General features: G+C 38.7%; 12 protein-coding genes across 18 annotated transcripts in view; 7 read left to right on the top strand and 5 right to left on the bottom strand.

Moving 5' to 3' along the window:
- Positions 1-3,640: 3,640 nt before the first annotated feature.
- On the top strand, positions 3,641-7,649 carry LOC133740790 (cytokinin dehydrogenase 5). Its single transcript, XM_062168731.1, has 5 exons — positions 3,641-4,627; positions 4,936-5,063; positions 5,468-5,749; positions 6,585-6,847; positions 7,112-7,649. The coding sequence occupies exons 1-5, from the start codon at positions 3,769-3,771 to the stop codon at positions 7,452-7,454; spliced, it is 1,875 nt and encodes a 624-aa protein (XP_062024715.1). The 5' UTR covers positions 3,641-3,768; the 3' UTR covers positions 7,455-7,649.
- Positions 7,650-9,017: 1,368 nt separating this feature from the next.
- Positions 9,018-12,247, bottom strand: LOC133739018 (uncharacterized). Its single transcript, XM_062166726.1, has 9 exons — positions 12,005-12,247; positions 11,859-11,926; positions 11,688-11,784; positions 11,466-11,594; positions 11,147-11,255; positions 10,925-11,069; positions 10,748-10,790; positions 9,727-9,900; positions 9,018-9,373 (listed from the first exon to the last, which is right to left on the bottom strand). The coding sequence occupies exons 1-9, from the start codon at positions 12,188-12,190 to the stop codon at positions 9,239-9,241; spliced, it is 1,086 nt and encodes a 361-aa protein (XP_062022710.1). The 5' UTR covers positions 12,191-12,247; the 3' UTR covers positions 9,018-9,238.
- A 4,227-nt stretch (positions 12,248-16,474) lies between these two features.
- Positions 16,475-19,170, bottom strand: LOC133740473 (ubiquitin-conjugating enzyme 15). Its single transcript, XM_062168428.1, has 6 exons — positions 18,959-19,170; positions 18,774-18,877; positions 18,564-18,666; positions 18,252-18,315; positions 16,867-16,955; positions 16,475-16,772 (listed from the first exon to the last, which is right to left on the bottom strand). The coding sequence occupies exons 1-6, from the start codon at positions 18,986-18,988 to the stop codon at positions 16,677-16,679; spliced, it is 486 nt and encodes a 161-aa protein (XP_062024412.1). The 5' UTR covers positions 18,989-19,170; the 3' UTR covers positions 16,475-16,676.
- Positions 19,171-20,805: 1,635 nt separating this feature from the next.
- LOC133741110 (BEL1-like homeodomain protein 3) lies at positions 20,806-24,469 on the top strand. The gene is made up of 6 exons (XM_062169052.1): positions 20,806-21,229; positions 21,700-22,659; positions 22,863-23,239; positions 23,345-23,405; positions 23,588-24,087; positions 24,195-24,469. Exons 2-6 carry the CDS (start codon positions 21,802-21,804, stop codon positions 24,217-24,219), a joined length of 1,821 nt encoding a protein of 606 aa, XP_062025036.1. The 5' UTR covers positions 20,806-21,229; positions 21,700-21,801; the 3' UTR covers positions 24,220-24,469.
- Positions 24,470-25,794: 1,325 nt separating this feature from the next.
- LOC133741111 (BEL1-like homeodomain protein 11) lies at positions 25,795-28,309 on the top strand. 7 transcript variants are annotated; one of them, XM_062169057.1, is made up of 6 exons: positions 25,795-25,973; positions 26,074-26,158; positions 26,451-27,163; positions 27,271-27,653; positions 27,757-27,817; positions 27,936-28,309. In XM_062169057.1, exons 3-6 carry the CDS (start codon positions 26,471-26,473, stop codon positions 28,089-28,091), a joined length of 1,293 nt encoding a protein of 430 aa, XP_062025041.1. In that variant the 5' UTR covers positions 25,795-25,973; positions 26,074-26,158; positions 26,451-26,470; the 3' UTR covers positions 28,092-28,309. The 7 variants fall into 7 exon arrangements, with proteins under 7 accessions (XP_062025041.1, XP_062025039.1, XP_062025037.1 ...); XM_062169055.1 differs by having other exon boundaries at positions 26,356-27,163; XM_062169053.1 differs by having other exon boundaries at positions 26,280-27,163.
- A 100-nt stretch (positions 28,310-28,409) lies between these two features.
- On the bottom strand, positions 28,410-31,469 carry LOC133741113 (uncharacterized). The gene is made up of 9 exons (XM_062169060.1): positions 31,031-31,469; positions 30,754-30,907; positions 30,496-30,638; positions 30,139-30,228; positions 29,666-29,755; positions 29,447-29,590; positions 29,109-29,216; positions 28,903-28,954; positions 28,410-28,813 (listed from the first exon to the last, which is right to left on the bottom strand). Exons 3-9 carry the CDS (start codon positions 30,511-30,513, stop codon positions 28,782-28,784), a joined length of 534 nt encoding a protein of 177 aa, XP_062025044.1. The 5' UTR covers positions 30,514-30,638; positions 30,754-30,907; positions 31,031-31,469; the 3' UTR covers positions 28,410-28,781.
- Positions 31,470-33,256: 1,787 nt separating this feature from the next.
- Positions 33,257-38,083, top strand: LOC133739648 (uncharacterized). Its single transcript, XM_062167429.1, has 13 exons — positions 33,257-33,693; positions 33,978-34,120; positions 34,692-34,808; positions 35,287-35,401; positions 35,578-35,715; positions 35,926-36,021; positions 36,113-36,226; positions 36,613-36,681; positions 36,856-36,926; positions 37,002-37,095; positions 37,373-37,501; positions 37,592-37,681; positions 37,804-38,083. The coding sequence occupies exons 1-13, from the start codon at positions 33,313-33,315 to the stop codon at positions 37,894-37,896; spliced, it is 1,650 nt and encodes a 549-aa protein (XP_062023413.1). The 5' UTR covers positions 33,257-33,312; the 3' UTR covers positions 37,897-38,083.
- A 760-nt stretch (positions 38,084-38,843) lies between these two features.
- LOC133739649 (peroxidase 9) lies at positions 38,844-40,600 on the top strand. Its single transcript, XM_062167430.1, has 4 exons — positions 38,844-39,409; positions 39,519-39,710; positions 39,798-39,963; positions 40,055-40,600. Exons 1-4 carry the CDS (start codon positions 39,098-39,100, stop codon positions 40,465-40,467), a joined length of 1,083 nt encoding a protein of 360 aa, XP_062023414.1. The 5' UTR covers positions 38,844-39,097; the 3' UTR covers positions 40,468-40,600.
- An 837-nt stretch (positions 40,601-41,437) lies between these two features.
- Positions 41,438-44,775, top strand: LOC133740149 (uncharacterized). The gene is made up of 7 exons (XM_062168067.1): positions 41,438-41,865; positions 41,964-42,106; positions 42,727-42,998; positions 43,123-43,277; positions 43,650-43,912; positions 44,057-44,119; positions 44,278-44,775. The coding sequence occupies exons 1-7, from the start codon at positions 41,592-41,594 to the stop codon at positions 44,533-44,535; spliced, it is 1,428 nt and encodes a 475-aa protein (XP_062024051.1). The 5' UTR covers positions 41,438-41,591; the 3' UTR covers positions 44,536-44,775.
- Positions 44,751-47,284, bottom strand: LOC133740150 (uncharacterized). The gene is made up of 5 exons (XM_062168068.1): positions 46,903-47,284; positions 46,655-46,795; positions 45,165-45,284; positions 44,974-45,069; positions 44,751-44,894 (listed from the first exon to the last, which is right to left on the bottom strand). Exons 1-5 carry the CDS (start codon positions 47,122-47,124, stop codon positions 44,751-44,753), a joined length of 723 nt encoding a protein of 240 aa, XP_062024052.1. The 5' UTR covers positions 47,125-47,284.
- A 5,816-nt stretch (positions 47,285-53,100) lies between these two features.
- LOC133739615 (PWWP domain-containing protein 3-like) lies at positions 53,101-54,411 on the top strand. Its single transcript, XM_062167396.1, has 2 exons — positions 53,101-53,314; positions 53,582-54,411. The coding sequence occupies exon 2, from the start codon at positions 53,645-53,647 to the stop codon at positions 54,068-54,070; it is 426 nt and encodes a 141-aa protein (XP_062023380.1). The 5' UTR covers positions 53,101-53,314; positions 53,582-53,644; the 3' UTR covers positions 54,071-54,411.
- Positions 54,412-62,260: 7,849 nt separating this feature from the next.
- Positions 62,261-62,907, bottom strand: part of LOC133737930 (uncharacterized) — a 1,329-nt gene continuing 682 nt past the window's right edge. Inside the window, exon 1 of the mRNA XM_062165390.1 lies at positions 62,261-62,907. This exon is cut by the window's right edge and continues 682 nt beyond it. Coding sequence (XP_062021374.1) covers positions 62,261-62,907 — 647 coding nt within the window.

Here is a 62,907-nt window from a genome sequence, read left to right as displayed (position 1 = left end):
ACTTGTAGCCCATATTCATATATTGATTTGCTGCACTTTGTACTTTCGTTCTGCCTCTTTCCTGATTCTAAAATATGGCCTGCATCAACTTAAATTTAAACTCAAAAGCAAGACAGCAACATAAGCGAATCACAAAGCGCGCAATAAGCAAATGGACAAAATAATGTCTTTCTTTTTCGATCACAGGCACTTTACAAACAAACTCCTTTATATTCATTATATAAATTACATGTGTTTCCAGCTAACTAGTTTAATTTATATGCAACAAAAGCAACAAAAAGAGCAAATTTGCCAAAAAGATATATAGTGCAGTTGATCGGGTTGGCTATTCAATTGGCGGGTCAGATTTTATATATACACATTAGCAGAATAGCAGGACTTCGATGATCTATATGATCTCTTAGTCTAATCTTCTGCAGTACGTAACCTTTGGTATTCTAAAGGAACAAAGCAATATACAATAGAAAGAATGACATTTGCTTTTTTTTTTTTGGAACTTATTGATGATTTGATGGATCGTCATCTACATGACCTTCAATCTTATTCTCTCATGCAGTATAGGTTTGCACATATTTATCTATTGATATAATTTAATATGGTCGAGGGGTCAATTGGTCATCGTCATGGTCATACTTGACAGAATTAGTTGGAATATGTGTATACAAATTAGCTTATTATAGTTTAATTACATATAAAACTCAATCGACTTGTTTAAAAATCTAGGTTGCTACATCCCCGGCCGAGCTAAGATTGAAGGTGTAATCTGAATAAGGAAAAAGATGCATGCACAATGCATTATCATTATTTAGGAGATGATAGTCTGGGGAAAACATATAGTGTTTATAAATGGCCGGGTATATTCCATGTACCTGAAACTTATCATATTCTAGCAGGGCAGCATTAAGCTTGTGTCACTTTCACAATATATTAAACAGCAACCACTTTTCAAATTAAAACTATAGCATATATAAATAATTCTTATCTCTTTAGGGAAAGAACTACATAAATAATGATTAATGATTCCTAATGGCAAGAAAAAAAAAGCATAATTAACATAATATGACGTCGATTTTCGGCTTTCAAATGGAATTAAACTAGGAAGACATCAATCGATTGGCTTCAGGATGAAGCAACTTTTGTTGCTAAAGAACTTCAACTTGGTCCCAAATACAACCACAAATCTGTAACAACCCTAATAGATAATCCTAAGAGTTTTCTCGGTGTGTCCATCTGAACCAGATTAAATAATAATTCATTAATTGTGCAGCTGACTAATTAGTATTAGTCGCGGGTCCTAGTCCTTGGCCTTATGGAACGCATGCATGTTTATACAAATGGATTGTGACCAAACCAATTGGGCATTGAATTGTTAGCTAGAGTACATCCAAGTTGTTGGTAGTTATCTTGGTCCCTATACAAGACTCGTGTTGCAATCCCCAAGTCTTGAGGACATTAGGCAATGTAACACACCTATTCTTGTCACATCGACAAATTAAAAGAATTAGGTTCTGATTCATTGACTATTGTACGCACTTCAGGCTAAGCCACTCGATCATTGTCCTTGGCTAGCTTGGTTAACCAGACAGAGACAAGGCTTTATTGTCAAATCTAGCGTAATCTTAAGAAAAACCGATTGGTCTTGATTTCAAAGTGTTGTCCTCGTTTACATTGATCTGACATATGAACTTACAGGTCTTTACAACTTCATCTGCTAGCTATAGCTCATGTGTGATATCTAAGTTTCAACTGTGCGATCTATTTTTCAACACCGGCCAATTAAAGTTGTTGGTTGTCGCCCAATAACTACGTAAGTGCAAGCAATATCACACCAAGTACCCATCTTGAACTATAAAATTCATGCGTGTGTATGTGGTTTTTTTTTTTTTTTTTTAAACAAATATATCATCCTGACTTTGAATTTTGACCGACTTAAATCGGGTGGTATTTAGAATACGAGTTGTGAGTTTTGTTTTATTTTCATCTCATAAAAGAAAGGGAAAGAAACAAATCTAACTTTGAAAAATGCTCAACCACATCTATAGTTAATTGAATACTACTTAGTTTAGATTTTAGACAAGCAATTATTAAGTGGTCCTAAACCCATAAAGCTCAAGACATGCACTCATCGATTGGATGATCGTTTTCATTATTCTGGCTGATAGGCCCTAGGCAATGTGAAACAAACATTTGCCTTATGATGACCATATGCAGATGTCGATCTTCATTATATAATAATGTTTGCTACTTGACTTCTTTTCTTTGCAAATCTCACATATTCTAATTTTGTAGTAACTATTCTTTCACTCGATTCATTTCCACGAAATTGAATCGTGAAAGTTTTGGACCAATATATACGTCGGACATGGTGGGATTCATATTTATAACTTTCATACGAAGGTTGTGGAACAACTTTCCACGAACTAAGTGGAAAAATCCTTCAAATACTGAAATACGTAATTGAAAAAGAAGCTAATGGTTTTAGAATCTATCAAGTATGAGAGTTCTATTCTTATCACCAAGGGTTTCCTGATGGGTATGCCATCTCTATTGCATTTGTCATTAGCCAACTACTTAAATGGAAAATTTAGACTTGTATAGCTAAGATAATCCAAAAGTGGGACATTTTAGTTGAAACCCACTTGAGCTCATAGCAGCAAAATCGACATTTTCCCTATATTGTATCCATATCGCCTAGACTTCAGTTAGTTTAATTAACCAACTGACTAATTAATTTCCAAACATACGTACCCACTTGTTGTGTATGATTGTCTTGGTTTGTGAAGCTCTCATATTTTACCTTTGTTTTGGCAAATCATAATGCCCGCGCCTCATTGCAATCTAAGGCGTAGATTCTGTGATTTTCTTAGGACTTGATAATTCATATTTGATTAATTATTGAGAGTATTATTTAGTTATTAGATCCATTTATTAATATCAGTTTAAGTATAAGCATCTGGGAGACTAACCACCTAGTGTGGTAAGGTTGGTCAAGCGCTCTAATATGGAATTTCATGTCGAGCGCTTGAGTCCCAACTTCTATTAGTTTGTAGTTAGCATGTTTGAGGAGCTTTCTAGTTAGTGGGCATGTAACGGGACATTAATATGGTTTAGTTGGGATAACATTGTGGACCTCAGTTCGAATACTGTCAGTATGAATATGTAATTTAACTCACTAATGTAACCGAAGTAGTTTGATTCTTTATCCCTGATCAATATAAGGAATTGATCGTGATTTGAAAACAAGCCCTAAAGCCTTGACCCCCAAAGAAAGAAGAAAAAAAGCCCTAAAATCCTAAAGCAAAGAGCAAAAGAGAAAGAGAAAGAGAGAGAATCTTTATTGGTTGTTATTTTTGTTGCATAAGGCATAAGCATCAGCCGAACATCGTTGCCAGTGTCTGCACCCACGTGAACTGTACCTTGCTCGTGTCCCCACACAGATCCTCCGTATCCACCCGGAGGCCCCATCCCATACATCCTCTTCCTCAAAGGGTGGGTGTGGATATATCATCCCACCATGTCCCATATTCCATCTCCCGACACGCGTCCATCACCCCTCTCACGTGAACGGACACGTGTTCCGGGACCCACCCGGAGCCCTCTGTCCTTTAAATTGAGGACCTGCATGTTATATCCTAGACACCAACGCAGAGAAATTGTCAGCACAGAAAAAAACACAGTCAGGCTCGACTCGATCGAATCGATCTGAATTCCCTCTCTCTCTCTCGTTAGCCTCAATAGTATTATTAGAATGTGATGCATCAGTAGTGTATGGTCCAACAAAACCCACACTCGTCTATTGTACTAGTACTAAGATCTCTGTACGTGCATGTTCGTTGCGTCCAAAATAAAGCCAAATCACAGCTTACGTTCGCTCGATCACAGACTCCCAAATCCCAACATCGCTGCCTCAAGATTTTGCTTCATTCCTTTCTACAATTTCTTGAAGATCGTACCGCCGGTGTTTTTATAAAGAAGAAGATCAAGATTATTGAAGAACAAGAAGAAAAGGAGCGCAAGATGGCTACAAAGCTTGTTTTGATTACATTCGCGATATGTAGGCTGCTTATTACGGTGGGGCTGACCATGGACCCGGCGGAGCTGCTCCGTCTAGTGGTGGACGGACAGCTCAGCGTGGATCCGTCCGACGTGGAGACGGCGTCCAAGGACTTTGGTCTCATGAGCCGAGCGGAGCCCTTGGCCGTTATGCACCCGGCTTCGGCAGAAGACGTAGCGCGGCTCGTGCGGGCTGCGTACTCTACCGCCAACGGCCTCAGCGTCTCGGCTCGTGGGCATGGCCACTCCATCAACGGCCAGGCCCAGGCGAGAAATGGGGTGGTGGTTCAAATGAGCGGAGGGAAACGGGTTGGGTCGGGGAAGCCGGCCGCCGGCCGGAGTGAGACGGTGGGTCGGGTTGTTTCGGAGAAGGGTTTGTACATGGACGCGTGGGGAGGGGAGCTGTGGATAGAGGTGTTGAGGGCGACGTTGGAGTATGGACTCGCCCCCAAGTCGTGGACAGACTATTTGTACTTGTCAGTAGGCGGTACACTCTCCAACGCCGGAATCAGTGGCCAAGCTTTCAACCATGGACCTCAGATTAGTAATGTTCTTGAGCTTGACGTTGTTACAGGTCCGTTCCCTTAGTGACATTCTGTTAATTTCAATTATTTAGCATAATTCAGTACAATTATTTGCTTTTGCTAATTAATGTAAGTGTCCAAAGTAGTAAGGTAGTTGATGAAATCACTTCTCTGGTACAACACGATATACCTGCACATGGCCTCTTTTTGTTATGTACCTGATATATATTGATGACACAACAACAACATTCTCAAATTATTAAGTTGTTGCTGTCGTTAATCGACTGCGTAATGACCCAAAATGCTTAATTAGCATGTTGATAATATCTTTGACATGTGAATCAATGTTGCGATGCAGGCAAAGGCGAGCTCTTGACATGTTCAGAAGAGAGAAACTCAGAGCTGTTCCACGCTGTTCTTGGTGGGCTTGGCCAGTTTGGAATCATCACTAGGGCTAGAATTGCCCTTGAACCAGCCCCCAAAAGGGTATAATTTACTTTTCCAAAACTTCTATAATTGTTTATTACAAATTAAATCTGGTTAATTGGTTCCACCTTCCACGGTGTTAGTGGGACACATAGACATACATACATGGCTTTTGCAGAAAGGAAGTAATTCCTGGTTTTTGTTTATGTTTGACGAAAGCCACAAAACCTAAAAAGCAAGGTATCATGACCTAATGGTTCCCCTTCCCTTACTACTTTTAAGGGATATAGAATCAAATGTGTAGTCCATTTACTCGAAAGCTTTTTTAACCCATTCAAACTGCTCTTCCATAGCTGGCAATGTTGTTGACGTGTCCCATTTTTATGCTGCTAGTTATAATCTGGTTAAAGACTTGCTACTTAATTTAATTATTATTTTGTTCTTATTGTTCTTATTGTCAATAGGTGAGGTGGATCCGAGTACTGTATTCAAAATTTTCGGCCTTTACCAAAGACCAGGAATATCTGATCTCTCTGCACGGGCAACCCAGCAGCCAGAAATTCGATTACGTTGAGGGTTTCGTTATTGTCGACGAAGGCCTCATCAACAACTGGAGGTCATCTTTCTTCTCCCCAAGCAACCCTGTCAAGATCTCCTCCATTGATTCTAATGGGAATGGAGGTGTTTTATATTGCTTGGAGATAACCAAAAACTACGATGATTCAACCGCTGATACTATTGACCAGGTATATATACATGCATGTTTATTTGCATGATTAGTATTTTAATTAGCCACCTTATTGTTCTTTTTCAAGACAAAGCAGCATTCAGTGGATCTAATTAGTCAAGATAGAAATTTCAGGCATGCAAGTTATTGGGTAATTGTGTATAATGCCATCAGAACCCTAAAAACAAATAGGGTGATTCATCTGGAAAAAATAAATAAAGCAGGGTCTGGTCACTATTGGCCTGCATGCTAAAGAAGCAAGAACACCCATTGGATGGTAGGTGCTCCAAGACTTTAATTAAAGACTAATTAACTAACATTACATTATTTTATTTTGTGCTTGGTTAGAGTAGCTTCCAAAACCGGCATTGCTGAACATATTTAATCCAATGAGAGCTTATATAGTTTAATTTGCTAGCTAGATTATAATGTCCTACTAAAGCTAGATTATATGATTGAGATTAGAGTCTTTAAGTGTGTAATATAATATACTCATTTGCAACTATAATAATGTAAACGACATACACAAGAAAACATGGAAGATCTGTGATCTATTATTGTATGCAAAAACCTAAGATTGAATACAAACTTACTTTAATTTGTTCTAGTTATATTATTACTAAATCTAAGCCGCCCATCCACCGAATTATTCTTCTAGTTAACTAGCTAATTAGAATGGAACTTATCCTGACAAAAGCATCTGTTTGGTAGCAGCTTTAAGTCATTTTTGTGTACTTTGATTGCCTTTTATTAAACCCTTCTTTTCAAAACGACAACGAATTCGAAGTTCTGATGAGTTGGGTTTTCTTTGTTTCTTTCTTTCTATTTATTTTTTTTTGTTTTGTTTCACGCAGGAAATAGAGGCTTTGTTAGAAAAACTGGATTTTGTACCGACGTCAGTGTTCACTACTGATCTTCCCTACGTGGATTTTCTGGACCGGGTTCACAAGGCCGAGTTGAAGCTCCGGTCCAAGGGCTTGTGGGATGTTCCCCATCCTTGGCTCAACCTTTTTGTCCCCAAATCAAGGATTGCTGACTTCGACGAGGGAGTGTTCAAGGGCATTTTGGGAAACAAAACAAGCGGCCCGGTTCTCATATACCCCATGAACAAAGACAAGTAAGTTCCTGCTTAAAGACACAGTTGCATGAATGAAAAACACCAATAAAATCTACGATGGCAATATGGCATCCATGTCGTTTAACGTAGACAGTTCCAGAAACACAGCTCAATGCATACGTTGCATTGCATGGGCATATAACGACATGTCATCGAGTACTCTCCCAGAGATGATTCACTCGGAAGCATCAAATCCCAACCACCTTATACGATGCCGCTGCTTTTGGCGTTTGGTGGTGGTTCTAACCTTTTGATTGTGTGTAGGTGGGACCAGCAGAGCTCGGTGGTGACGCCGGATGAGGATGTTTTTTACCTTGTGGCATTGCTGAGATCGGCTTTGGATTCCGGGGACGAAACTCATACGTTGGAGTACCTGACCGATCAGAACCGTCGGATATTCAAGTTCTGTGAAGAAGCAGGGATCAAGATAAAGCAATACCTTCCCCACTACACAACACAGCAAGATTGGATGGACCACTTCGGGGATAAGTGGCCTCAGTTTTACCAGCGAAAGATGGAGTTCGATCCCCGGTGGATTTTAGCCACCGGCCAACGTATATTCGCCGGCCCCTCCTCGGTTTCTATAGCCGGTCACGATCAATTGTGATCGGAGAATTGATTCATCATGTACAAACCACTCAGTAGGAGCAGCAGCAGCAAACTTAGGGAGGGATGTATCTCACTGCCTGTTAAATTAACTAGTCCAATGTACAAACTAATACTAGCAGGAATGAGGAAGGGTAATTTTGACAATTAAGGGGGGTGTATTGTATATGGAATTAGTGGAACTTTTAAAGAAATCTATGAAATTTAAAAATCTGGGTGTATTCAATATAGACTTTTAATAGTCCATGAAAGTCTTGAGGTATTCAATTAGGATTTTTAAAGACTTCATGAATTCCACTAAAATCTAGGGGTATTCAATCAGGACTTTTAAAAATGAATAAAAGTACAGAGGTATTCAAAATATCATTCATACTTATGGAATTAGAAAATCATGGATAATCATGGACTTTGTAGTGTTAACTATACATATCAAACTCCAATAATTTTCCAGCCTCCAGACCAAAGATTTCAAAAAGTCTATCAAAGTTTCCTCTTCAAAAAAAAAAAAAAAAGTCTATCAAAGTTATTTTCTCTACGCACGAAGAAGTTTGTCCTTCATCATCTCTCTTTCTTAATTTTTTGTCTTTTCTCTAATCTTTTATGATATTAACCTTTTTTGATACCCAACATGTTCATTATAGTTGTTGAATGTGATTTTGTTTTTTTTTTCAATTGTGATACTTCGAAGCCTAATAGCAATAAAAATGATTTATGAAATCCTAAAACTCAAATATTATGGTCTAACCCTAAGACCTTGAACCATACTAAATTTTATCTTATTAATTAATTATTCTCATTAATTTGAATTTATATTATAGTTCAAAAAAAGGTTGAACAATTGAATTTCAATTGATTGATTATAGATCAAGACATTGACCAATATTGCTACAATATATGTTAATCCAAGAAAAAAAAATTGATGAGAATAATTAACCATAAACATCAAGTGATCTATATTGTATATTTATGTTGTTGGGAGATTATGAATGAGAACAAACTCGCTAGACAGACTAACAATTATTTATTTGAGTAAATTTCTATTAGAAGATACTGAAGCATTGAAGAGACAACAAGTTATTTTGTTTTGTGTTTGGGCTGCATTTGTTTTATTTTTTTTTGTTTTTTGTTTTTGTTTTTTTTATATTTTGTACATTCTAGGAAATCTGTAGAAGTCATTCATAATAAAGTATATAGATTTTCATAAATCAATAAAAGTCTGTTGCTAAAATCAATGGTTTTAAGAAATCCATAACAGTCTATCAACTTTTTAAAGAATCTGTGGACTTTTCAAAAAGTCTGTCATTTAAAAAAAGTCTGCACAAATCCAAATACAATACACCCCCTAAAACTAGAAAAGCTAGAAGGAATTTTTTTTTCAGGTTGTCCCCATGGTGCTCTGCAACTGGATATGTAATGTTGTTTGCAACTGGATATGTAATGTTGTTTGTATCATGCAGTGCCCGTGAACCCGACAGCCGACAGCTCAGTGTGTCTGGGCTTTGGACATCACGGTTTGGCAATTTACTGTCCTACCCTTTTCACCCTTTGGATTTGGTCCACTATGTAAAATATATGAACTACTAGAGCCTTGTAATTAATTAGAGACATCATTCAGTAAAACAGTGATTCTTAGTCTCTACTACATCTCTCTGCTTTTGCTCTAATTTTAGCAGCACCTGTAATCCGGGAGACATACAGATTGGAGTAAAAATGTGAATTACACTAGACATACAAGTCACTAGTTCACTCAGCAAATTGAACTTTTACACCAGGAAGCATCTGAGGTCACTCTCGATGTGGCTTTGATGGATCTGAAGAATCACTCTCTGAAACAAGTTGTTGCTTCCCGAATTTTCTCAATGCAATTGAATATATCGTTTTCCTTTTCACCGATGTTCCATCAGCTACTAATTTGACAGCCTATAAATACAGATAAGGATCATGATGAGATGGTCTGCTGGAATTAAAACAAGATGCAAATTTACTTCCGATCTGCTAATGATCACTCAAAATTTCTGTGATGCTTATATTGTGAACAAGTAAAGTGAGAGCTTCTAATGATTTTGTAAGAGATGGTAAGTGGATCTCGACCAACTAGTACTTATTTCTAAGATATCCTATATTGCTATGACCAGCAAATTTAACTACACCAGCAAGTAATTCCAATCAACTAGCAAAAGTGTAACAAATCAGCTTCAAATGAACTACTCATGATTTCAACTTCAAGGGACTTGTATTCAGGTAGATTAAACATGCAAGATAGATGTCATTACCGTAGAAAGACTATGCCCATTGGAGATCAAATCTCTCAACTCATTCTCAAGCTGAGACTCTGATGGAGTTTCAACCGGAGAATCTTCTTTTCCTTCAATCAATACTGTAATTTCACCTCTTGGCTGGTGAGTTGTAAACCATTGTTCTGCTTCCCCCAATGTACCCCGCCAAAACTGATGAAACATCAAAATAGGGCATGTGTCATAAGCCAAATTGTAGTTGTAAAACATGAAATAAATAGCAGTGCAAATTGTAGTTGTAAAACATGCTTTTCTATAAACACCATACATATCACTGGACCTGAACATGAAAAAAAGAAAAGAAAAAGAAGCAGCACTGTTCTAACATGTTCTGTATCATAAGATGATCCAATTGAGTTACTCAGTTATTCCCGAATTATGCAAATCTCGGTTGAAGAGGTTTTAATCACATAACTAAGGCACTAATGAGGTCAGATCCTGCTCGAATCTAAAGAGTGCAGGAACAGCCTGCCAAATAAAGATACAAAAGTACAAACCCTGAAGAGTAGTACAGAGACAAGAGAGATAACTCTTGAACCAAATAATATCTCATATTATTAGTAACTAGTCTTAAATTATGTTAGAAAATTTCAGAGGTTGTATGTAGAAGGATAGATTCTGCTTAAATCTAAAAAGTGCAGCAACATCTGCCAAAAAAAGAAACACTGGTACAGAGTCAGAAGAGTACTGCAGAGACAACTCTTGAATCAGGTAATATCTCATATTATCAGCCACTAGTCTTAAATTATGTTGAGAACTTTAGAGTTAGTATCATTTAAAAGAAGAATCAAATTACTTGTGAAACCATAGTAGTGCAGTTGTTGATAAGAAAACACACTGATTTTACAACCCTAAAAGGTCTGATGCCATGAGATTCATAACAGTTGTGCACATGTTCAATAACTCGGTCACAACTAAAAAGTGATCATCATAGTTGAAGTTCTTAGAAACCTATCAAAGCAACATAACAGAGACATTATGAGAGGTAAACAAATGTTACCTCTTCATGAATTTTTGTCAGTTCACGAGCTATTACGCATTGTCTGCATTGCAAATTAAATATAAAGTTAGCAAATGATCTACTTGAAAAGCCGATGAGTCACTTGAAGAATAATAGTCTTTGTATTAATGAGTTAGTGAAGGCAAAAAAAAAAAAAAAAAAAAAAAAAACATATACCTTGTAACACCGAAAAGTGAAGAAGTCTCTTCAAGAAACTGAAGAAGCTTGTGGGGAGGAACATAAAATATCTGTGTTGTTGCCTCACTTGCAGAAACTGCTAGTCTCTCTTTTCTAGTTCCAGAATGTTTAGAGAGGAATCCAACTGAAGAAGTATAATTAGTATATCACTAGTCACACCATATCCACCAAGAACTATGTCATGGAATATGACAATCTTACCAAAAGTAAACTCATCAGTAGACAGGCCTGAAGCAGAGAGAGCAGCCACGAAAGCAGACGGTCCGGGTATAGGAATAACAGGAATATTTTCATTTGCACAGAGTTTTGCCTACATCAAGACTTGAAATTTATACATGCACCAATTACATTCTTCATAACATATGAAAAGTAGTACCACCATCTACATCCCTATCCGTAATAACACTTGTCAACTACTTCTAAATCACACTGTCACCTAAAGATGTTTTAAGATACGGACTACACCAAGGGTAACAAAACTAACAAACACATAAAGCAAAATGTAGAGGCAGACCCTCACCAGTTCCGTACCAGGATCACTAATGCCTGGCATCCCAGCATCGCTTATAAGCGCAACGATCTCACCTTCCTTCAACCTCTTTAACACCGTCTGTTCCCTCTGGGATTCATTGAACTTGTGATAGCTCAGCTGCAATCTAAAAGCATAAATCACCATAACTAAAACTAACAGCCAGGCAATCATCAGTAAAAGCCCGAAAACAACTCCAGAGTCCAGACTTACAAGAGGAGTTTTGATGTTGTAGTGATGGAGCAACTTCCCTGAATGCCTAGTGTCCTCTGAAAGTATCACATGGGCTGATTTCAGGACACGGAGAGCCCTGCATTTGCGAAATTCCAAACACCGTGAGATCAAAAACGGAGTAAAAGTGAAGAGGTTTTGGGTGAGGAGTACCGGAAGGTGATATCTTCAAGATTTCCAATCGGAGTTCCGACCAAGTATAAACCGGGTTTAAGAGCACCCTGTGAGAAGAAACTAACCTCAAATTTACATGGCCGAAAACACAATCTTTCAAATTGAATATGGAATTGGAGTGTTACTTGTTTTGACGAGGGCTGGGGGATTGACTCGGTGTGTTCTGCGGTGGAACAGAAGGCAATCAGGGTAATTTTATTACGGAAAACGGGGAGTGATTGCAGAGACGACGGAGTACGGCCCAAGTTCGGCAGTCCGGCCCACCGGCGTGAGAAAGCAGCCGCCGTAGACGGAAGTCGGCGTGCTAGCATTTGTGACTGGAGGGAAAAAAACACTCGAGTGGACCGTTTTTCGATATTATATACCCGAAATATATGGGAGATCGACAAGTCGTTTGCATTTTTGTTATCGCTTAAATCGAATCTAATATTAAGATGAGAAATTTTATTCACATATTACTAAATGATTTTTTTTTTAACCCGAAAGAGGTTAGTCAATTTTATTTTAACCCGAAAGAGGTTAGTCAATTTTATAATGGGATCTTGACCAAAAGCCCCAAAATGAGCCAAAGTTATCCCACTTACCCCAGCAACAGATTTTTATTCCCACATACACAATTTAATAGAAAATAACCATTTTGCCCTCGACCCAATTAAACAATTACAACCATTGCCACTCAACACCAATCTCTCACACATCCCGATCTCTCTCTCCTCTCTCTATGCCCCTCCCTCTCTCCCTACTGACCTCCGGCTCCAGCGCACGACCCAGGCTCTCTCTCCCCTCCGGCGCTGGACCCAGGCCGTCTCCCTTTCCTCCAGACTCGGGCCGCCCACCACGGCTTCGTCACCGGAGGAATCGACCTCGACGACTCTGTCCAGATTGGAGTCGACCTCGACGACTAGCTGGTCCTAGTCCAGCACCACTTCACCGTCGATCATAGTAACGACCACAACGCCGAATTCAAAGTCGACAATTTCTCCGTCGACGACGACGGCGGTTCCACTCCCAAGTCCTCCTCTGCCGTGGCGATTCGTCGAACACCTCGAGCTACAGGTCCACCAGTAGCATCCGGAAACTCGATCTCATCCCACTCCAAAGCGGTGACTGACCTCGGTGGATCGGCTGGTCCAGGTGACGTAGAAGAGGTGAGTGAGTGAGTGACGTCGGTCAACGACGAGAGCTTGGCCTTGGAGTCCTAGGCGTTGGAAACGTCGCACTGGATGTACTCAACGGAGGAGAAGAAGAGGAGCGAAGGAGGAAGATAAGGAGTGGAGAGAGTGAGGGGCTGAGAAAGGCCGGTAGATGAGATGAGGGGAATAGTAGGTGTTTTGAATCTTTTGATTTTTGAGCAGCCATCTTTTTTTTCTCCTTTTCTTTTTATTTTTCCTTAATTATCTATTGTATGGACTTGCAACAGCTAGTATTAGAGAATCTTTGAAGATTGGAGCCTACTCATCCTGCATATAGTCCATACCTTGACTTGTTTTTTTATGATTGAGCTGCAACCCTCTTGCTTTTTTTATTTTTTTACTTTTTTGGTAAAATAGGGGGCAGAAGGTCGAAAAGGAAAGAAAAAAAAAAGGAAAAAACAAGTTTTATTGAGGGACAATAGACGTCTATTGGGGGGCAATAGACGTCTATTGCGGGGCAATAGATATTTTAAATTAATGTAATCTCCTCTTTTTTTTCTTTAATTAAAGTTATATTTGTGTAATTTTAGAAAAATTAGTTCTCATTTCGGTAATCGAAACGTCTATTGGGGGGCAATAGACGTCTATTGGGAGGCAATAGACGTTTTAAAATTGATATAATTTCTTCGTTTTTTTCTTTAATCAAAGTTTTATCTGTCAAATTTTAGGAAGATTAGTTCCTATTTCGGCTACCGAAAGTTCTATTGGGGGGCAATAGACGTCTATTGGGGGGCAATACATGGCTGATAGTCGTCTATTGGGGGGCAATAGACGTCTATTAGGGGGCAATAGACTATCGGGGCAATAGACGTCTATTGGGGGGCAATAGGAGGCAATAGAGGTCTATTGGGGGGCAATAGATGTCTATTGGGGGCCAAAAAACCTTTCCGGTGAGATTTTCAACAAATTCCGGTGACCGGAATCCGGCGGCCGGTGATCGGAATCCGGCGAAAGTTGGCCGGGGAATCCGGCGAAAGTTGGCCGGAATCCGGCGACCGGTGACCGGATTCCGGCGACCGGTGACGGGCTCCGGCGAAGTCTCCTATGGTTTCTCTCTCTTCTATTTTCTCTCTCTCTCTAAGTAAATAAGGGGTGAGGGGTAAAATGGTATTAAAAAAAAATTAAAAACAAAAAAAAAATCTTAATGGGGTATTAGGGAAGACTCCCTTAGAGTGTATTAGGTAAGAGGGAATTAAAAAAACTCAATGGGGTTAGTGGGAAAAAAATCCCTAGAAATGGGGTAAATGGACAAAAACCCTTTTATAATTCAGCAAGCAGTACCAAAAACTACACACCCCTGAGGGGCCGACAGAAAGAGCCGTCCTTTAGGACATACAAATGACTTATTCTAAACAAACAGAACCTTGCACTCCCGGGTACATCCACCTTTTAAGGAGATCTACGCACATTTATTCTAACAAAACCTATAACATCATAAACAAGTTAAATAAAATGTAACAACCGAGCAAATTAGATTTTGCTACCCAAATGAAATTAAACAATATTTGGATTTGAGGATGACAAATCATCCTCCACACCCCTAACTAAGGAGGCCAAGGACCCAAAGTTTAGAGTCCAACCCACCCAAGCCCAGCCCACAGGCCAGAACGAAGCCCAGAGAGACCAAGTAGTAATTGCTAAGGGCATCCCGCCCTGCTCCCGTTCACCTATGACACCGACCTGCTCCACGCCGCTGCAGCAGCCTCCTCCCCAGAGAGAGCACGTCCAGTTGACGACACCGCCTGCATAGGAAGATCGAAAGCCACCACAACCACCAGCATCCTCGTCCTTCAACCTCAACCCACCGTCGACGTTCGTAGCCAGCGTCACCGGTGAAAGAGCTAACGCAGCGGAGCCACTCCCCTTTGTATCCCGCCCAGTATGAGAATCCAACCGCGAGGCTCCAATCCAGACACCAGCCGCACGAGACCAGAAGCCCATCATAGTCTCCTCCACCTTTGCACGACCACCGTCACCAAAACCTTCAATCTCACCACCGCCAGGCTCACCCAATATATCCCCACCACGTCTAGCCTCGTCTTTGTACAGCGGTTCGCAAAGCCAGGGATCAGAAGGCAAATCTGGTCGAACTCCATTGATCCACTTCACCGATGCAGGCGGTGAACAAAACAGTGCCGACGACGGTCCTTCTGTCAAGCCAACAACAAGTGCCAAGAGAAGGCAAGCATCCACAAGGCTAGGAATAGCATCAGCCATCGAGTTTAGGTGAATTGAAAGATTTTGTCGAAGAAAGGTTTTCTTCGAAAAACCCTAGCAGAGAGCGGCTAGGTTAGATACACATTGCTAAATGATAGATACACATCTCTTACTTAATACACAATCTGATAACTTTTTTATTTTAACATTTTACTAGAAACACAACCCCAAACTTCGTAAACTATCCTCATTCACAATACACACTATCTTTTCATTAAATAGATATCCTTTTTTTTTTTTTTGCTGAAATAAATTGAGATAAATATCTGGTAAGAAAGTTTTTTTCTTATACAAGAGAGACTACCTATTGCATTGCTGCAGTTAAAAAAAAAAAACGAGACCCAAAGAATGGCATATTACACTAGAAGACTTCGCATCAATGGCTCAATATGAGAGTTTCGGTAAATCACATGGTCATCACTAAAGTTAATACAACGGCACCCAAAGAATGTTTTAATTGCTTTTCACTTGTTGGGTTGAACATACTCAGATGCCAATGGGGAATTGCTTGTCATTGAGGACTTGACCAAGACAATATTCAGATGCCAATTGTTAAGATTTGTGAACTACTGATGATGAAATTGGAGCGAAACAAAACATTACATCACAAGAGTTCTTGAGGAATTTTTCAACGGTTTTCACTTGCTCTTGTTTGTCCATATCATTTGGACAGTTAATACATTTTTGAAACTAGATTGATAAGAAGGCTCGATCCCATGCATGCTAAATTATTGAGAATCAAATTCATGATAACCATCTACGGTAGACCTAGAAACAAAAAAAAAAAAACTGCATATATTTCTTAATTCCAACTATGTTTCTTTATTGTTAATATAAATATCTCTTTTGGTAATTTAACTTACCCATATGTGAATAAAATTTCTCTATCAAGATTAGAACACTCAAAATATTGATTTGGGGAGTGGGACTGAGAGATTATAAATTTCTTGACGATTTATGATATCAACTTCTTTGATGGGAGATTATTTAGAAAGAGATGCAAAGGCATGAAACCGTCGATTTTTTCCAACATCCAAAACACATAATTTTCTTTGGTCAACCAAGTGATGCTCCTTGATGGCCAACAAGCAAAACAAAAATTCGATAACTGCACATATGGCAGCAACATTGCTCTTCCGTTTAGCACATTTTTGCGACTGTCTGATGTTCTGTTTTTTCCTTCAATTAGAGCAATATGTGTATGCAATCTGATTGAATAAACATCTCACCAAAGTTAAGTATTGTATGCAACGGTAGCCAAGGTGTATAGAAGGGTGGGAGAGACATGGCCCCTGCCAGCTCCCCTTTTGAACGGCATTGATTAAATAGTATTCAGAATCAAAGCCCTATTTCTTCATACATAAGTTAATGATTATTTGTCATGTCATTACACCTTGTCATCATGGAACCACCACCTCGTCTCCTTGGGAGATCTGCCATTTCTACAGTTCTTCACATATCGATCATTATCCGCTGGGCGTTGCTGCACAATGATGAATTGCACAATTGATGGTCATGGCTTTACTTCATTACATTAAGGGGTAAAAATACATCAAAAACTTGAATTTGACGCAAACCTTTGCAGGGGAACTTGACAACATGGAGAGAATGCTGATACAGATAGAACTGACAGTCATGGCTGGAGACCATGAGTCATATAATATATCTGCAAACGATTATCAAAACGAGTAAGTGCCCACAAGTATAGTGAAGCAGCTCAACTGTCACAATCAAATAACAATCATCAGAGATTAAATATTCCATCGCAGAAGCAAGAAAATGTAGGAGAAGACAACACTAAATTAAAAAATAAAAGCAACTAGACTGAAGGTAATTGTTGCTTAAAGCAAACTCTGCTCCCCATAGCTGATATTCCGAAGGAAATAATAGATGACAAATAGGGCAGGATATTCCTGTCACTTTTAGACTAAAAATGCAGTACCGCATGTGTGCCTGAAAGACCAAAGTTTACAAACAAGTGTAGTTTGTGATTAAGCTCATACCATTTCATTCAATAACAGCCTCAAAACTTGGGACTATGATCTGACTAGTACCTCATGCCTCTGGAGTCGCAAGTTTTGCCTCATAAGCAGCAAACAAATGATTTTGTACACAAAAGATTACGATTCACTCATAACTAATTGGTCTCTGATCAGTGGATGAACTGGTATAGACCTTGGGGGGTTTAGGTAGATATTATATAGTAGATTTCAGAAACAAATATGCTGCTCCTCAGAAAGAACTGGCCCCAACAGTTTCAGTTCAATTTATCTATGGCACCTAAATAAATTAAACTTCCACGCCTGCATCTGCCTGATTTTCAGAGTTTACTACTAGACCTAAATGTGGGCAAGCACTGGAACTTCTAGTTTCTCTTTTAGTTAAGCTACAGACCTTGCCATAAGAATTTAACAGCCTCCAACCCAGTATAGGCCGGAACTCAGTTACATACTGTTTTTTTTTTTTTTTTTTTCACTAATCACTACTGCAATTCTAATCCTGATTTATTCTTTCAGGTATGAGAGACCTGCATTGGCTTGTAATTTCTCCAACAGTTAAGAAGAATGAAATAAGTAATGAAAAATTCTAAATAGTGCTATGATCCAAACAGATGCAGGTGGCAGGCACATTAAGTTTCTTCAAGCTTAGTTGAACAGAGAACGGCTAACTTGCATGGTCTACCAATTCGATAAAATCCAAATCAACTTTATTATGAAGTCACCCAATTTGTAAGTAAACAGCAAAGACGTGACAGTCGAACAACCTAACAACCAGTCATTGTCTTGCCATAATAACATCAGTCAAAACAATGGCTTACTTGTAGGTCTATAACCATCTTGCTTATTTGAGTGTCTCTACCAAACGACCAATCTTCATCAAACCGCAAAAAGATACAGGTACGATTATTATAACTAATTTGAGAGAAGGGCATGAAAACAAAGTTCAAAGAGTAAAAAGATACCTAAACAGATATGGCCATTGCTATAAATGTGGGGATGCTGAGGAGCTGGAGGGAGAAAAATCACCTGAAAGAGCAAAACAACCATCATTTAATAAAACACTGTTAAGTTGCAGAGAATTTAGTTTACTTCAACTCTCTGAAACCCTAACACAACTACGCTCTGCCCAACTCGAAAACCTAATCCCTAAATCATCAATAACACAAGCTAATAGTCGATTCTTTGATTTTGTAACCACACTCTTAGCAGGCAAACAGCATTAAGAACATTAAAATTTGGAAATCTCTTATGAAAATTCGGAATCTTTAATGGACCTGTGGAGCTTCCATGGGATAATGCTCCGGAAAATCAACTTGGAGCTGATACATTTCATTGGCGTACAGAGTCCCCGGAGCTCCGGTCACTTCAATCACCCATCTTTACCAAAAAAAAAAAAAAAAATCCAAACAAACCGACACAAATCAGAAAAGAAATTAATCGCAAAAAATATAATTAAAAATTAAAACTTTGATCAAAGAACCAACCTTTGAAGATTATCAGTGACTTTGTGCTTGAATCCGGCCGGAGGATTCAACTGCCACTCCACGAGCTCCTTCTGGAGCCGATTGCAGGCGATCTTGCTTAAAGCCTACGCAGCACACATAAATTGTCATTAAAAAAAAAAAAAAATTGGGGCTACCATAAATAAATTAAAAATAAAATAACAGACCTTGCGTGAAGCGGCAGAGGAGCTGGTCATGGCTTCCGGAGGAAGCGAAGCGAAGCGAAGCAGAGCGGCGGAACGGCAGCGTTTTGGAGGTTTCTAGTCGCGGTTCTTTGAGAAATCTTGAGAAACAATAGAAATGTGATGTGAAAAAGGGGATTGAGAATAAGTCGTGGTTTTACGCGACAACTGATCTCTTTTCTTGTTTTTTTTCTAGAGTGTAGTGTTGTATTGTGGGAATAAAGAAGGCTTTTTTTGGGTGGAGTCACGCGCGCATCTTTACTAGTGTGGAAATATCTGGGTGGGGGCCCGAGGAAGGGGAGGGGGTTATGTTGCCACGGTGGTGTCTGGTTGCGTAATCGTCGTCGGTTAGCTCTTTGTTTTCTTTCGGTTACATCGTTGCTCGTGTTTTTTTAGTGGATCAACTGGTCTGCTCTTTTTCGGTTTAAACCAAAAATAGTATTGACTAGTCCCACGCTAGGTTTGTTTAATGACCGTACTTCTTACTTTGTAAGTGGGAGATTCTGACTTTTACTCAACAACCAAACTCGTTGTGCGATATAAAAGAATATTCGTGATTTATTAATAATAATTTTGATATCTTAAAAGACTAATCTGTTCGAAATTCTCAAATGCGACAAAATAATAAATTCTTAAACATTAATGTTGCAATCTCCTGTGTACTTTAATGATTGATGTTGCGTCGCTCGTTATCTAGCGAGGAGTCGCAACACTGCAGCACAACTTGTATTATGACTTTATGAGTGAAATTTTGAACGATTTGATTGATGTTGCAATCTCCTGTGTACATAAATACTTTAATGATTGATGTTGCGTCGCTCGTTATCTAGCGAGTCGCGACACTGCAGCACAACTTGTATTATGACTTTATGAGTGAAATCTTTTACGTTTTGATTGATGTTGCAATCTCTGCGTGCATAACTACTTTAATGATTGATGTTGCGTCGCTCGTTATCTAGCGAGTCACGACACTGCAGCACGACTTGTGTTATGATGAAACATTTTCTTCCTTTTAACTTGTAAGCGTTTTACTTTTGTTGTTTTGAACTTCAAAACTTTCTTCAACAACGAAAAAAACTCCAAATTTTCAATTATTTGCAAGATGCTACATTCAACATCCAAATCCACAATGATTCATTGCCACCAACCTCATACCTACGACGAAATATGCCATGTTTAATGTGAGGTATTAAATATCTTACACTATAATCAAATCCCTCATAATTTGATGAGTTGTGAGGTTTAGTTTGGTCTAACAGAACAGAAGAAGCTGGTAATGCAGCCCCTTTCAGACATGACAACAAAGCAACTAGCCTTTGAAGTCTTAAACTAAACACGTCTATATTACACTCCTCGAGTTCGTCATGTCCACGTTTTCACCTACTACCTACCACCCTCTACATCCACAGCTAATAGGCCTAACACACACCAAGCCCAACAAAAGCCCACACCCACACCCACACCCACAAACCAAGACAATAAAATAAATAGAACCATCAAGTGGATAAGGTTAATCCAGCTACCCATCATGGAACCTCATGTCTAGCGTTTGAGTTTCTAACTCCTATCAGTATGTGGTTAGCAGATTTGAGGAGTCTTAGGATATGTGCGCCTGCAAGAGAGGATAGTCTGACTTTGCTGGAATATTCTCATTAACCTCGGTCCGAATATTGACTAAGTGAGTGTGTTACTAACTCGCTAACGTAATTGAGATGGCTTATTACCTCACATCCGATCTAAAAAATAAAATAAAATAAAATAAATAAATAGAAAAACCAAACAGTCCCTCCCACCACTTAACATACCAACTGGTGGTTACTGGTTAGCCGTTAGCGTAATAGCGTCTAAAAAACCCTGTTAAGCAAACAACCACCACCACCAATATCACCACCTCTCTTGGTCTTAGTCATCTTCTTCTTCTTATTCAGGAACTTTCTCTTGCTTGTTTTTCCGTGTTAGCGTATAGGTTTGGCCAAACAATTAAAAAGATAGAAAGAGTATTGTATTGGATTATAATATTCAAGTTGGTGTTGATTATTCTCCCTTCTTTTATTATTGAATTTCAAATTTTATATGAATAGTATTGTCTGAGTTGGTGCCGTTGCTCCAATCATAAGGAGGTTGGTCTTGTTTGGGAAGGAATTTATATCTCTTGGGATTGCTGTTTGTCTCTGATTCGTGATAGTCTTCGCTTTCACAGACTTTACTACTTCAATTTTAGCTGCACACAATTCATTTCCCAGAGCTTGCTTTCAGGTATTTGGATATTTCAACTTTCTCTATGCTGCTCTTTCACCTTTTTATGTATTTTTCAATTCTAGTTGTAGATAGTAATCAAGCACCCTTCTTTGTGATGGCCTTTTGAGAGCTGATTGTGTCTCTAATTAGTGAAAGATGCTTTCACTGAGAGCTTGATTGTGTCTCTAATTACTTAAAGATGCTTTCTTTGAGTGCTTGATTGTGTCTCTAATTACTTAAAGATGCTTTCTTTTTAGCAGTACTGAACAAGGGTTTAAAGTGCATGGTTGATTTGGTTTTGGGTTTAGTTTGGCTTTCATCTAGTTTGGTTTCATGGGTTTTTTGGGTTTAGGGGATCTATTTTGGTGTTGTTGTTCAAGATAATTTGGGTACATAATTGAATTTGGTTGTTTGCTTGCTTTGTGGTTGCTAAGTTTGACCATTTTTTGCATTAGTGTTTGATGAGTTTCTTGTTTTTCTGGTTATAGGAATCAGTAGATGATCTAGATGGGTATCACCAATTCAGACCGGTAATTCTGCCTTCAATTTCAGATTAGTTAAGGGTTTGGAGAAAGAGAGGGAAACAAAGTATGGCTACATATTTCCAAAATTTAAGTAATCAAAATTTGTTGACCCCCTATCCAGGGGATGAGAAGCTTGCTTCTTATCCTGAACAGCCTAGTAACATGATGATGTATATGAATCAAGCTTCATATCCCGGATCCTACACCGATGTCTTGTCCGGTGGCTCTTTCTCCCCCAACAAATGTTCTGAGTCTGATGGTGGTAGGAATGAAATGATGTTTATTCCACCTACAAGTGTCCCGGTCAGAGATTGTGTGGGTGGGGATTCATTGATAGGGTCTCCTGATGGCAAACGTGGTATTCAGGATCATGGATTGTCTCTTAGCCTTGCCACACAAATTCCACCTGCAGTTTCTGTTCCTTCGTTTCAGTACCAGTATCTGAATTCAAGTCTCCCTTCGGTTTTGAGCACTTCTCAAATCCTAGGGAAGGGAGAATTTCAATGTAAAGGTGATGATTACAGCCAAAGTGACGAGTTTAGAAACTTTGAAAATTTGACATCTGGCTTATATGACTCTCTCAAAACACAGAATTTCTCCAATCCTATGTGCTCCATGGTCCCCAAAGAAATGCATTCCGAAGCATACTTGTATGACTCATTAGGTTTTTCAAAGTCTTTATTAAACACCAAGTACCTCAAGGCAGCTCAGCAATTGCTTGATGAAGTGGTAAATGTACGAAAGGCTTTGAAGCAGTCTAGATCGAACAAACATCAAAGAACAGACGGTTCGAAAGAGACTGACGGGATAAGAATGTCATCCGACCCTAGTGAGCCAAGCGCCGTATCTTCTGTTGAGTTATCACCAGTAGAAAGGCAGGATTTACAGAACAAGAAGACCAAACTTTTGTCCATGTTGGATGAGGTAAACAAGACTAATTGCTAAGTATTTATTAATTACTTGGTCTATTGAGCTCTACTTTCCATCTAAAATATGGTTGAGATGAAAAAAATAATTTTTTGTGGTCGAAGTTACTTGGTTTAATTCAAGTTATTAGCCTGATCACATAGTTTGTTGTGAGCTACACATATTTTGTAAGGTCAGTAATTGTTATGCCCTTGATGTAGGTAGATAGAAGATACAAGCAATATTACCATCAAATGCAAAACGTGGTGGCATTTTTTGACAAGGCAGCTGGGAATGGGGCTGCCGGACCATACACAGCACTAGCTCTACAAGCAATTTCCCGTCATTTTCGCAGTTTGCATGATGCAATCAAGGGCCAGATTCAAGCGTCACAGAGAAGCCTGGGAGAGAAAGATACTCCATCAGATGCTCAAGGAGAAGTAATACCTCGCCTCCGTTACGTGGACCAGCAGCTCAGACAGCAGAGGGCATTTCAGCAGCATGGTGTAATGCAACATTCTTGGAGACCTCAAAGGGGACTTCCTGAAAGCTCTGTTGCAATCCTTCGCGCTTGGTTATTTGAGCACTTCCTTCTCCCGTATGTAACTATAAACCTTTTCCCCTTGCTTGAATTCTTGAAACTTGTACTTACCAACTTTTTACGAACTTCATTTCACTGATTCTTTCATGGTTTTGGTGTCAGTTACCCAAAGGATTCTGAAAAGGTTATGCTAGCAAGGCAGACTGGCTTAACCAGAAATCAGGTAAAGTGACTTCTAGCTTTCTTATAGTTGGATCACCAGTATATATTCTGTAATGGTTCCTTAACATTCATTGGTTTTGCAATTGGGATTCAATAATTAGTAGGTTGAAAATGTGAACGTTGATCCTCAGACTCTCGGAGCTGTCCATTGTGACTTGTTGGACTAACATTATTCTTGTTCAGGTTGCCAACTGGTTTATTAATGCAAGGGTACGTCTTTGGAAGCCCATGATTGAGGAAATGTACAAAGAAGAATTTGGTGAAGAGATGGATTCGAAATCTTCACCAGAAAATGTGCTAAAAGAAGCCAGAGTTGAATTCTCAGCATCTGAGGATAGGAGAGATGAGTTGCGGGAAAGCCTGATTTCTACAACTGCTGATAGTATTGAACCAGGGCAACTGCATGACTCGAAGTCTGGAATAACAAAGTTACAAGATCATGGTCAAAGGCCTAATGCAGACGACCGTAGTGTTTATCTTGATGCAAACGAGAATGCTGTTGCTACATATGATATGTCAGGGTTGGGGAATGCAGTTGGTAGTGAGGTCTCACTTGCATTGGAGTTGCGGCATTGTGAGGAACATGATGGATTTCCAGCACCTAATGGATCCGAAGTAAGAGGTAACGATCCAGAAGCTTCTTTGGATTGTTATTATGGAGATCCAGGGCAGCAGCAATACAGGTTTGGCAATTCACACCTGTTACATGATTTTGTAGTTTGAGGGAACTGAATTGTTGCCTCCAGCATATGAAAGAACATAAATGGGAATCCTTGTTTTGTTGCTTTAGCTGTGCCGAATTCGGTTGCCTATAGTTCAAGGAGACGGAAGCTGCTAGCAATGGAAATAGATGTAGATGCGTGTATTAATACCAACATGTAATATAACAGAGATTGGTGAATCCCTAGCCCTAGGCATATTTGTAAAGATAAATTGTAAAGATAAGATGAAGGAATATCTTGTGCATTCCATGGAATAAGGTACTTGAACTTTGCACTTTGCATAAGTACTCCCCGTGTACTCTCATTTGGAAATAATTGTGATACAAGAATTGGCTTATTTTCAGGTAGGATTGTTAATGTGAAGATCATCTAGCTACCATTTGTTCAGTTGTAAAGCCGAAATTGTGAGCATGAAACTAAGTTGTAAACTTACAGGTTATGGGATTGAACTATCACGGATGCAAAAAACTTAAATTTAACCGATACATATATAGTTTATGTATGATTGTAATTTGTATTTAGAATTTACCTCAAGTCTTCAAAAATGTAATCTAAAATGTTCCTAGGTTTACTTCTTTTAACCATTGTTCCTTCTCCCCTTCCTTAAGAAGAACTCAAAAAAAAAAAAAAAAAAAAAAAAGAAAAAGAAGAAGAACTCAGTGGTAAGCTTGGGAGTGAGTACAGAGTAGAATAACAGCAACCCTACGCATCCAAGGATTTGATTTTTCTGATGGACCCTTTTGTGCATTTACAATCAAATTGTCCCAAAAACAAAAGGGTACCCTTTTATTTTGGACAGAATTTGGAGGGTGATTATCCCAAAGCATAATCACGGGGGACAGTACTGAGTTCTGGCGCAAATTTTAGATTTGAAATTTACTGGGATGGTTGATGATGATGCAGGTTTTTGCAGAGAGAGAGAGAGACAAAGACAGAGTGACAGAGACAGACAGCTTTAATCATAGTAATAGGAGAAAGGACTGTGGGACTTTAGGGCCCAAATGAATAGCAACGCTACAAAAGAAGAAGAATCAGAGAGTGACAACTGGTGAGGAGGCCAAAGGAACAAAGATGGCAATGATTACTAGCGCATCCCAAATAGACCAACCAAAAATGGAATCAATCCACCCAGAAAACCAAGGATTAGTCTCATCAGCACAAAATTACCAATCCCCAATTAATTAGCTGCACAAGAACCCACATTTATCTACAATTCAATACTCATAGATTGTGATTTCAATTTCCTTTCATTATCTAACTATAAAAAAGCTAGATATTCCCACATGCTTAGAGGTTCAGAAGCTGACAATCCTAGAACTGGGAGTGTGCAAAAGACAGCCCACTTTTTCTCTGCCTTTTACAGAATGCAGAGTGTACCGGACTAGTAATAGAACAATTTTCATTTTTGACATTGCCCCTGTGAATCTGTGAAATGATATGATTCATACATACACATACACTGTTGAAGAGAGAGAAGAGAGCTGAAAGAAACCACCTTTTGAGTTTCCCAAAGAAATATGAGCATTGCATTGCATGGCACTAAAGCTGGAAGCTTGATAGTGCTTTTGCCCTTGGGGACCAGCTTCTCCTGTCATTTTCTGAGATTTAACTTGGCCAATTAACTTGGCTTCTTTTGAAGAACTAGCACAAGTCTATGTTTCATAGCTTTCTGCTGCTTGGATTAGACCTGTACATGTTAGGACAAGACATGTAGAGAGAGAGAATCATTGCTTCAACAAAATTAAAGGCAATATAATGTTTGAATTCACAGATTGGTGCTTGCCTTGCTTAACTTCTGCATTCATTTCCATGCTTGTTTAAAGCAAGGTTTGCTGGTAACTAGCTAGGTAGGTCTTTCTTCTTTCCTCTACCAATCAGGGTTTGGTATTAGTAGCTCAAAAGTCCAATCAATCAACTTTATATCTTTTCATCTTGTTTTCATTTCAGATTTCACTCCCATCTCTTTCCCTGCTGATCATGAAGTGAGTTTTCATGGGCCATCTCAGCCCAGCCTGTACATTCTCATAATCAGGTTTGGTTTTCTTGCTGTCCCTCCAAGTGCATGTTTTTCTTTAAGCCTCTAATTTGGACTAATTACTAATTACTGCACCCATCATCTAAAAGGGTTTTGATTATAACTTCCTTGGTTTCAGATAAGATTTCTTCTTGAATGCTAGGTCTCACCCACCTTCCCACTTCGCATTGATTTCTTCTTTTGTCCATTCATAGATTTCTTCATGTATTGCTTTACAACTTGACATGGACATGTTGCCATTGCTGTCTCTATGACAAGTTGACAGCCCTTTAAATTTGGTACATTTTAGCCTTCAAATTCTGGTCAACAATGGTTTCACAAGACTCACCCCCAAACCAAGCCTCAAGTATTCTCCACCATTTCATTGTGTCTGACTCCATGGCAGCTCAAACCCACATGGAAAACCAACACCAGCTTGATGCTGCTTACGCCTCTAATTTTCGAACCAGCACCAGCACCAGCACATACCCTCAGTCTCTTGGTCAACTCCCCAGCATTCATTCTCTTGAGGAGAGAATGTCTAGATCACTAGACCTTCTTCATGCTCCTCCAACAGTTGCGACAGAGGGATCGGATCATATGAGCCACACAAGGCTTCTAATGGACCAGCACCAAGCACTCTCACTGTCCCTTGGCTCACAGATGCTTCTTCCTCCTAATTCTCATTCTGCTCATTATGTGACCGATGACTATTCGTTCATGGGGAATGCGCTTGCTTCGTCCTCAAGCTCGCTGAATCAGCAGTCTTTGGCAGCAGTCATTGGGAATTCAAGATATCTAAAGCCAGCTCAGTCACTGTTAGAAGAGATAGTTAGTGTTGGTGGAAAGGCAGTTGATATCAGCAGTGAAAAACATTTTGGGAAGATGTATGGTGGAGGTAGGAGAGGCTCAATGGGCCTTTCTTCTGAATTGAAAGCAGAGTTGTGCTGCAATGGCCTCATGTCAGCTGACAAACATGAATTTCAATCGAAAATCGCAAACCTCATCACCTTGCTGGAAGAGGTAGTGCATTGTCTTTAGTATTTATGCTCTTGATTCTTGATTTTTTTGGAAGGGTTTTTGTATGGGACTAAATCGTATGATTACTTTTGGTTCGCTATTTTGAGCAGGTTGAGGACAGATGTGAGAAGTACTACCATCAAATGGAAGAAGTGATGTCATCATTTGAGATGGTAGTGGGTGCAGGAGCAGCAAAGTCTTACACAGCTCTGGCTCTCAAGGCCATGTCCAGGCACTTTGGCAGCTTGAGGGATGCTATAATGTCACATATATATGCAGAAAAGCGAAAGTTGATGCAAGATTTTCCGAAAGTGAGCAGCGGACTAGGGCAACTCAGCTTGTTTGATCGAGAGTGTAGACAGAAGAGAATGTCCCTTCAACAGCTTGGGATTATCCATGGCCAAAGGCAAGCAGCTTGGAGACCAATTAGAGGGCTGCCTGAGACCTCGGTGGCAATTCTCCGCACTTGGCTTTTCGAACACTTTCTTCATCCGTAAGTCATCAATCCCAATCTGATTAGTAACTTGCCCTTTCTTTGACGTTGATTCAAAATAGCTAAACTGTATATGGTGTATTTACTTATGGTGCTCATACAGTTATCCTAATGACTCTGAGAAGCTAATGTTGGCATCACAAACAGGCCTGTCCAAGAACCAAGTAATACTTCCTAACAGTTTTGTCTATGTCCTGATTTCATCATATGTCATCACTTTTTTACAACCTGGTCTAACTAGTGATCATGTCAATATCATCATGAAATCAATGTCTCTTTCAGGTTTCAAATTGGTTCATAAATGCACGGGTTCGGCTTTGGAAACCTATGATAGAGGAAATGTACAAAGAAGAATTTGCGGATTCTTCACAAGACTCGAATCCAGTAGCTAATAGTTCCATGACCGGTGAAAGCAACATAGATCACACAGATGATTAAAGGGGAGAAGAATTAGAGTGGACTGTCATTTCGAGTCTGAGTTATCTATTTTGGCAGTGATTTCAAGTGTGAAGTTCAATGTTGAAAGTTACCAACCTAGAAAGAGTTAGAAGGTTGTTTTGTGAAGTTGATCAGCAACTCTTGGAAAGTAGAGGGTTCGCTTACATGTACTTTGAACTACTAATTATATTTAATTTTGAGGCTCATATTAGTATTGAGTTATTTGTGCAAAGACTCTAAATGCTGAAGATCAAAAAGTGATAACTGCTCCATGGACGTGAAAAGATATATAGAAACTCCAAACGAACCTTATTGCAAAGTGAAAGAACTATGAATAATGCTAGTAAGAGTTTTCATATTCTGCTCCGATCGTTCCCTCTATAAACAAAAATTCTACGTCTTTCTTTTTTCAAAGGCTAGTAGCTTGTCAATCTGAATGTCACTTGTGTAACGAGTTATTTGATCCTGGTGTACCTGGCTCTACATCCACATAAGCTTCAGTTTTGCAGTTGAATCATGCCTTGTGATGTTTAATTCTATGCCGGAGGTCACATAACTCACATTGTAGCAAGTACCAAGCCACATTCTCAGATTAATACGAGGGAAGCCAAAGAATCCTCTACTCATCAGGGTTTCATGATATCATATTTACGAACCCAGAACATGACCAGCAACAGACAATCATTTTAACTACTTCCCAGACTCTTCCTGGACTTGACCATCTGCAAAGAGAACAGGTACCATTAGCTCATTTGAACGTTTAAAGAATCTAGTAACTGCATAAATGCAAAGTCAAATGTGAAAAACCCACCGGCAAGAGTGATTGCCAAGTTTGCTTGAGCATCTGCCTCAGAATTTAGCTCCTTTACAGGAATACAAGAACTTGTCAGAATGTTATAAGCAGCCCCAATGGCAGTAAACTTGTCAGATATGAAGGCAAATAGTATATGCATGCAATTAACAAGATTATCCACAAAAAGTACCATAGAGGAGACAAACAGAATCAACTTCTCTCACCCTAAGAACATGACTGATCTTGAAGGAGACAAATCCATCCTTCAGTTTCTTCACCTCTTCATACAAAGTAGACAAGTTCTGGTTTTTCACCTGCCATAAACCCTGAACCTGTGCCAGTAACCTTTATCAGTTGTATATATATATATATACATTATATCAAAGAGATTGTTTTAACCTGAGATGCCATCTCAGTACACCAACTAATATTGTTAGCAGAGGTCCAGGGCTTCATGAAAACCATTTAAAAACAGAAAAAGTATAGAAAGACAATAATTGATGACCATGAATCAGAGATGACACAAACTGCTTGAGAAGCAGAAAATATCGACATAACCAACCTGCATACAGACGAGTTTGGAGTCACCTTGAACAAAAATCCTGGAAAAACCTTTTTTAAGCGCATATTTTAACCCTAACATAACAGCTCGGTACTCAGCAGCATTACTGGTTGCAACACCCAGACCTTCACGTAGTTTACAGATCTAAAAGAAGTACATGGTCAGGGCTTTAAAAGAATCAAAAGGAACTGAAATAAATCCCAAAGGTAAAATTCATACCAAGGTTCCATCATCTGCTCGCAGTACAGCTCCAGCACCAGCTACTCCAGGATTTCCTTTTGATGCACCATCAAATTGAAGAGTACAGCCCTACAATTGTAGCATGGACACATTAGTCTTTTGCTCCCTTTTCCTTCTTTGTTTTTTTTTTTTTTTTTTTTGGTGGGTGGGGGGGGGGGGGGGGGGGTGGTTGTTCTACAACACATTTTCTTATTATGGTAATACTGAAAGTGACTGAGAACTCCTTCACCCCTGATTGATACAAATGTGAGACAAATACGGGGGAGGGAAGCACTCAAGTCAAATGCTGTCCTTTTTTTCAGCATATTTTGCTTCAGAATGAAATAGAAACGACCTTTACAGATACCAAGGGCAACGTAGATGAAGCGAAAAAAAATGGGGATGGCCTAGGGGATGATTTAAAAAAAAAACTAGTTTTTCTTTTTCCAACCATCACCTGGACTTGAACTTACACGGCCAGAAGGGGGAACTTCAACTTCAGCCTTTTTCTTGGCCTGCTTTCTGGAAGGAGTATCTGATACAGAAGTTGAACCAATTACTTCCTACAAAACATTAGAAATTGTGTAAACTAAACGCAGCCATATGAAAGTCCATCCGACACATGTGAAGGAACATACTCATATATAGTAATACTATAATCAACCAACAACAGCACAGCAATAAGTTGTAGCCACATCATATACATAAATAAACTTAAAGATTGAAAAGGGATAAACAAAGATACAACACAGAGACGCAACAGAACTAACAATGCCAAAGAACACAGTAAAAATATTTCACTACATAGTCAGGAATGCATGGTTCTTTACTTTCTTCAACGACAGCATTCAAGTTCAGCAGCTGTTATGATTCCAAACTCACCACATTTTCTGATTCAGCCTCTTGGTGGGATCTCTTCTTGGCTGCTGCAGTCTTGTCAGACGTTTCGCCTTTTGAAGATGCTAGCTGGATCCTAAAATGCCAAAGAAATTACATCACATTAAACCCGAAACCCTAAACAAGAACTCCTCTTTGCTCAGAACGAAACATTTCTCATCCGAAAAAGCTAGCAAGCAGTCGAATCTTACTCCAAGAGGACAGTCCACAAGCTTGCCAAAAAGCAAGCTCATCTTTCATATCTGCAGCTGAAATAGTGTAAAGCGCATTCTGAAGTCCACAGGAAGCAAGATATTGCTCATCCTTCTTAGGCATAGAGTACACACTAATAGGAGGATCACATATCTAACACACCCAATTCAAACAAAAAAAAAAAAAAAGATTACCAATTTACCCAATTCAATTCTATCACTCAAACACAAATGAGAAAAGAGTAAAATTTTCAGGGTTTAGGGTTTAGTAAATTACCGAAGAGCCTTGCTCAGCTCTTATAGACACCGACGACATTTCCTTTGCGGACTACATAGAATGCGTCCTTTTCCGGGTCCATAACTCGTTCGGGTGCTGACTTCTTCTTCCGCGGCTCTGAGACGAGTAGAGCTGAGTCCGGAATCTGAAAACCGCCGATTCAAAGCTGATTAGCTTCACCCCAGCGTAGACGTCCAATTTTCGCTTCCAGGGTCCGTACAGAGCACCGGTCCCGAATGAACGACCTGTCGTTCTGAAAATCGCCGCCGTGTAGGATGAGACCTGCGACAAGCAGTTCATTCCACACCGTTTCTGTAGTGACTGGAAAAATGCGGAGGCTTTGAAGGTTTCGGGTTTTCCGGCTTTTGACCCGGCTGTAATCAGTTACCCTTTTTAATGTCCGCTCTTTTTCTGGCCTACACACTAATACGACGTAGAGTCATAGGGCATGGCCAAAATTTGTGCCGTATCATATTCGTTTCGTATTAACTATTAAGTTTGTGGTACACGATAAAAAATTGTTAAAGCTAACGTGTGGAACATATTGAAATTAAAATTAAATCATTAAATTTCGTGTTTATTATTAAAATCTCTATTACGACTCGTTAAGAAAATATGACTTATAGAATCTTATGAACTTAGAGATTATAAGAAACACACATAAATTTTACATAGTTAGAGTTTTTTTTTATTTTAAAAGTTAAGAATTGAAGTTGGTGTCGTGAAAATTAAGAAACGAGTTACGATGAATTAGAGAGGTACATTAAGTGAATTATATGTACTAAATAGATAGAAAAACTCAAACTTACAAGAATACTTTTATCTATACTATTATTATTAAGAGAAGAGGTTTTGTTAGTCAATCTATACTTTTTTTTTTTGAATAAATGGTAATTCCATTGATAATAGCGCATGCCAAAAATGTCATTACATACCCATCCGCTGACACATAACAATGGCCAGACAAGACTTCGTGGGGGAGCCACCGTGATACATAGGATAGACCAACTATATTTGAACTTATCGCCCACTTATAACAGTGAGCCTATAACTATGCCAGACATTTACATAGTTTATAGGCTAAACATAAAGAAAACCCTATATCTTTTCCTTGCCCTTTAGACTAGGGCTTGGAGGTTTACCTGAATACAGAACACTCAGGACATCTTCAGCGGGAACCTTTTTTGCTTTGGGAGGATTTTTATTCTTGGCTCCCAATGGCCTACCTCTCTTCTTCTTTCCCCCAGGCAGCTCAACTTGTAAAGGTATGACCTCTGTAGGCACAAACATACCACATGGTGTCTCCACTAGTCCCAGAGATTTGGCATTGAATTTAGTAGGGAATTCAGGCATTTTCACCTTCTTGGAGGGAGCAATAGGGCTTGTTTTGCCCTCCAGTAAATCAGACATCAAGAATTGCAGCTTTTTTGGAGATGGGAAGGGCCGAACTCTCTTGGTAGGTTGGTCAATTACAACCGATACAGAGGCCAATGTATTGTCGTCATTAGCTTGTGGTTTTTTCTGCATGACGAAGAACAATAGGTTTACGTACCTTACTTGTCTCAGCACCTCCAAAAAGAGATCTTCCCACAGGTGGACGAATGGGGGTGGTAAGTCCTTGGAAGTGAAACAAACCATCCTTGAACTGATTTTCCTGAAACCCTAAAAAGGGACTATTGAGCGCAAGCTTCCTTGCCGCCGGTGTAGGAGCCACCATGACTGCCGGCGCAGTGATTTCAGTCTTGCCGGCGCAGTCAATCTATACTATTATTAAGAGAAGAGGTTTTGTTAGTCAAAATTAAAAAATTGTACCAAAATAACCCTGAAATATTAATAAACTTTCATGCTCATAAAATATAAAGGGATAATATAGTCAAATTACAAGAGAAGCATAAAAATATGAAAAGAAAAATAGATAAACTTATGTATCGAAAAATAGATAAATACATGGGAGAACTACCAACTCCATGAATAGTTATCCACTAAATCCATTTTCTCTGCATAGATAACTATCTGTTTACACAAGGAAAGTTTTTTTTTTTTTTTTTTTTGAAAGGAGGAAAGTTTTTTCTTATACATGCAAAGCATGTAATTGCAGACTAGTGTTTATAATTCTGAATATGGGACCAAACAAATAAACCCCTCAAAAAAGGATAGATGTGTTGAATAACGACGTGTCGTGTGCAGAAGGCGCGAGAGATAAACGACCATTAAATAAATAGGCTGGGAAATTGAAAGTTGAAGAAGGTGAAAAAGGAATCCGAGACGGAATTGATTTGATAATGAGCACCAGTTTGTGTTGCTCTCTGATTCGTTCCTCACCTCTGCTTCCCGAACCCTATCTCTCATGGCCTCTCGCCAAACCTAACCACCACCGCCAGATTCAACCGCCTCTCACGCTCAGAAACCATTCCCGTGCTTCTGCGAGAGTCGTCGCAAGAGCTGTCGCCGACGGCGTTGTGTCTCCGGACGACTTGTCGTTTCAGGAACCGGCGGTGATTGAGACCGAGGAAGAAGGAAATGGAGAGGCTCAGGGAGTCGTCGATGGAGTGGCGGAGAGTGAATCAGAGGATAAGGGTGTGCGTCCGGCGACGAGGTACAAGAAGAAGAAGGAGGATGAGGACGGGTTAGAGAATAGGTTCAAGCTGAGGAACGGAAAGGAGGTAAATTTAATCTCCTCTTTGTTTCCTTTTTTTTTTTACTGTGAGATTGATTTTTACTTTTGAGAAAGTAAAGAATTTGTTTTATTTCCTGTTCATGATGCTGGGTCTTGTAGAGAAATACATTTTGGCTATGGTTAAAATGAAATGTTGGGGTCATATCATTTATTAGAAAAAGTTTTGAAATTTAAAGTAGACAGCAATGGCATTTGTGGTGTTTACATGTTGATCGGTGTTTATAAGTCTGATAGTCTTTTTTGTGTTTCATTGTTGTTCATTTTCCCCAGATTTTTGAAGAAAAAGCCTACATTGTGGGTGTTGAGCACAAACGTAATTCGGCTGATCTATTTGGTGTAGAGGAGTCACTCAAGGAATTGACCCAGCTAGCTGATACTGCTGGACTAATGGTTGTTGGTTCCACATATCAGAAGTGAGTACTTCTCGATGCTTGTAATGCACTTCTTTGCTAGTATATAGCTTTCCAACCTAGCTTGTTGGCAGTTTTCTGAACAGAACTTTACGAATTCCATAGTGCATATAAGATAGCCAGGGGGACCTTCAGAGCTATTGTAACCCATAAAAGTCGCTTGAAGTTTTAGTTTTGATAAGATCCAACTTTGGTGCCATCTATCGTGATCGTTGGTGGCAGGTGTGCTTACCCCATATTCATGTCATTGCTTTGTGAATGCTAGACAAAAATTAACAGCTGCTGTAATACTAATTGCTATAGACATCCCAGCTGGAATATTTATACTTGATCTGATTCTTCAACTCTTATCTGATCCATTCATTAGTCAGTTGATCCTATATATTTTCAAAAGATAGGTGAATATGTTCTGAAGATAAGTTATTCGATTCTTGAAATATGGTTTTGTTCTTGTATTCCGCTACATATTGAGTGGAACTTAACAAAACCATTCTGTTTTCCTATTAGCATATATAATTCTAATTACTGACTGTTGGCCACTTAGCTTATATTGCTTGTGCTCTATGTAATGCAGACTAGTGTCTCCAAATTCACGGACATACATTGGATCTGGCAAGGTTGCAGAAATCAAGAGTGCAATTCATGCATTGGGTGTTGAGACCGTGATATTTGATGATGAGCTCTCAGCAGGGTAAGAAACATAATGGCATTATAGTTGTTTCATACATGTATTTGATTCTGTTGAAATTGATTTCTATGAGTTAAACGATTTTATTTTGCCAATACTGACTCTCCCCTGCCTCCCCTCCCCTGTATCTATTTGTTGTGATGTGTCTGTGGAATTGTACTTGTATGTATAAGAAGATTTTGAACCAGAATCGAATTGTCTTCTCTTGAGCATTGATTTGAGACCTGTTTAGATTTCACCGGCTTAACCCCAATCCTTCTGAAAACTGTACCAGCAGAAATATGTTTATTGTACGCACCCTTCTCCACTCATTATCAACGGGGTCATAGACTTGAAAGCTACATGGATCTTTTTATGATCAGCTTCATTTAAGTTTGTAAGAAATATTACGCTCGGCGTATGATCAGCTGTGATTATGCACATTTTTGTTATCTTGAGAGTCTTTTTCTTTTTCTTTTTTATTCAAGTGTTACTATTCTAGGCAATTACGCAATTTGGAAAAGGCTTTTGGTGGGGATGTTAGAGTCTGTGACCGCACTGCTCTCATTCTTGATATTTTTAACCAGCGGGCGGCAACACATGAAGCAGCTCTACAGGTAATTTATTATTGTTGTTTGATTAGTAGTTTTAATTTTGAATTTCCATTTGAAACTATGTCAACAACTAACTCGTGGTAGTTGGAAATTCTACCTCCTTTTTGGGGTTTTAAGTTGTTCATTACTAAGACCATTATATTCCAGAATTTTCAGAGTGATAATTGTGATGTTTCTAGGTTACATTGGCACAGATGGAATACCAGCTACCTCGACTAACAAAAATGTGGACTCATCTTGAGCGTCAATCAGGAGGTCAAGTGAAGGGTATGGGTGAGAAACAAATTGAAGTGGATAAGCGTATCTTACGTACTCAAGTAAACCCCCATAATCGAATCATCAGTATTCCAATATGTTCTATCTTAATATAGTTCTTTCTATAGCAATATTAGATTGTAGGTTCCGGTCAATGCCAAGTTTCTGTTTTGTTCTTTTCCTTGTCTCAGATATTTTATTTATTTACTTTTCATTAAAATTAGAATTCTCTCTTGAAATTGATTGGCCTGCAAACATGTTTGTGATGCTAGATTGGTGTTCTCAAGAAGGAGCTAGAATCTGTTAGAAAGCATAGAAAGCAGTACCGGAATCAGCGGCTTTCAGTACCAGTACCAGTAGTATCCTTGGTAAGTATATTCGTATTATGCTGGATTCACAATTATATAGATGGTTTCGACCTGTTGTTGATGCTGTACATGTAATGCTTTCGGAAACTAGGTTGGGTACACCAATGCTGGAAAGAGTACTCTCTTAAATCAATTGACTGGAGCCAATGTGCTTGCCGAGGATCAATTATTTGCAACACTAGATCCAACCACAAGAAGGGTTCAGGTAGGTTGATCACAATCAAAGGAATTTCTTATTACAGCACAAGTATGAGTTCTCTACCGTCTAAATAACTGAACAGTAGTGATTTTATCTAGTATCACAAGGTTGCATGTTGCTCAAAAGCTTGATTGGCATGTGGTACCTTCTCTATTTCTACAAGTGACTATGAACTTATTTCAATGGCCTATAGTCCAGATCTTGGGGTTTATGTAATCTCTCATTGATTTATCTGCTACAGCAGAAACATTGGGACTTCATTGATATGCTCTATACTCTATATAGCATCATTTCAATTTTCCCATTAATATGGTAGTCTTGTGCTGAATTTTTAATATTTTATATCTTGAATAATTTGTGGTAAGCTATGTTCTTGTTTCAATTTCTTCCAGATGAAGAACGGGAAAGAATTTCTTCTCACAGATACTGTTGGTTTCATTCAGAAGTTACCGACTACAGTGGTGAGATACTTGCACAATTTATTCATGAATTTACCACCACTTGTGCAGTTTAATTCTGTCCCCTTGTTCATTTTGAAAGTAACTGCACAAGAAAAGGTTTTGATGAATGCCAATCCAATTTCAGAGTCAAACTGATAATTTCTTTCACTTATTTTCTCCAACTGAATCTTATAGGTTGCTGCCTTCAGAGCAACTCTTGAGGAGATATCAGAGTCAGCATTACTGGTGCATGTGGTTGATATCAGGTACAAAGTGGCATCCTATTAAATACACTCATGGTGACAGACATTGAGATCTTATTATATTGCTATCAACTTCAGTCATCCACTGGCTGAGCAACAGATAGAAGCTGTGGACAGAGTTTTGTCAGAACTAGATGTGTCTTCGATACCAAGGTTGATGGTGTGGAACAAGGTACAGTAAATCTGTTTGGTGATTCAGTAACTAAACAATTTATTGCAACTCTATCATCTTATCTGCTGATCGTGCAATAGGGTTTTTTTAAGTCAGATGATCGTTAAATTAGATGGGAAGCGATTCTGTTGATTCCATTTAGCCTACTGGACAAATGCTTTGCATGTTAAGTGTTATCTTAATGATACTCACTATAGTAATGGTATAGGCAATGTACTATCTTTTCATTCCTCTAATCTATACATAAGATTGATGATAGACAGCTATATATTTGCAGATTGATAAGGTGAGCAATCCTGACAGCATCAGAACAGAAGCAGAAAAGAGAGATGATGTTGTTTGCATATCTGCTCTGAGTGGCCAGGGCTTAAATGATTTCTGCAGTGCAATCCAGAAAAAATTGAAGGTACTAATTGTTTCTCTGCCACGTTTTCATACTCTGAGTAACATCTGTGCTCCTATAAGTTAAAAGATAAGAATGTCTTTTGTTTAACAGGACTCTATGGTATGGGTGGAAGCCTTGATCCCATTTGAAAAAGGAGAGCTTCTTAGTACCATACATAAGGTTGGAATGGTGGAGAGAACAGTAAGTATCCAGTGGATGTTGATTATTATCTTTGTTCCTACTATCTTCTCTTCTTCTTCTTTTTTTCTTTTGTGAAGTAAAAACAGAGTATTTCCAAGTTCTAACATTCTCTATATTTATAGGAATATACCGAGCACGGTACACTAATCAAGGCACACGTACCTCTACGGTTTGCAAGGCTACTAACACCATTGAGGCAACTATCCATATCATGATCTTAATTTTCTTCAAGCATTATCAAGTACTGTGTGGAGGTCTTACAAGTTTCATATTTGAATCGATGGCTGTAGATAGAAATTGTAAGTAATTTGTACATATGGTCTCGTGTCTTGTTTCTAATGAGTGTAAGATACTTACAAACTAGTGATGGTCTAATAGATTATCAAGAGTAAGTTTGCAGCATTTCTTTTCAGATTGACTTTTAACCTAATGCATAGCATCTCAAAACACAACTCGCTCCATCTTATTTCGGCAAGAGCAACTATTCTAAGCGCACCTCAATGTTTGAAATCTTGGTCCATGGGGAGTCGGTAGATAGTCCTCGACGCAAGGTAATTGTACTGCTCTGGGCCTTTGAAACAATTTTCTTGATTTCATACTAGTGTAATGGGTGGTGGTACTTGCGAATTTGCCAATTGGTTTTCCGACTTTTGAAAATCATAAAATAAATTGTGTTAAGATTTGAGTTTTGTTAGTTCGGGTGACAAGAATTCGGTTTTGGATAAATTTTTTTTGGGAAAAGTTCATGAGTTGGTTCTCACAGGGTTGGAAAAGCAAACGACATCTTACGATGTGTTTAACCACACTTGAAGATATACCGTTAGCCACGAATTGCATGAATTTGGGCATAGGCACCATTAGCCTCACTAAACATGGTCATCGATAGCTTGCACCATTGAAACTTTCAAACACCGATACAAAATCAGCAATGTGACACCAATATCTGTCAGAATGTGTTCACCAAATACGCGGTTTCATATTGTTGTGTTGTCGTCTTTGCCATCTAGTGTAAAAATGAAGCTGCAATGCTTTGAAGTTAAAATTTAAAGCTATTCCAGTTTTGTAAGTTCAACACTGGCATTTCACTAAAGAAAGAAGTCACCTTCCCATATGTAAAGGTTGATAAATTCATAAAATGAATGAATGGTTTTCAATTGTGGCACATTAGTGACGTGGAGAAGATTCTGGCCTAAGAAAGAATGTCATAGAAATTAGTACATGGAGCAGGTAATACCAGAAAGGCAGAACACGAATACTTTGACATAGTCTTGCCTCTTGTTATCCACATTAGGTATATCAGAGAGGATTTGGTAGAAGAGTGGTTTGATTGGTTCCATTAAGCTCTATAAATTGCCATGGCTCAAAGTAGTATGCCAGACACTCAAACTTGGACTCAAAAATTCTTGAATATATTCAATGGCACGCTTCAAAGTAACTTGTTTAGCTCTTGTGGCAATGACATTGGTCTATTTGACCACACTCTGCGTAGCTCACCCGGTCGGTTTCAACTTTGGCTGGGGATGGGGTAGTCCTGGTGGAAATGGCGGTCACGGTGGAAACAGTGGCAATGGTGGAGGAGGGTACCCTGGTCTTTTTCCGGAATACTATCAGTTCTCATGCCCTCAAGCTAATGATATTGTCATGTCTGTGTTGCACAAGGCCATTGCAAACAATCCAAGAGTGGCTGCCTCTTTGCTTAGGCTTCACTTCCATGACTGCTTTGTTCAGGTCTATATTAGTCATGTTCACTATGATTTGCTGGTTCTACTAGCTAGTAGTACTGCTTGTTATACTTAACCGCATACTATATGGCTAAATTATGAATTTCTTTTGACAGGGTTGTGATGCATCTGTGCTACTGGACGACAGCGCGACAATTTCGAGTGAAAAGAATTCTGGCCCAAACAAGAACTCACTTAGAGGGTTTGAAGTGATAGATGAGATCAAGGCCAAGTTAGAAGAAGCTTGCCCTCGGACTGTTTCTTGTGCTGACATTCTTGCTCTTTCTGCTAGAGGCTCCACTGTACTAGTAAGCAGCATTTCATTGATTAAGCCTGAGTTAATTTTAATTTACTTGGTCATCCATTTTACTGACTAAGCAAGCTTGAATGAACAGAGTGGTGGACCAAATTGGGTGTTACCACTAGGAAGAAGGGACTCGACGACTGCAAGTTTAACTGGCTCAAACAGAAACATTCCTGCACCAAATTCCAGTCTCCCAACCCTCTTAAACTTCTTCCAGCGTCAAGGCCTCGATGAAGTTGACCTTGTTGCACTATCAGGTACTGAAATTTTTTTTAAGTGATTCATTTTTTGAACCTCGCCGCAGACTTAATCTTGTTCCTTTTTGCCATTAATATTTTGTTAATGCAGGAGGGCATACTATTGGGATTGCAAGGTGCGTGACATTCAAGCAGAGGCTGTACAACCAAAATGGGAACGACCGACCCGACTCGACTCTTGAAAGATCCTACTACTTTGGTTTGAAATCGGTTTGCCCTAGTTCAGGTGGTGACAACAACATAAGCCCCTTGGACTTCTCTTCCCCTGCAAGATTTGACAATACCTACTTCAAGCTCATACTTTTGGGAAAAGGACTTCTTACTTCGGACCAAGTGCTTCTCACCGGAAATGTGAGGAAGACAATGGAGCTGGTCAAGAGCTTTTCGGATGATGAGGGCCTCTTCTTCCAGCACTTTGCTAAGTCCATGGTTAAGATGGGGAACATTAGGCCTCTCACTGGACTTAAGGGTCAAGTTAGGAAGAATTGTCGCCGAGTTAATTAAGTACTTTAACTGAGAAGCACTAGCTTCTTAATTTTTATGTGCTGAATAATTCAGAACTGTTAACTTGGTGTGATCTATAGCCTTCAATTCCTGTAAACAAATGGCTTTGACAATGAATGTTTTCTACAAATTACTTTGGTTAATTACTTTGGTAAGCCTTTAATTAACTTTAGCAAGCTGCAGAACAATTCCACAAGCACTTTTCCAGTTTTTCACTTTCGGCTTTCGGCTTTCTTTCCTCTCACGTAAAAAAGCTAAGCACATTATAGTCCAAAAGTTAAACTCATCCTAATTCCTAAATGAAATAAAGTTAAACACGACTTTAATCATTGTTCCTTTTCTCTCTTGGTGGTTATGCAGTTTCTGGAATCAGGAACATGCACACAAAGTATAATTCTTTTCTTTTATCCCTTCAGAATATGACTACCTTTTCACGTGTATGAACTCTTGAGGAGCAAATACCAAAGTTTACCTTTGGTTCCTCTTTTATCCCATTTTTTTCCTCCTCTTTTCCAATTAGTTTCAATAATCCTTCATCTTGCTGATTACACTGAGCACCCAAATGTCCTAAATTCATAATTAGACCTTCAGCATGGATGGAATTAGACAATAAACACATAATATTTAAAATCGTGTACTCCAAAATATTATAGTCGAAGGTAACTCTCAGCTTATCATTAATTGTGTTAATGGCTCCGGCTGTGTTCTTTGGATATTCTCGGACACTCGATGAGAGATGAGCAGTTTGAGGATCTTAATGTTTTTTTTAAGTGCTTTCGTATTTTGACTATTTGGGTCGGGTTGCCTTAGAGCTGGGTTACCGGATCACTTACTATTCAGTGCTTTCTTTTTATGTTTATTTTCCTTGTTTAATTGTTTCACCTCAAAAACCTCAGCGTCAATGGAAAGCCCAACAAGCGTGGGTAACTTTTTAAGGAGTGTGTAGGCGTGTGGGGTAGAGTCGTTGAGAGCCCACAGTTATCTAACATCAACTACCCTCAACCCTGAAGCTCTCTCAGTAATTAAATACTCTCAAAGACTAAAGATCCCAGATTTGATCTAAATACATGAAATCAAAACCAGAGTGAGTAAGAAAGAAAGACGGAACTCGATCACTCTTGTCGATGGCGAAGCAGGCCAACAATGCGTGGATTATGCAGAAGAAGAAATGGTCTCTGGTGGTTCTGGCATTGTTTTCTCTCTCCACCGCTATGGTTTTCTTCATGAGAACCGCGTTTGATTCCTGCAACGCAAATAGTAGCGGCAGTCGTTTTGAAGATGATAATAGAGCCGCAGCCGAGGCGGTGAGAGTTGTCCGGAACGACGCCGGACCGAGCCCTCTGCGGTTCATGAAGTCGAAGCTGGTTCTGTTGGTCTCACACGAGCTCTCTCTTTCCGGTAACAAATTCGTTTTATCAATTTTTTTGCTTTTTCTTCTTTTGAAAAAAGATGAAGAAATTTTTGATTTTATGGAAAAAAAAAAAAAAAAAAATCAGGGGGTCCTTTGTTGTTGATGGAGCTGGCGTTCTTGTTGAGAGGGGTGGGATCGGAGGTTGTTTGGATAACAAGCCAAAAGCCACCGGAATCCGACGAGGTGATTTACAGTTTGGAGAATAAAATGCTGGACCGAGGAGTACAGGTATTCATTTTATGTTGCTTCATCTTCGATTTTTGTAGGTGATCTTATGTTTCTAGAATTCAGTATCTCACTGCAAGTCTGTGCTTTTTGTGGTGTGACATTGCTGCTGAAACTGCCACAAATATTGGTTTTGTTGACACTACGTGATCTAAAGTCGTAAATGTGAATGAGTACAAGTTCTGTGGAATGTTTGAATTTTGAGTTTTTTTTTTTTTTTCTCATGTATTAGACTATTAGTATTTTTTGTTATAGTGGATTGTGGAACTGTAGCTTGCATTCTGCTCTAGTGCTCTGTCATTAAGATGTATGGTTATCAATTTATCATGAAACAAAGCTTGGAAATTAAACCTTCGGTTGTAATACTTTTGCTGATGGTAAGTGTGCCTGTGATGCACATTGGAGCCTGTTAGATCTGCTTAGAATAAGTTATAAAGAGTTGATGCCTCCAGCTGTAGTTGAGAGGTTTTTGGATTCTAAGTTTCTAAATGATTATTTGCGGTCACAATCTAACTGCCCGTTCTAATGCTCTTGATGGTGTTTTATATGAGGGAAGGCAAAGCTTTGTTTTTGTGTCCTTATGCTGTTGGCCTTCTACTTATGAATTTCCCAATACTTGGTAGGTCCTCTCTGCAAAGGGTCAAAAGGCTATAGATACAGCTCTTAAGGCAGATTTGGTCATTTTAAATACTGCTGTTGCTGGAAAATGGCTGGATGCTGTTCTCAGGGAAAACGTTCCTCATGTTCTTCCTAAGGTGTTGTGGTGGATTCATGAAATGCGAGGGCATTATTTCAATGTGGAGTATGTTAAGCACCTCCCTTTTGTTGCAGGTGCCATGATTGATTCACACACAACAGCAGAATATTGGAAAAATAGGACTCGGGAACGTTTAGGGTAAGAAGAATCATGTGATATGTAAAAACTACATGCACCATAGTTTGTTCCACCATCAGTCTTATTCTAGCAACCATAAAATTGTAATGTGGAACTTGATAATATTTTTCTTTTTGTTTTACAGGATTAAAATGCCTAAAACCTATGTTGTGCACCTTGGAAATAGCAAGGAGCTAATGGAAGTTGCAGAAGATAGTGTATCCAGGAGGGTTCTCCGTGAACATGTCCGAGAGTCTCTTGGAGTGCGGAATGAAGATCTACTCTTTGCCATCATAAACAGTATGCTTCCTTTGTCACTATATAAGTTTCTACTTGTATGTACTTTAATTATAGTGGTAGATTATAGTTTGAATCCTTGCTACTAAAACCTCCCGATTCCTATTCAATTTCATCTGATATAGTAGCAGCTTTAGAAAATAACATAACTTGACCCATATCCTAATAACTTAAATACTTTTGGGTTGAGGTAAACTAACAACCCTAATCACTTCTTCTCTTCCCAAACTTCATACTTTCATTCGGCGAAAGATTTCTTTTGTTGTCTGAAGCTGTAGTCCTGTTCACTTCTCTGTTTTTCCATGCACTACTCTGTTTTGGATGCATCTGCATTTGACTTTTATATTCTGAATAATATGTGTGATTTAACTGTAGGTGTTTCACGTGGGAAAGGTCAGGATCTATTTCTTCGCGCTTTTCATGAAAGTCTGCAATTCGTCAAGGAGAAGAAATTGCAAGTGCCATCTATGCATGCAGTAATAGTGGGAAGTGACATGGATAAGCAGACTAAATTTGAAACGGAACTGCGAAACTTTGTGATAGAAAAGAAGCTTCAGGATTGTGTTCACTTTGTGAACAAAACCCTGACTGTGGCTCCTTATCTGGCTTCTATTGACGTTCTTGTTCAAAATTCTCAGGTAGGTTGCACCCAAGTCAGCAACTTTTGTAGGAGATGTTATCTTGCTGGATAGTTTTTATTTGAAAATTTCAGGGAATAAATATTAGGTATCTCAGTTGTGTTGTGTATCATGGATGGAGCTTAACTTTATAATCATGTGTAGGCTCGAGGAGAGTGCTTTGGAAGGATAACTATTGAAGCAATGGCCTTTCAGCTACCTGTACTGGTATGTCCTTGACTTCGTCTTCCAATGTATGATGTACCTGTCTATTACTGTGCAAAAATCATGCTTATGTTCTGTAGTTGTCTTATGAATGTCCTTTGTTTGGTAGATTACATTAACAGGGTCCAACTAATTTGTTTTCCTTTTGTTAATCACTCCAGGGCACAGCAGCTGGGGGAACCATGGAGATTGTAGTGAATGGCTCAACCGGACTGCTGCATCCTGTTGGTAAAGAAGGTGTGGCATCGCTGACAAATAACATCATAAAATTGGCCACACATGTAGAAAGGAGATTGACAATGGGCAAGAAGGGACACGAGAGAGTGAAGGAAAGATTTCTGGAACCGCACATGGTGCAAAGGATCGCTTTAGTTTTAAGGGAGGTGTTGCAGAAAGCAAAGAGCCACGCCAATTCCTAATTTGCAGGAGCCCAAAAATGTTTGCCCCACCACCGATCCTTGACAGAAGGATGTGCCTCATACTTTTGTAAGTCATTTGTATCATATGTAGCAAGATATGGTAAATAGAGAAAGTGATATGGATACCAGCAAGTCAAGTCTGGTCATTTGAGTTGCTAAATGTTTATTCATCAATGGTATACATACAGTTTTGCAAATGTAAAAATCTGTCTCACTCAATCGTATTCAATTTTCTCTTTATGGTTGATGTCAGCCTCCTTCGTTGCACTAGTCGTCCTCTTGGTTAATTTGTACATCACCATTCTCGCTATCTTGTAGAACCAGAAAGTACTGACCAGCTGCAGTCCAACTGCCATTCCCTGGAGATCAGACAATTCATTCAACGTCGCGAAATTATTTTGAGGCCTCGTTGATAGTTCCACTGTTTATAATACTAACCTTAATGATGAAAGGATTGTGAGCAGATAGTGTTACATAAGCGAGATAAGGTCCGCCTCCCATCCTTGCAACCGAGAATATAGCTGCAAATGAAATCTATACACACAAACATGGAAAACGATATTATAGTAGATTCTGTTTCTGCTACAATACGAAAGATTATAACATTGTGGAATTCTCAAACAGCATACATCTGCTGCTAAGTTTAGGTCGGTGTCCTTGTAACCAAGTTCTTTGAGAATCTCCCTCAAGTGGAGGAAAGGGCTAGAGACCTCTGTTATCCACAATGCTGCTACCATCTCTGACCCACACTATTGAACCCAACAAAATCTACTATTAGTGGTGAAAAAATAAAAATAAAAATAAAAACAAAAGGCTGATGCAAAATTAACTGAGTTATACGAAGTGTTCCCATAGTGATAACTAATTGTATATAGTGGTAGACATAGTTAAATGGGCAATGATATAGGGCCTCAATGAGGCCTAAGATTTGTGGCCTCAAATCCTAGGTGTCATGCCATGTAAGCAAATACAATTTTTTTTTAAATTCCACATAATATATCTTGCCACATCATACTATTGCAACACCAACTTTACCCTTTTATATTTCCTTTTAGATGTTAGGGGGTGAATCAATTACATTAATGAATTTAATTAGGTGATGAAAAAAATATCAGCTATTAATTATGTACTAATTTAAGAGATATGTCTACAAATTATTTGACCAATATTTTCTTCATTTAATTAAATTCTTTCCCATAATTTCTCTTTCCAAATAGCATTAATATATTGAATTAGGTGTCAAGAAATAGGCATTAAATTTTCTTTCCAAATATTGATTAATTTCATCCAAAAAAATAGCATTAGTAAATTGAATTTGGAAAATACGTGGTCTAAATTAAGAGGTAAGAAAAAATTCCATGTTAGTACCGGTCATTAATTACCATCTACAATCTAAATATTAGGGAAAAAACAAACAAAAAATAATAAACTCAATTTCAATGTTTAAACCCTAGCTACATAAAGAGAAAAAAAATGAACAAAAGAATATATAATAATCATATGAATATGTATTTTTCACATTATATTTTCAAAATTTGCAGGAACCCAATAAAGGTTGAATTTATATACATGTGTTATGCAAAGTTCGAATATATGTATGTGCAAATCTATTGATTGAATTACATGAAATTTTTTCTATTCTTAATTGAAGAAAAAAAAAATTGTTGTTTAAATTGAAGCATGAGTGTAATGAAAAGGAAAAATGAAAAAAAAAACTAAAATATTTTTTTTTTAGAAAAAAACCAAACTAATTTAGGGTCATTAGATTTTGAAAGGATAAAATGGTATTTTTCTCAAGAATTACATAACATGATTTGATAAATAAGTGACGTGTATAGGTGACATGACATGACACCTAAGATTGAGGCCATAAATCTTAGGCCTCATTGAGGCCACAAATCATTTTCCTAGTTAAATATACATTAGCTCCCCATGGAGTTGTCTTTTGCAAAAGGGAGTTAAGTACCATTACATTGAGTTAGTAGTCTATCGCTATCAAAAATAAATGTAATTAATTTGCTAGAGTTCCTAGATTTTCACCTCATTAAACACCCATGTACTTGTTCCAAGCTAGGATTAAAAATGGCAATCAAGTTGGGGAACAAGGTAAAATACTAACCCTTTGGTATGCAAGGCCTGCTACAATTCCAATAATGCTAACCAAATGGTGGAAGAAATTGTCAAGACTGAATTGCTTGTCAAAAAGGCAACAGATGAGATCATAGATGAGATAAGAAAGGCTCACTGCTAGTGCTTTCATCTGCTCCACGTACCATCCAAAAACCTCCAAAGTTAATTAAGCTAACCAAGCTCATAAGCACACCATTAAAAATACTAATTAATATTCACGAAACTAAACTGAAAAACCTGCTGAGGAGAAGATTGAGCAGCCAGAGGACAAACTGGGCATCTCCAGTCTTCGACAGAGAGTGAAGCTAGGGTTACAGCAATGGTTGCATGGATTGTCGAAACAAGGCGGTTGCAGAATCCAAAGGATCTCTTTGGACACATTTTTCTGATGAATAGAAATGCTGTTGTCCATGAAATAACTCCCAATACTACAAGACTTGTAAGTCCATGCCCTTCCATCTTTCTTTCTTCTAGTTTCTTCTTCACTGAAGCTTATAAACTGGTTTTCTGGGGTTGTTTCAAATCAATGAGCTAGCTATAGAGGGAGAAAACGAGAGGAGAGAGAGAGAGGTCATGTTCAATTCGTTTATAGTTGAACCTCATTTAATTTCGGAGCTGGATGTGGGTGGGGAACTGGGGAAGTAGGTTAGTTGTACCATCAAGGTATAGACCAACTTTAAAGTACTAATCTATACTATTATTAAGAGAAGAGACTTTGTTAGCCAAAATCTAAAATTTTGACAAAATTGACCCTAAAAGATTATTAAACTTTGAGAATTAATTAAATCACAAGGATAATTAAGACATTTACAAAATGTATTTTTATTAAAAAAATTTGAAAAAAAAATATTCACAACCCACTTTTCTCTCTCCCATTTTCTTTTCTCTGCAATAACCAACTTTTTTCTTTTTTATTTTCTGAAAAAAAAAAGAATAACTTGTGGAAAACTGCTAGTATATCTAATAACTAGCCGGAAACAAGAATTAATTGATTTATTTGCAGTATTCCGTTTGAAATTTGGATCACGCATGTTTGCTGACATGAACAGATATCATCAACTTTGTTTATTTGTTGATAAAATCGTCGAGTGTTGTGACCTGGAGTATTTTTGTTTCAGAATACTAGTAAAGAATGTTGGTCAGATTCTTTTTTCTCTTTTCTTGGTCAATTCTCAACATAATACACTAGTAAAGAAGCACACGTATTTTTTTTTTCATTAAAAAGGGGGGAATTTAACTTTGGACCTCCATCGATATTTTATAGAAGAAAAAAAGTTCATCGCTTAGAATAAATTAGTTACTAGAAATACATGTAGTTTCTTCTTCTATTTTGTTCTGAAATTAATTTTCATTTATTCTAAACAAATCAATAGGCGAAAGATAGGGTAGTCCAATATTAGGGGGGAATTTAACTTTGGACCTCCATCGATATTTTATAGAAGAAAAAAAGTTCATCGCTTAGAATAAATTAGTTACTAGAAATACATGTAGTTTCTTCTTCTATTTTGTTCTGAAATTAATTTTCATTTATTCTAAACAAATCAATAGGCGAAAGATAGGGTAGTCCAATATTAATTGTCGAGGAATGCTAGCAATTTTTCCCTCAAACATTTCCCTTTCTACCTTCCCCATTCATTGCTTGCCATGTGTATTCCATTATCTAAAAAAATTAAATAATTAATACAATTAAAATACAAGTTTTCACTTCCCCTCTTTACCCTTATTTAATTTCACATGCATTTAATTAAGTAATTAATTTCAGTTTCTTCAACTTTTTTTTTTCCTTTTGTGAATCCTTTTTATTTACAAGTTATATTACTCTTGTGGGCTTACGTACGTATTTACATTAGAAATACGTACATATATATTTAAGAACATATTTCAAATTTTTGGCAAAAAAAAAAAAAGGGAAATTTTATTCGCACATCCCTAAATACTTAATACACACCTCTTACTTAATAAACCACCCATTTGATTTCTTATTTTATCATTTTATTAAAGGGATCTTGACCAAATGCCTAAATTTGAGTTAATATGAACCCACTTACTCTAGTAAGAGATTAATGAGCCCACTTACCCAATTTAAGGGCAAAATTACAATTTGATCTTACATCAATTAATAAAGGGAAAATTTCAAGAAGAGTATATGAAGTATCGGTCATTCTAACCTTTCGTGAATCAACTTTCGAAACTATCAAAACGGTACATCAAATTCAAATTTCTACCCAATTTGAGTACATGCCGTTACGAACTCCGTTAACTTTATGTAATTATTCATTTGTTAAAGGGTAATATAGTATTTTTACCTTTTCTTCTCTCTCTCTCACCCTCTCCGACACTCTCTGACTTTGGCTTTCTCTCTCTCTCTCTCTTCCTTCTCAAGTTCCTGGGCTTTGTCTCTTGGTTCTCTCCTTCATTGCTAGCAGAGCGATGGAAACCAATTCCCCATCATCTTTTTCACCTCCCTCGCCCAAATCTAGGGTTAGCGCTCTTCCAATTTCCCTAACCACTCATTTACAAACCCATAATCCCTATTCACTCCCCTCCTCTTCTTCTTCTTCTTCTTATTCTGCATCAATTTCATCCCCACAGCTTCAACCTTCAACCACATTCCTAATCTTGATCAATTATACTCCAAACTCTGCAACGACGTCGTTCCCAAATCGGAGACAGCCTCCAAGTGGTTCCTCACCACCTTCTCCATCTAAGACATCGTAGTTACTGCACCAGCGATTGGCTTCTCAATCAGACCCAGAAAAGCTCCGATGACCACAAAGCTCTCATCTTTCTGCCCAACTACATAGCTCGACAGTTCCTCACCACCTTCTTCCTCTATGCTGCGACTACCGCATCTCCTCCACTTCCAAATCCACACCTACCAAACCAAACTACCCTATGTAGGATTGGTTGACTTGCTGGCTCCTTGATAGATCGGATTGGGGAGATCGCGGTGGCTGTCGGTAAGGTGAGGGAGATCGCGGAGGTTGGCTGGGATTGGTTCGCTAATTGCAGGCCCGGTCGGCGAGGTGGTGTGCTATTGCAGATTCGGAGGCGGTCTGATGGGGACGAGGTCGGGGCGGCGTGGCGTGGCTCGGATCAGATTGTTCCGATCTGGGTTGGCTCGTTTGCCTACGATCTGGGTATGGATCCAATTTATAGGGTTGCTGCCTCCTCGAGGCGTGATGTGGCTGCCAGAAAGTTGATGGTGGCGGTCCAGCTGAAGTGGTGTGGTGGTTGCGGTCAGTACGAGGGAGGGAGAGAGGGTGCTCAATTTAGTTGAGTTTTTTTTTGTTTTTTTTCATCATCCTTGAAAAGACAGATTTACCCTCAGAAATTTGACAGAAAACATATTAATTAATGGAGCATGTAACGGCATACACCAAACTTAGGTCGAGATTTGAAATTCATGTACCATTTTGATAGTTTCGAAAGTTGATTCACGAAAGGTTAGAATGACCGATACATCATGTACTGTTCTTGAAATTTTCCCATTAATAAATTACAAATCTATCATTCTGCCACTAAAACCACATCTCTCTATCCCCAATCCAAATCCCAGATCCCCCTCTCTTCTCTCTCTCTCTCTCCTTCGATCTGTCCTCCCCCCGATTTGGCGGTAGTCATCGTCCGATGAAATTCCGACTGGCGTCAGAGAATCAGATATCGCCGTTTTTCACTATAGAGCTCGACGACTTCCCACAAGCCTCACATGGCGCGTCGCCTTCGCTCGGCCAGCTTTTGAAGCACGTCGGAGATGTCCGCAAGGAGGCCACCGGAGACGGCGGCGAGGCTCTGCTGCACCGTCACCAGGTTCTTGAGATGAGTGACGAGAGTCTTGACAACCCGAGGTCGCTTCCGTTCAACTCTGGAAAGGGACTAGGTGTCTTGGCGTTGCTTGAGCTGATGATGAATGGCAACCAAATTCCCAAATCCCAAAGATTTGTGTGCCCACTTACCCAATTTAAAGGTAGAAATACAATTTTAGGTTCAACTCATTTATTAAATTACAATGTGCTACTATCTATCTCTCCTACCCTAACAGCAACGACGCTGTCTCTCTCTCTCACGACGACGAGGGCTTGGTCGCCGGAATAGTGCCCGTCATCATCTCTGAAAATCCCTATGATAATTCTCTTTTGTCTCCGGTTTCGACTCCGGTTTGATCCTCACCAGCGAAAATTCTCAATCCAATGGAACCACAAAGCCACTTCCTACTCCCCCACTCCACCTCGTCGGAGTTATCAGATTCATCACCGAAGTCAATGACGTCAGTCACGCTCGGCAGAGTAATGGCCTCTCTCCTCTCCACCCGCCCCCAAAAGCTACATGACGCCATTTCGCGACTCTCTCCTCTTCCTCGACAACTCCACCGGCCATGTCTCCGTCTCAGGCTCGCTGGACAACTCCCTCCGCTTCCTCTACCAGTACCTAAACGACGCCGCTCGGAGAAACGAGCCTCTCGATGAAATTCTCATCCCTATGCTCAATAATGTACACAATTCCATTTCTTTTGCATTGTTCATAATCCAGATTGCTGCTAAATTCGTATTCTTGATAAACTCAGTCATTGAGGAACAAGGACTTGAAGCACGGCGGCCAAGCTATGGTGGTTTTGAATAGGCTATTTCAAGACGGTTTCTTTTCGAAGCTATTGCCATGGCTCTGGTAAGAGTGATTTCGACGAAGGATGATCGGTTTATTGTGCTTGGCTGCTGTACTTTTACACGTGTTGTATTGGAGTATGACAGCTGTGTTACGAAGGATGATCGGTTTATTGCCATGGCTCTGGTAAGAGTGATTTCGACGAAGGAGGATCGGTTTATTGTGCTTGGCTGCTGTACTTTTACACGTGTTGTATTGGAGTATGACAGCTCTGTTACTTAGTTTCCGATGACTGGTAACAAAACCTAAGTTTTTGAAGCAAAAAGAAGTTTTTTGAATATTTAAATATGTTAGTGGTGGGTAGCAGATGGGTTAGGGGTGAGGTTGGAGTCTTTGTTCCATGTTCTTGTATATATTTGATACTTTGGCAGTGTAATCTTGGTCTTTAGTGAGTGGCAGTATATACTATCCACTATTGCTGTATTAGTTTTATTTCATGGCAATGGTTTATGGATCACTAAGAGCAAGTTCACCGGGCTTGTTCTTGCCCGGGCACCACGTCAAAAGGAGGCTGGGGGGGAGGATTTTGCCACTGTTCATCCTTCCACCGGATCTGGGGCAAGACTACAGGGGGAGGCCCAGGGCACCATGGTGACTGAGCCCGTGACCCAGGCTGCCAGGCTGGCCCAAGAAGAAGAGAAGAGGGGAGACGCGTGTAGCCGAAGACGTGAAGCCCAACTGCTTGTCTTCTAGCGGTGACAGGACAGCAGGCGCGTTGGGTGCCACGATTTTGTCGTCTAGTGGCGTGGGGGTGCAGTGGGGGTGCGACGTGGCGTGTAGCAGTTGGGCTACTTTGCAGTTTGAATGCAACGGTCCACAGATCTGGACCGTTGATTTTGAGCCTTAAAGGGATCTGACGGCTTCCATTCTGGTAGAAGAGATTTAAAAAAAATAAAATAAAAATAACCGTTAGATTACAACGGTAACAAAAAAAATATAACCACAATTTCCTATAAATACCTCACCTCCTATTTTACTTCTCACACCAAAAAAATCATCTTTCTTCTTCAAAATTTTTTGTTCCTTCTCCTCATAGCTTTCATACTCTACAATTTTTTGATTCCAATATGAGTGTACGAGGCAATACGATTGTCCAACCCGTAGGAGATCCAAGTATTGACGGGACACGTTGGCAGACTATTGAAGACATTCAATTGTGCAAGTCTTGGAGGGCTGTTAGCCAAGATCCGGCAAAGGGTACGGAACGAAGAAAAGATGATCTATGGATAGAGGTACGCCAACACTATGCCGAACATTGGGATGGATATGTCCGATCATTGCAAGCTTTTCAAGGGAGGTGGAAAACCTTGAAAGTCGAACTTTATGTTTGGCATTGTGCGTTAAGGCAAGCGAAGCTTTGGTACAAGAGTGGTGCGAATATGATTGATGAGGTATGAATTTGTAGTGTAACACGAATATTAATTTTTATGATTCTTTTAGTGTATATTAAAATTTAATTAGTTGATACATCTTACTTTAAATTATTAGTTGAAATATTTTGTTGATAATTATACTTTAAATTATTAGTTGATATATTAAAATTTAGTTGATAATTATACTTCAAATTAGTACTTCATAATCATACTTTAGACTTCGGAAATTCTACAATGCTCCGAGCATACCATGCTTGGGCACGTCAGCATCTTATGGGCCGTTGGATATATGCTCCTTAATCTAATGGTCGAGAATACTGACCGGGTGACCTGCTTACTATTTTATATAGTTGAAAAAGTTACTGTGTAGGCAAGAGTTATTTCATTGTCGGGCATGAGTGTTGCAATCGAGGGGAGAGGGGCTTGGTCTTGCTCTTTGCTGCTTGCTCGTCGTTGTTCGCCGGCCTCTGGGCCTCGGCGTATTGGGTCCAATATTTCGCGACGGTGGGGAACGGCGTCAGGAGCTGCTTGTAGATCGGCGCCGCCTCCGAGATCGGCAAACGGCGGGCCTGATTGGCGTGGTGGCTGACCATTGTATTTGGGATTATGGTGAGGTATAGGTTGGTTCAGGAATTTCTACTGCATCAAACTTGTAACAGTGAGCTGCTCTAACTCTCTTATTTTGTGTTGCTTATGTTGTGAATATTTTACACTCCCTTAATCCCGATGCCAACCAAAACTGAGAGAAACAGAGCTTCTGTTGTTGTTGTTGTTGTTGTTCTATGTTTCTTACCAAATCTTTTTTATATCACTTGCCCCATGTCTCTCCATTGATTCTCGCCTTGTCTTGAATCCGTTTTCTTTTCTTCGTTTTGGGTTAGGGTTTCGTTGGGGCTGTTCGATTTTTCCCTCAAATTGCAGGCTTTGCTTACATTTGGGTCCTGATGGTTGAAGAATTTAGAGTTGGGAAGATGGTTGAGGATGTTAGAGTTGAGAAGATGATGGTTGAAGACGGTAGAGTTGACAGGATGGTTGAATATGATGGAGTTAAGGAGAAGGTGGATGAGGCCAAAGCATTCGAATCGAGTATGATGGGTGAAGATGATCAAGATTATGATTATGATTTTTGTGTGGGTGATATTGTGTGGGTTAAAACCAAAATAAACACATGGTGGCCTGCTAGAATTCATGATCCTGCAGATGCATCAAAGTACGGAGGAATTGAAAGTGACCAAGAAGACTGTCTGCTAGTTGGGTACTTTGGGATGGGTCATGTTGCTTGGTGCCGTCGATACCAACTGAAGCCTTTCCCCAGTATTTCGAGCAGATTTCAGGGCAGAGCAAGGCTAGAATTTTCATTAAAGCTGTAGAGAAAGCTCTTGAAGAGTTTGGTCGCCGTGTCAAATTGAATATGACTTGTGCCTGTGTTTTGAAAGAAGATCGACTTTCAGTTCATTATGCTGCATCTAAGGAAGGAGTTTTGGTTTCTGACCGCAACTCCAGTGAACTCGGTGAATTTTCAGTTACTCGTTTTGATTCTGCAAAGTTCCTTGCACATCTGAAAAATCTAGCACATCTTTTTATAGTATGATTACTGTGTTCTGTTTGAAAACACAGGTGTATATTCAACTGTTTGTTGTATCATGCTTGGATCTTCTCATTACTAATTATAAATCTATATGCCATTGCTTGTTCTTTTGGAAGCTATTCATCTTTCTTGTCATACAAAATTATGACCTTTTATCTCTAAGCCACATGATAAGACACTACAAATGTGTGGCACTTTTGCTTAATGCACCATACCTGTTGGATAACTTTGTTTCCAATATGTGAAATTGGTGGCAAGGCTGAGCCAAATATATGCTACAAGCAAGGGAGACCTATTGTCTACAATATTGCAAACTTTGGGGTATGCAGCAAGCAATAATGAGAGCATATTATGGTGTCTAAGTCCGACTGTGATGGTAATAAAGGTATATTCATCTTCTATTTTCTACAGAGGAACAAAAAACTGATATTCATCTTCTTTTTTTCCTCCTTTTATACAAAGGTATATTCATCCACATACAAAGGACAATCAAACAAGAGAAATTCAGCATGTGCCGTAACATAATTTTCTTGGAATTGATGACAGAAACCAAGAGTTAGACAGAGGTAGCCTCAAAAAATGAAATCTCAGAAAACCTCATGATCACCAAGATGGCATCTTGCAGCGATGTACTCTAGCTTGCTTGAGAATGCAGTCATTTCATCTGGCACATATACTTGCTCTTCTCTTCCTTCTATAGTAGCAGCAACTGAAATAGAATACAAAAGAACAAATGTTTCTTGAACTCAACTCTTTTAACTAACAACAATTTTCTACGTACAATATTCCAATTCTAAACCAACTATTAAGACAATAGTTCAAAGAAATTCAGCTTTCTACATTGTGATGTAACTAAAATGAATGAAGGAAAAATGCTCATATACGCCATCTTTCATATTAGGGTTTGCAACTTGTCAACTCTAGGGAAGGCCGCTTTCAGAGACTCAGGTTTATGGTTGTAAAACTTGAAAGCAAACACAAACAATTAGGCATGAACATATCTCAGCCTACCATTAATTTCCTCATGTTAACAATAATCACAGAACTTTCTATAAGCAAGATTAGCATGAAATAATTCATTGGAAGCCAATTAAAGTGATTCTTCCCTATCCCAACAAGAACAAACTGAAAAAAGAAAAGCTCAGAAAACCAGTTCCAACAAAAAAGATGCATGTTTTTAACATCTGCATATTCACAACTTGCTTTTCATACACTATTTTACCTATGGTGAAACAAATATACCCAAACTTGAAAGAGAAATGGGGTCTAACCTCAAATGTGTTCTTCAGCAGCTCATCAACTGTAAAGTTAAAAAAAAAAAGACGAACAAAAAACAGAGATAAAATTTCAGATCAAACAAAAGGATGATCCATTTACATATTTGAAATGGGTTGTTCAAACTCTACCTTCCTCCATTGTCAATTGAAACTGCTTGATCGCTTCTGGATTAGGAATACCCATCTTCTTTTCTGTCAGTTCCCTTTGCAAATACTTAAACATAAAGAAAGACTGCAAATTTTAGTTCAACTACCGTAAACCCGAAACAAATTGCAGAAGCATTTCAATTCCGTATTAATAAAATTCATAGACATCCCAAATTCAATCAATCTAATGCTTTCATACATCAATTCCATATATTCATCTCCACCACAAAATTACAGATTTAATTAATCTCAATATCCCAACAGAAACACATTCACAACTCAAAGGCTTGGAATGCTTACCTTGTACCATTTCTGCCGAGACAATAGTCTCAATGTCCTGCTGCTTCATGCAATCCTCCTTAGTTCCTCATCATCCCTTTAAAAATCAATCAAAATCAAGACCAGAAGCTCCCCTTTACATTTAAATTTCCCTGTTTCCTCCAAGTACGAAATTCAAGAACAACAATCAAAATAACTTAACATTAATAACTCCATTAGAGTGAAATTGAAACTTAGCCTATTAACGAATGAGAGGCAATGGGTGTCGAGTAAAGGGAAGCTGCGACCAAAGAAGTGGAGGTTAGAGGTGGGAATAGAAATGAAACGAATCTGATGGTGGAAGCGCGCTTAGCTAAAAGGAATTGGGAGGGCTTAATGAGTATATCTGGCTGGGGAAACAATATGGTGGGAATCTTAAGTCTACTCTAAATTTTGGGAGGGCTTTTTCAATTTTGGCCGCCATTTTTTTGTGATTGGAGGCGGGTAAGCTTCCCTCCCCAGGAATTTGTAAATGAGTACGTGTCATGAAAACCCTTCTGTTTTAATAATTGCCCAATTAAATTGTAATCCCAATTTAATAATATATATTATTCACGACAATAGTTGTTTTTTTTTTTAGGAACACGACAATAGGGTTTCTCATATCCAATGTAAAATGAAAAATAAAAAATGTATGCGGCATATATTTTAGGAATTTAGCTAGGTTGTTTTCTGAGTCGGTAGGTTTTATCGGTGCATCAACCCTATAGGTTGCTTGGTCAAAACTATGATGAAATTGGCTAAATTTTTTACAACATACATATAATATTCCAATACTATTATCCAATGGTCAGTTCCCCCATTTTCATTTTCCTCGATAAGGTTGTTCTTTGAGAAATTTGATATATAAATTTATGTTTATAAAGGTAAATACAATTGACCAAGCAAATCGAAATCAAAACGAATGTGAAATTGGCTGAATTTTTAACAACAACCATAAAAAAATTCAATATTCCCATCAAACAGTCAGTTTCTTCAAATTCATTTTCCACCATGTTATCGCTTTTTAAAGGTCCTCATCACTTTAAATGCGACCTACTAGTTATACAAGATTAGTAGGCATATTGATATTTCTTACGGTCCGCAAAATAGAAATAGAAATTTTGTTTTGTTTTTAATCATTCACATGTATCCACGACATATTTATAGACATCGTGTGAAAAAATTAGCATGTTTCATGGTCGTTATGTCATCGTCAATCAAGAGGTTATATATGTTACTTCGGTTGATTAAGTGGATCGAAATCGAAAATATGACAAAATTGGCTAAATTTTTTATAACATACATAAATTATTCCAATACTCTTATCCAACGGTCGGTTGCCTCAATTTCATTTTTCTCGAAGGGGTTACTCTTTAAGAAATTTAATATATAAATATATATTTATAAAAGTAATTATAGTTGTCCAAGCGGATTGAATGGTGTAAGAGCTGACAAATCGAGAAAAAAAAAAGTTGCGAATTAGTGGTTATGTGCATATTAGTTTTATGTAGTGTTTCGGTTTATGGTTGACCTAGTAGATCGAGAACCAAAGGACGACGAAAATAGCTGAAATTTTGACCATAATTATATCTTCTTATCATGATAACATCTAACGGTCGATTTTGATAAAGTCTATTTCCTTCATATTGTTCCTCATGGAAGGTATGTTTTTTAATACAACTAAAAAACTAGTTAAACCGCATTAGTAGGCATATACGGATTTTGTGCAATCTAAACAATCGAAACTAGAAATCGATAAATTTGACATTACCCATCTATTTATAACGTATTAATAGGTATTGTGTAAAAAATTTGACCCAATCCGCCATAATTTAGATGTCAAATAAAGCGGTCAACCACTTATGCACTTATAACTCCCTAAGGGGAGCTTAACCATGAGTAGATAAACTTTCTGAAATTTTTATATTAGTTGATATAGGTCATAGCCACGAGAGTGTGAGAGCTGACAGATCGAAAAACGAAGTTGCGAGTGAGCGGTTATGAGCATATTAGTCTTATATGGTATTTAGGGTTTAGGATTGACCTAGTAGATTGAGACTCAAACAACTTCGAAAATAGCTGAAATTTTGACCATAATTATATATCCTTATCATGATGACATCCAGCGGTCGATTTTGATAAAGTCTATTTCCTCTATATTGTTCCTCATGGAAGGTATATTTTTCAATACAACTAATAAATAAGTTAAACCACATTAGTAGCATGTAAGGATTTCGTTCGATCTAAACTGGAAATCGATAAATTTGACATTACCCATCTATTTATAGTGTATTAATAGGTACTTTGTAAAAAAATTAACCCGATTCGCCGTCATTTCGATATCAAACAAAGTGGTCAATTCCCTTTTATACACTTATACTTCCCTAAGGGGAGCTGAACCACAAGGAGCTAAACTTTCCAAAATTTTTATATTGGTTGATATAACTCATACCCACGAGAGTGTGAGAGCTGACAGATTGAAAAAAGAAGTTGCGAATGAGCGGTTATGTGCATATTAGTTTTATGTAGTATTTAAGGTTCAGGGTTGACCTAATAGATCAAGACCCAAAAGACGACAAAAATAGCTGAAATTTTGACCATAACCATTACATATTATCATGATAACATCCAACGGTCGATTTTGATAAAATATATTTCCGCCACCTTGTTGCTTATGGAAGGTATATTTTCCTGTACGATTAATAAACGAGTTAAACCACATTAGCAAGCATATAAGGATTTTGTGCGATCTAAAAAATTGAAATTGAAAATTTTTAAATTTGACATGACCAATCTATTTATAGTGTATTAATAGGTAATGTGTATAAAAATTAACCTTATCTGGCATCATTTCGACATCAAACAAAGTGGTCAACCCTTTATACACTTATACTTCCCTAAGGGGAGCTAAACCACGAGGAGATAAACTTCCTAAAATTTTAACATTGGTTGATATAGCTCATACCCACGAGAGTGTGAGAGCTGACAGATCGAAAAAAGAAGTTGCGAATGAGCAGTTATGAGCATATTAGTTTTATGTGGTATTTAGAGTTTAGAGTTGACCTAGTAGATCAAGACCCAAATGACGACGAAAATAGCTAAAATTTTGACCATAAACATTTATTCTTATCATGATAACATCAGACGGTCGATTTTGATAAAATCTATTTCCTCCACCTTATTGCTTATGGAATGTATATTTTTTTCTATACATCTAATAAACAAATTAGACCACATTAGTAGGCATATAAAGATTTTGTGCAATCCATATAATTGAAAGTTTGAGACTATCTATGTATTTTTGCGTATGTAGAGTTGATCACCTTAATCAAGGCTGAAATAGTGGCAAACGAGACTAATTATGTCACTTACAAAATAATTCCTCACAAATTCAATTTTCTTAATAACATATTAAGTAAAAGAAGAGTTTACATGACCAAAACTTCATTTATCCAAAAAGTCCCTCTCATATAGCATAATGTAAGTAATGTGTAGTTTATTATAAATTTTGTTTAGAGTTAAACTCATTAAATTGCAGATTGCCAAAAAAAATTATCAAGTTGTAATGTTGTATCCCAACCAAAATTTTCTGCGTCCTTCTGCCACCTCAAGACTTTCTCCTCATACTATATTACTACCTCATAGAGTAACCTCAGCCGTCCACTCCCCCTCACTTGATATACGACTGATTTACACTCGCGGTCCTTTTATATTCATCTCTAGTTCTCTACTGTCTCTCTTTCTGTTTCCTTCATCTCGTATTCTTCTCTTCTGAAACATCTAAAAGACTCAAACCATCATCCTCGTTTCTGGTTTGCTATATATGATATATCTCTCCCAAATTAAATCAGTTCATTTGCTATTTCTCTTCTGAAACCGATTCATTATCTTCTCTGCCTTTTTCTTTTTCCATCCAGCACATAAGTTTATGCCATGATAATGCCATCTATGACTCGATTTTGGGGAAACAAGCAACAAACATATTTCAGTTGTCCATTGCTACTGTGAATCTGAAATTCTCTCTCTCTCTGTTTTTTTCTTCCTATGGTCAACTTAAATCTAATTCCTTAATTTTCTTCCCAAGAAATCCTCATCTTAAAAATTGTAATCCGTCTTGGGAGTGCGGATTTGGATTTGGGTGGCCGGAGATGCATCGCCGACGATACGAGAGCCGCCGTTATCACCGCCATAAACCACTCCAGCTTCTCCAGCCGGAAGCCCTCTCTGAGCCCACTGGTTCCGAACCCTCGCTATTATTCCAAGTCCGACGAAAGCCTTCGATCTCTGAGTCATCGACGCCGAGATTCATTGCGGTGAGGAGAGAGAGAAGAGAGAACAGGTTGCCGAGTAGTCTCATCAAAGATCTGGGTAATTTTCGTCCCAAGAAATCCTCATAGTAAACATTGTAATCCAAACAACAACATTTGAAATCAATAAATTCAGAATCCTAGAAATTAAAAATCTGAAAATTTCAAATCTAAATCCAAATTCAAATTCAGTATCCAAACGGTGCCTGAAGAAAGATTTGAAATCTTCATGACAAATCGAGGAAAGCTCACCTCTTAATTGAAACTTTTAAAATACAAATCAATATCATGGTTTTCCATATTAATCTCGATCAGTAGTGGAATTTGATTGGCAGAAATAATCTCCATGCTAAAAGAGTCTGGAGACAAAGGAAAGAGACCAACCAAAAAATTGCATGGGGGATGATGGTTTTCAGAAGTTTCAGATTAGTCATACCCAACAAGGAAAAAGAGGAGGAAACAGAGAGAGAGAGATTGAGATGAAAGGAGAGATGATGAGAAAAAGGTAAATTTAAATCACCACTAGGCTACCGGGAAACAGGCTAATCCGTTCCCACTTACATTTCCTCTTACTAAACTGACACGTGCTGCTCACGTGGCTGGGCCCATACAACCCGAGCACTCCAAACTCGGAGCACGGAAGACGTTCTCGACTTCGGAAATTCGTGCTGCTCACGTGGCTGGGCCCATACAACCCGAGCACTCCAAACTCGGAGCACGGAAGACGTTCTCTTTAGACTTCATTTTATTTAAATTATACATTATACTCACCTTATATTTAAATAGTTGATACATTGTACCTCGTTTATATTTGTACTAATAGATTTATACTTTTTTGTTTAAATTAAATAGCTACGTCAAGCACAAGATTTGTGGAGAGCTGCGATGACCAAATCGAAAGGAAAACAAAAAAAAGGTGATTTCATTAGTTTAGAATGTTACGAGATTGTTAAGGGGTTTCAACAATTTGATGACATTCCAAACCATTCCTCTTCGGCTGGAGGAACCTCCAGGGGAGGAACTGAACGGATGCACACACAACAATCCGTTCCTGATTCTCATGTCCAGTTGGACATAGATGCAGATGAGGTAAACGCCGATGCAACTCCCAATCCTTCGGTGAGGCCTCAAGGAAAGAAGGCTGCCAAAGAAGCTCTTCGGAAAGGAAATAAAGCATCTAATGATTCCAGTCCTCTGACAGCCGCTGTGGAGACTATAGCAACCAACCAAACATCAATGTTGTCTGCTAAGGAGAAACGTGATGAGGAATATGCTCGACATCTCTGTGACCAACAACAACGAGATTATATACGCTTGCAATTGGATATTCAAGAGAGGGAATTCAAAAATCAAGAGAGGGAAGAGCGTATTATGGAGATGGACACTAAGATGACGCCAACCAAAAAGAATTACTGGCAAAGAAAACAAAAAAAAATTGCGGAGAAAGAAGCTGAAGATGCAACCCGTGGATCTGGCTTCCCACAACCACCATTCACCGGTGGATATTATCCACAACCTCCTTTTGTCGGTGGCTATCCACAACCTCCTTTCCCCGGTGGCTATCCACAACCACCATTCCCCGGTGGGTATTATCCACAATCTCCTTTCCCCGGTGGCTTCCCACAACCACCATTCACCGGTGGTGTCCCTTCCCCACCTTTCTCTTCGGGTGAATCCACCAACCCCAACCATATGGATGACCCCACAAACACAAATTGGATTCCTAATGAAGATGAGGATTAGGAAAATTAGGGAGTTATATATTTTAAATAATTGTATTGTTATTGATGAAATGAAAATTTATTTGAATAATACCCTTACAAATGAAAAGCTAAATGAAACCACACAAACATAATTAAAAACATAAAAACTAAAGTAGAAACCACACAAACATAATTAAAAACATAAAAACTAATAGAAAACACACACAAATACTTTGATCTAGATACTCCTATTGCCTTGAAATTCCCAAAAGTGTTGAATGAGGTCTTCCTGAAGGTTGGAGTGATTGTGCTCAGATCTAATTTGTTGGTAGCGGTCCATGAATCCGTTCATATGATGAGCATCTCTACCAACAGGATCAAAGTCTCTACCGGTTGGTCCCTCCCATACCTCAGCAATCCTGGGCCTCATATTGTTATCCTTCTCATCATCGGACTCCAACTCATCATCGCTGTCTTCAGGTCGTTCATTTTCGACAATCATGTTGTGTAATATAATACACGTCAACATAATGTATCGAAGGTCCTCTTTATGCCACCCACGAGCAGCTCCTCTAACAATACCAAACCGTGACTGTAATATACCAAAACATCTCTTTACATCCTTCCTATACCCCTCTTGAGCCTTTGCAAACTCGATTTCCTTGGGGCATGTAGGATTTCGAACAGTTTTCAAGAAAGTCGCCCATCGAGGATAAATACCGTCGGCGAGATAGTACCCTAGACTGTGAGCTCTGTTGTTAACTTGGAATTGGATCAGAGGTGCTCTACCGGCGGTAAGCTCATGAGACTTTGCCAAGACGTTCAGGTCGTTGCATGCCCCGGGCATTCCAAAGAATGCGTGCCAAATCCAGGTGTCGTAAGATG

The sequence above is a fragment of the Rosa rugosa genome, chromosome 3 (assembly GCF_958449725.1).
Source record: "Rosa rugosa chromosome 3, drRosRugo1.1, whole genome shotgun sequence".
Classification (NCBI taxonomy): Eukaryota; Viridiplantae; Streptophyta; class Magnoliopsida; order Rosales; family Rosaceae; genus Rosa; species Rosa rugosa.
Note: the sequence above shows the minus strand (reverse complement) of the source record. Positions and strands in the feature narration are given on the sequence as shown.

Excerpts from the sequence above, each read along its gene's own strand:
- LOC133740790 (XM_062168731.1), top strand. The coding sequence starts at position 3,769 with ATGGTCCAACAAAACCCACACTCGTCTATTGTACTAGTACTAAGATCT. Across the intron at positions 5,064-5,467 it reads TTGAACCAGCCCCCAAAAGG|GTGAGGTGGATCCGAGTACT; the intron begins GTATAATTTACT and ends TATTGTCAATAG. Across the intron at positions 6,848-7,111 it reads TACCCCATGAACAAAGACAA|GTGGGACCAGCAGAGCTCGG; the intron begins GTAAGTTCCTGC and ends GATTGTGTGTAG.
- LOC133739018 (XM_062166726.1), bottom strand. The coding sequence starts at position 12,190 with ATGCTAGCACGCCGACTTCCGTCTACGGCGGCTGCTTTCTCACGCCGG. Across the intron at positions 11,595-11,687 it reads ACAACATCAAAACTCCTCTT|CTGAGCTATCACAAGTTCAA; the intron begins GTAAGTCTGGAC and ends TTTAGATTGCAG. Across the intron at positions 9,374-9,726 it reads ATGGGCATAGTCTTTCTACG|GCTGTCAAATTAGTAGCTGA; the intron begins GTAATGACATCT and ends CTGTATTTATAG.
- LOC133740473 (XM_062168428.1), bottom strand. The coding sequence starts at position 18,988 with ATGACCAGCTCCTCTGCCGCTTCACGCAAG. Across the intron at positions 18,667-18,773 it reads GTCACTGATAATCTTCAAAG|ATGGGTGATTGAAGTGACCG; the intron begins GTTGGTTCTTTG and ends TTTTTGGTAAAG. Across the intron at positions 18,316-18,563 it reads ATCCCATGGAAGCTCCACAG|GTGATTTTTCTCCCTCCAGC; the intron begins GTCCATTAAAGA and ends TTGCTCTTTCAG.
- LOC133741110 (XM_062169052.1), top strand. The coding sequence starts at position 21,802 with ATGGCTACATATTTCCAAAATTTAAGTAATCAAAATTTGTTGACCCCC. Across the intron at positions 23,406-23,587 it reads CTGGCTTAACCAGAAATCAG|GTTGCCAACTGGTTTATTAA; the intron begins GTAAAGTGACTT and ends ATTCTTGTTCAG. Across the intron at positions 24,088-24,194 it reads CCAGGGCAGCAGCAATACAG|CTGTGCCGAATTCGGTTGCC; the intron begins GTTTGGCAATTC and ends TTGTTGCTTTAG.
- LOC133741111 (XM_062169057.1), top strand. The coding sequence starts at position 26,471 with ATGGTTTCACAAGACTCACCCCCAAACCAAGCCTCAAGTATTCTCCAC. Across the intron at positions 27,654-27,756 it reads TTCGAACACTTTCTTCATCC|TTATCCTAATGACTCTGAGA; the intron begins GTAAGTCATCAA and ends GTGCTCATACAG. Across the intron at positions 27,818-27,935 it reads CAGGCCTGTCCAAGAACCAA|GTTTCAAATTGGTTCATAAA; the intron begins GTAATACTTCCT and ends TGTCTCTTTCAG.
- LOC133741113 (XM_062169060.1), bottom strand. Across the intron at positions 29,217-29,446 it reads CCAAACTCGTCTGTATGCAG|GTTCAGGGTTTATGGCAGGT; the intron begins GTTGGTTATGTC and ends TTACTGGCACAG. Across the intron at positions 28,814-28,902 it reads CTTGGCAATCACTCTTGCCG|ATGGTCAAGTCCAGGAAGAG; the intron begins GTGGGTTTTTCA and ends TTCTCTTTGCAG.
- LOC133739648 (XM_062167429.1), top strand. The coding sequence starts at position 33,313 with ATGAGCACCAGTTTGTGTTGCTCTCTGATTCGTTCCTCACCTCTGCTT. Across the intron at positions 34,809-35,286 it reads GATGATGAGCTCTCAGCAGG|GCAATTACGCAATTTGGAAA; the intron begins GTAAGAAACATA and ends TTACTATTCTAG. Across the intron at positions 36,022-36,112 it reads CAGTACCAGTAGTATCCTTG|GTTGGGTACACCAATGCTGG; the intron begins GTAAGTATATTC and ends TTCGGAAACTAG.
- LOC133739649 (XM_062167430.1), top strand. The coding sequence starts at position 39,098 with ATGGCACGCTTCAAAGTAACTTGTTTAGCTCTTGTGGCAATGACATTG. Across the intron at positions 39,410-39,518 it reads TCCATGACTGCTTTGTTCAG|GGTTGTGATGCATCTGTGCT; the intron begins GTCTATATTAGT and ends TTCTTTTGACAG. Across the intron at positions 39,964-40,054 it reads TGACCTTGTTGCACTATCAG|GAGGGCATACTATTGGGATT; the intron begins GTACTGAAATTT and ends TTGTTAATGCAG.
- LOC133740149 (XM_062168067.1), top strand. The coding sequence starts at position 41,592 with ATGGCGAAGCAGGCCAACAATGCGTGGATTATGCAGAAGAAGAAATGG. Across the intron at positions 42,999-43,122 it reads AGGACTCGGGAACGTTTAGG|GATTAAAATGCCTAAAACCT; the intron begins GTAAGAAGAATC and ends TTTGTTTTACAG. Across the intron at positions 43,278-43,649 it reads ACTCTTTGCCATCATAAACA|GTGTTTCACGTGGGAAAGGT; the intron begins GTATGCTTCCTT and ends ATTTAACTGTAG.
- LOC133740150 (XM_062168068.1), bottom strand. The coding sequence starts at position 47,124 with ATGGAAGGGCATGGACTTACAAGTCTTGTAGTATTGGGAGTTATTTCA. Across the intron at positions 46,796-46,902 it reads CTCAATCTTCTCCTCAGCAG|ATGAAAGCACTAGCAGTGAG; the intron begins GTTTTTCAGTTT and ends TACGTGGAGCAG. Across the intron at positions 45,285-46,654 it reads CAGGCCTTGCATACCAAAGG|TGTGGGTCAGAGATGGTAGC; the intron begins GTTAGTATTTTA and ends TGGGTTCAATAG.
- LOC133739615 (XM_062167396.1), top strand. The coding sequence starts at position 53,645 with ATGGTTGAAGAATTTAGAGTTGGGAAGATGGTTGAGGATGTTAGAGTT.